The sequence below is a fragment of the Spinacia oleracea genome, chromosome 5, assembly GCF_020520425.1.
Source record: "Spinacia oleracea cultivar Varoflay chromosome 5, BTI_SOV_V1, whole genome shotgun sequence".
Classification (NCBI taxonomy): Eukaryota; Viridiplantae; Streptophyta; class Magnoliopsida; order Caryophyllales; family Amaranthaceae; genus Spinacia; species Spinacia oleracea.
The window spans coordinates 31,371,933-31,444,021 of record NC_079491.1 but is presented as its reverse complement, the minus strand read 5'-3'; the positions used below and the strand labels follow the sequence as shown (position 1 = coordinate 31,444,021).

The 72,089-nt window shown below is 36.2% G+C and overlaps 4 protein-coding genes across 4 annotated transcripts; 2 read left to right on the top strand and 2 right to left on the bottom strand.

The window, feature by feature from the left end:
* Positions 1-10,517: 10,517 nt before the first annotated feature.
* Positions 10,518-13,116, bottom strand: LOC130459102 (proline-rich receptor-like protein kinase PERK10). The gene is made up of 6 exons (XM_056829493.1): positions 12,110-13,116; positions 11,930-12,023; positions 11,517-11,609; positions 11,221-11,397; positions 10,784-10,890; positions 10,518-10,704 (listed from the first exon to the last, which is right to left on the bottom strand). Exons 1-6 carry the CDS (start codon positions 13,114-13,116, stop codon positions 10,518-10,520), a joined length of 1,665 nt encoding a protein of 554 aa, XP_056685471.1.
* A 599-nt stretch (positions 13,117-13,715) lies between these two features.
* Positions 13,716-14,531, bottom strand: LOC130462101 (uncharacterized). The gene is made up of 2 exons (XM_056830455.1): positions 13,926-14,531; positions 13,716-13,853 (listed from the first exon to the last, which is right to left on the bottom strand). The coding sequence occupies exons 1-2, from the start codon at positions 14,463-14,465 to the stop codon at positions 13,746-13,748; spliced, it is 648 nt and encodes a 215-aa protein (XP_056686433.1). The 5' UTR covers positions 14,466-14,531; the 3' UTR covers positions 13,716-13,745.
* Positions 14,532-30,486: 15,955 nt separating this feature from the next.
* On the top strand, positions 30,487-44,840 carry LOC110803360 (ubiquitin C-terminal hydrolase 12). The gene is made up of 32 exons (XM_022008870.2): positions 30,487-30,759; positions 31,082-31,148; positions 31,295-31,445; positions 31,538-31,695; positions 32,210-32,475; positions 32,561-32,779; positions 32,854-32,962; positions 33,451-33,566; positions 33,820-33,918; positions 34,649-34,758; positions 35,945-36,019; positions 37,271-37,349; positions 37,430-37,576; positions 37,658-37,738; positions 37,840-37,959; positions 38,550-38,672; positions 38,963-39,040; positions 39,197-39,285; positions 39,406-39,514; positions 39,944-40,012; positions 40,102-40,212; positions 41,167-41,222; positions 41,359-41,536; positions 41,636-41,737; positions 41,829-41,900; positions 42,207-42,272; positions 42,493-42,558; positions 43,018-43,104; positions 43,247-43,363; positions 43,495-43,569; positions 43,677-43,763; positions 44,146-44,840. The coding sequence occupies exons 1-32, from the start codon at positions 30,730-30,732 to the stop codon at positions 44,185-44,187; spliced, it is 3,354 nt and encodes a 1,117-aa protein (XP_021864562.1). The 5' UTR covers positions 30,487-30,729; the 3' UTR covers positions 44,188-44,840.
* Positions 44,841-46,647: 1,807 nt separating this feature from the next.
* On the top strand, positions 46,648-49,384 carry LOC110803368 (protein BUNDLE SHEATH DEFECTIVE 2, chloroplastic). The gene is made up of 4 exons (XM_022008878.2): positions 46,648-47,038; positions 47,571-47,607; positions 47,903-47,986; positions 49,137-49,384. The coding sequence occupies exons 1-4, from the start codon at positions 46,739-46,741 to the stop codon at positions 49,187-49,189; spliced, it is 474 nt and encodes a 157-aa protein (XP_021864570.1). The 5' UTR covers positions 46,648-46,738; the 3' UTR covers positions 49,190-49,384.
* The last annotated feature ends 22,705 nt before the right edge of the window (positions 49,385-72,089 follow it).

Below are 72,089 nucleotides of genomic sequence, written 5' to 3'. Positions count from 1 at the left end.
CCCCATTCTCAATTTTAAGTTCTTTTACGGTTTTTTCCATTATCGGAAAGTGTGTAATGCGCCTTCGGATAGATATATTGTGGACAGCGTAACCTATGCGATTTGCATAATCGTTGTACACACGAATCATAGTTTCATCTGGATGGAGTACATATTGAACACCTTGGTCATGTTCTGACGTGCTCCTAACCAAAATAGTCACCATGTCAAAGGGAAGTGATGGTGGTGAAAATTGAATGGGTTGACATTGATAAAAAAGGCCTGGTGATGATCTTAGGGACAAAAATTCAGGTTCACGTGCACCATATAGAGCCCGAAAGGACGACGTGGAAGAGTTGGAAGAATTGGAATAGAGTTCATTTGAGCTTGATGTGCTAAAGGGGGTTGAGGCGTTGGTAGAGCCATTGGATGCTATTGCAAAGAAAGGATTGTTGGATTCCGACGAGTCACACGAGGAGTACGTAGGCAAAGTGTTACCATGGGATAGAGACATGGTTGGTCAAAGATTGGTTATTGAGAATATTGGGTGGAAAACAATCACACAATTAAATACTTAGTTGTGTTGCAGGAGTGTTTATATACTCCCATGGGCCTTAGTTTAGCGCCAAATAAGATCACCTTTCCCGCCCATTTCCCCAAAAACTTTGCCGCCAAAATTACAACATTTAGAGAGGTACAACTCTTTTTAGAATGTAAGGAATACTATAAGTATATTGTCATAATGACCTTAAAAGAATCATTATACAAATTATTAATTGATTAAGTGTATACTACACTGAAAGAAAATATAGATTTATGCTTGTGTAATTGACTATAAACAAGATGCGCGTATTATCGAACATGTGTTATGTTAACCTTTTTAAGAGTGTTTTACAATGACTTTCTCATCGTACATTGCACTGTTAAATCGGAACGCGAATACAAATGTTGTGTTTGGGAATTGTAAATTGTTAAACTGGTCCTTGTGTGTTGTTTTCTGAGTTGGTTCAACAAACAGAATACAATTTTTAAGCAAAACTAAAAGTTGATTGCAAAAAGTGGACATTTGATTTTCTTAGCTCATCAATCCATCGGATCAAATTTGAAATTTAAATAATAAATGTGAAGAGGTTTTCGACCGTTGGAGAACATGCTACATGAAGTATATATTAACACTACTTTCATAGTTTACATCAATCTTTTAACCAAATCTCCACAGACTAGTTCATAAACTTGGGTTCTTTATTAACACAAAATGGCTAGTGGTTCGAAACTTTCTCAAAAATCGCCAGCCGGTTCCGGGGAACAAACCACGAATCTGGTTTGCTATTGCAAGGAAGTTGCCGTTATTCGGACCGCTAAAAATGGAGTCAATGCTGGCAAGCAGTTCTTTGGGTGCCCGAATTGGCCTGTGAGTTTCCAAATACTCGACTAATCTCTTGTTTGCAATTGTTTATAAATTTAAGTGTTGTTATGTTGATGAATTTCAGGGTCCAAGTGCATGCAAATTTTTTGAGTGGGTAATGGAAGAAGGTTGTATTAAAAAAATTCCAATGTACAATGATCTTGAAGTTAAGATTCTAGAGCAGGATATAGAGATAGCTGAGTTGGAGATGAAGAACCGTTACTTGGAGGACAAAATTAAAAAGCTCCATATGAAGAAAGAAAGTGCAGAAGAAGAGTTGCAAGAGATAAAGAACGAGCTTTGTCACACGAGAATCGAGTTAATGAATTGCGCCCGTTCTGAGAAAAATCTTTCCACAGTGTTGGTGATCTCGTGGATTATGTTTGCTGTGTTAGCCTTGTTGTTGAGGTAGAGCCGTAGAGGTAGTGTCTAGGATTCCAAATCTACTTGTGGATGGTTGATCTAATTCCCTACTTAGTTACGAATTATGTGGTGTATCAGTGTATGGTGTTTTTTAAGTATTTGATTAGGATAATCTATGCCCCTACGGTATAGATCATTTACGAATTATGTAATGTCACGTTATTTATGGTCGAATTATGTACGCATTATTATGCATACAAGGGAAAAATTTATTGTAATACCATATTAATAATTTACAATATATCCCGTATGCATTATAAAGGAAACTCGTATTATAAAAAATAATTATCCATTTTAAATTTCAAATGTCTAAAAAATCATGTTTCTAAATTGCACATTCTACATAGTGGAATATGCAAAGCCATCCTTTTTTACAGATAAGATGTTTTCTCGGTAAAGATAATAAAGATAAGCAAGCAACATTTCCTTTGATGTGACCTTTTTTACCATGTGTAGTAGACATTTTTGTGAATTGTTATCATTACTGACACATGAACAGTTGCACAACTCTACTCCCACAAATGTCTTATTCAAAGCCAGTGATGTGCGGCTCAATGTATTGCAGTCCACTACGTCACTCTTTTTAATATTTTTTTTTTTTGCTATAAATTTTAGTATTTGCGTTCCATCAAAAACAATAACAATCTGTATTTTAGTAACAAATTGGGAACGAGTTGCATTGCACTGTTGCACTATGATGTTGGTATGTTTTGCACGGTACATTAATAATATAAAGTTATAAACAACCAACTTTAATGTAGATATTGTAATCTAATTTTTAATTTAGTTATTGTAAACTAATTTTTTGTAAACTAATTTTTAATTTAGAACAATTGGATACGCATATAACAATTATAAGGTCCAATTAGAATATAGTGTCACAACGCCCCTATTATTCATGAATATTTTTTAAGTTAACACATCTTTATTAGATCCATAAAACACACCGATGATCCGGAACTTAGGTTAGATCGTAATCGATGTGGTATCTCATGATCTTAACTCAGATATGATACTTAGTGTTGTTTAACCCCCGACTCAGATCTATATTACGATCTTGTGATAGTTAAGCTCCCGATTCGGATGTTACGATTCTACGACAATATGATCCAATTTACACGCCACCGATCCATAATCAATCGATGTAGGGCTCCTCTCATACTTAGGGGTGGATTAGATATTATACTTGGGGGTTGGTAAACGCCCGATTTTGATCTTACGATGTTATACTTCTGCATCGGATCGTACGATTCTACGTCCATAAGATCCATAAAACACACCGATGATCCGGAACTTAGGTTAGATCGTAATCGATGTGGTATCTCATGATCTTAACTCAGATATGATACTTAGTGTTGTTTAACCCCCGATTCAGATCTATCTTACGATCTTATGATAGTTAAGCTCCCGATTCGGATGTTACGATGCTACGACAATATGATCCAACTTACACGCCACCGATCCATAATCGATGTAGGGCTCCTCTCATACTTAGGGGTGGATTAGATCTTATACTTGGGGTTTGGTAAACGCCCGATTTTGATCTTACGATGTTATACTTCTGCATCGGATCGTACGATTCTACGTCCATAAGATCCATAAAACACACCGATGATCCGGAACTTAGGTTAGATCGTAATCGATGTAGTATCTCATGATCTTAACTCATATATGATACTTAGTTTTGTTTAACCCCCGACTCAGATTTATCTTACGATCTTGTGATAGTTAAGCTCCCGATTCGGATGTTACGATTCTACGACAATATGATCCAATTTACACGCCACCGATCCATAATCAATCGATGTAGGGCTCCTCTCATACTTAGGGGTGGATTAGATCTTATACTTAGGGGTTGGTAAACGCCCGATTTTGATCTTACGATGTTATACTTCTGCATCGGATCGTACGATTCTACGTCCATAAGATCCATAAAACACACCGATGATCCGGAACTTAGGTTAGATCGTAATCGATGTGGTATCTCATGATCTTAACTCATATATGATACTTAGTGTTGTTTAACCCCCGATTCAGATCTATCTTACGATCTTGTGATAGTTAAGCTCCCGATTCGGATGTTACGATGCTACGACAATATGATCCAACTTACACGCCACCGATCCATAATCGATGTAGGGCTCCTCTCATACTTAGGGGTGGATTAGATCTTATACTTGGGGGTTGGTAAACGCCCGATTTTGATCTTACGATGTTATACTTCTGTATCGGATCGTACGATTCTACGTCCATAAGATCCATAAAACACACCGATGATCCGGAACTTAGGTTAGATCGTAATCGATGTAGTATCTCATGATCTTAACTCATATATGATACTTAGTGTTGTTTAACCCCCGACTCAAATCTATTTTACGATCTTGTGATAGTTAAGCTCCCGATTCGGATGTTACAATTCTACGACAATATGATCCAATTTACACGCCACCGATCCATAATCAATCGATGTAGGGCTCCTCTCATACTTAGGGGTGGATTAGATCTTATACTTAGGGGTTGGTAAACGCCCGATTTTGATCTTACGATGTTATACTTCTGCATCGGATCGTACGATTCTACGTCCATAAGATCCATAAAACACACCGATGATCCGGAACTTAGGTTAGATCGTAATCGATGTGGTATCTCATGATCTTAACTCAGATATGATACTTAGTGTTGTTTAACCCCCGATTCAGATCTATCTTACGATCTTGTGATAGTTAAGCTCCCGATTCGGATGTTACGATGCTACGACAATATGATCCAACTTACACGCCACCGATCCATAATCGATGTAGGGCTCCTCTCATACTTAGGGGTGGATTAGATATTATACTTGGGGGTTGGTAAACGCCCGATTTTGATCTTACGATGTTATACTTCTGCATCGGATCGTACGATTCTACGTCCATAAGATCCATAAAACACACCGATGATCCGGAACTTAGGTTAGATCGTAATCGATGTAGTATCTCATGATCTTAACTCATATATGATACTTGGTGTTGTTTAACCCCCGACTCAGATCTATCTTACGATCTTGTGATAGTTAAGCTCCCGATTCGGATGTTACGATTCTACGACAATATGATCCAATTTACACGCCACCGATCCATAATCAATCGATGTAGGGCTCCTCTCATACTTAGGGGTGGATTAGATCTTATACTTAGGGGTTGGTAAACGCCCGATTTTGATCTTACAATGTTATACTTCTGCATCGGATCGTACGATTCTACGTCCATAAGATCCATAAAACACACCGATGATCCGGAACTTAGGTTAGATCGTAATCGATGTGGTATCTCATGATCTTAACTCATATATGATACTTAGTGTTGTTTAACCCCCGATTCAGATCTATCTTACGATCTTGTGATAGTTAAGCTCCCGATTCGGATGTTACGATGCTACGACAATATGATCCAACTTACACGCCACCGATCCATAATCGATGTAGGGCTCCTCTCATACTTAGGGGTGGATTAGATCTTATACTTGGGGGTTGGTAAACGCCCGATTTTGATCTTACGATGTTATACTTCTGCATCGGATCGTACGATTCTACGTCCATAAGATCCATAAAACACACCGATGATCCGGAACTTAGGTTAGATCGTAATCGATGTAGTATCTCATGATCTTAACTCATATATGATACTTAGTGTTGTTTAACCCCCGACTCAGATCTATCTTACGATCTTGTGATAGTTAAGCTCCCGATTCGGATGTTACGATTCTACGAAAATATGATCCAATTTACACGCCACCGATCCAGAATCAATTGATGTAGGGCTCCTCTCATACTTAGGGGTGGATTAGATATTGACCATCCTAGTACACTTTTGATATTCTTTGGTGATTATGCGATGTTAAAATTTCTTAATAATAAATGTGTATTTGGAACTTTTACGGCCAAATCTTGCACAAGAATGTTAATTTTCTTATAAAATGAACTTAATAAATGCTAGAACGCTGTATCATTAGGCGCCAACTCTGCTACTTATCTTAAAGCATTTGGCGCCAACTCTGCTACTTATCTTAAAGCATTTGGCGCCAAATTTTACACTATTCATGAGGAATTGAGGACACTTGGCCATCAAGGTATTGCTACCTGACATTATCTCTCCCACATAAGTCTCAATCAACTACAGTATTATGCGGCCCAATATTAAGCATAACCCAAATTTATTAATCTCCCCTTTGGTAGGAATAAAATTCTAAACCAATTTTTTGCAAATAATCCAATGAACACGGTGGATAAGAAATAACTGACCATTATAAGAAAATTGATCTTATCCCAATATTTTTTTAAAACACCAGCTTATAAATAACTAACGACATAAATGTATACCCATATATATTGTGTTTGGCCATCTTGGTTCGGACCTAGGAAATGGCGTCGTTCAACTAATTTTACATTTTATGGGCGCAAAACATTTTAATATATATCTACATGTAATTTCCGGTTTAAATATAATGAAATTAAACTGTTAGTTATATTATCACGCATCACCTATATTTAAGGTTTTTTTTATTACTAACCGATCACTCAATGTCATTCCTTCTTACATAACCACTCAATGTAATTCCTTCTTACATAATTAGTGTGCCACATGCATTATGAAGTAATTAGGATATTTTGGCGCCAAATGGCTCTAAGTGTTATCTATATTGGCGCCCAACAAGGGAAATCCACTAGTGACACATCCAATTCCTTTACTAGGGTTTTAGAAACAACAGTATAAATACAACTACTATTGTTACTACGAAATTCCACTTGTTCTTGTGTCTTTGTCAAAATCATTTTGTTGTTTCCAACATCCCCCAATTTGTCAACTTATCATCATAGAGAATGTCTGTTTCTTATGGTCATAGTTTATCATCTAACCCACCTTTAGTTTTGCCTGCATACTCGTCGTCTGGCGCGTCGGACTCCGTCGAGCCATACGTCTCATTTTCCTCAAACAACTCCACATACACTTCCATGACATTCTCAGCCACGTCAAACCCCTTTAGCACATCATCTGACACGAACTCATCCACTTGTTCGAGTCCGTCACCCAAAGTTAATTCTTGGGGTCTAAAATTAGCACCAACACCAAATTTTCCATACCCTCCAGTGCCCTTTTCCCCGCCTGTCCTAGGCGAAGGCATGGTCACAATCTTGGTTAGGAGCGAGTCAGAAGACGATCCAGGTGTTAAATACGTACTCCACCCAGATGAAACTATGATCAGAATAACCAATGATTACGCGCGTCGCATTGGTTATCCAGCCCAAGAATTCTCAATCACTAGGGCAGGACATAAAGGTTTCCCAAAAATCAAAGTCATTGTTAAAGAGCTGAACATTAAGAACGGAGAAGTTTTTTCTGTCAATGGCCACGTAAGGACAAACTTTTTTTCCATCACTGTAACATGTATATATTTTTATGCTAACTCTATGCTAATCCCCGATATTTCGCATTACAGGTCGAGGGAATGAACGTAAATACTTTTGTTAAGAGGTTTTTAATCCGTCCGGTGTATAACAAACCGATAGATTATTCGGTTGAGGCTAAAGTTACAGACACAATGGAAAAGGTGTATGCTGCTTATGCCGAGGCAATGTGTGTGCAGCCTAACACTATGGAATTTATGCATCAAGGGGAAAAAATAACTCATTTACAAACTGTTCAAAGTGCGAATATTGTCAACGGTTCGATTTTATATGCCTTTATTCAGTAAGACTAGTTTGTTAACTAGTATGGGTAAAACCATGGTTCCTATTACAATAGTGTCGTATGGTCCTATTTTAACGTGTCGTATGGTCCTATTTTAACGTGCGTGTCATTAAATAATTTTCGAAAGGATTTGGCATGAAAGGTTTTGGCATGCTACTTGATATGTGGTGATGTAAACAAAGTCAAGTCAACAACCATATGACCAACGGAGGATATCTTGCTATCTCTGTTTATCGTTATGTTTGCTTTTAGTGTGTTATGTAATTTGTTGTAATTTGTGAACCTTTTTTTTTATTTATGCAAAATTAAGCCTATGAAAAAAATTAAACATAAATACATAAATATAAATAAAAAATACAATACATTATAAAGAGCTAACCATTACTTGGTTAAACAGACGACCATATATTAATCTACGTTATTATTAATCTAGATTATCACGTGAGTTTGTGGATGAACTTCCAGCATCCTCGCCTATGAATAATCTACGCCTGGCCGATGGTCTGGGTGCAATGCCCTGTAAAATAAAATAAAACATAAATAAAGTTTACTTTTCATGCGCAAATGTGTTCAAGTATAAATTAATCTATACGAGTGTTACTTCGAAAGCAAATTCCGCTACCATAGTCTCCCTCCTATTATGATATCCGATAACAATGCTAACAGATACATCCATCCATAATACTACGACCCCACCACCAAAACCAACTGGGCCAAATGTGGAATAAGCATACCTAGCAGGTAATCTTTGAACAATTAGTTCAATGTTTTCAAAAGACAATCTCGACTCGAGTATAACAACTACGACTGGTCGATGTAAGGCGTACATAATCTGGAAATTTTCAATAAAAGATTCCCTTGCCATTCCCCTAACGTTCCAACATACAAACCTTGACCAATTTGGTACATGGTAATAACCAGGCCACCGCGCATAATTCTCGCACCTTACGAAAACCTCATGCGACCTTACATTATGGTCTAATGGAAATATTTCGAAAAAGCTAATACTATTATCACGATGCATTTCCATGACATGGACTGCATCCGAGTACGATGCCATACGGATCGTAGTAGGCCCAACTAACAAGTATAATGGGCCTGCCCAATTGATTACTGGTCGCGGATCAACCATGTTCAATACATGGTCAGGAATGTATTTGCTGGAGTTTGTTTCATCAAGTTTTTCTAAAACACCCAGGATGTAAAACTTGAAGGCTTCACTAAGCCCAAAAAGGTCGGACACGTTGGGGAGGTGCGCAGGACGTACTTGGAAATCATCATTTAGTGATTTCATCTCCTTATACTCTTCGATTGACGTATTTTCGTTTCTTATTATATTACGAATGACGTCAACCGTAATGGCATCAAAGATCTCCACCTTAGATTCATTCAGATAAAAATTAAGATTGTTGATATTTGCTTCAGGTACGTCACTGTTAGGAGGAGCGTTGTATGTAATGGAAATTGGGGAGGGTAATCTCAAAAAGACATGGTTAAATGGATCAACCATGACGAGAAAGCTTTTATCTAGGTTTTTAGCTATTTCTTAATGTTTGAGGGACAATGTATCGGAGATGCATTTTATAGGAAAATGTTACTATATTTCCAAAAGGAGTAGAAAATACAATATTTATTTATTTATTTTATTTTTTTTATTTTATTATACAGGATTAAAAGAATAAAATATTGGCCCCTAGTAGTCTATTTATTTTGTAGATTTGGAATGGTGGTGCAGAATGGTTGCATGGTGTAGTCATGTCATGTCCCGAATAATTCCACAGAATTTGACAACTATTACATCATCACATCTCATAATTGTCTACAAAACCCACTTTTTTATCTAATAAAATAATATATACTATCTACCTGGATATTTTTTTTCCAATTTTAAAAATAAACATATTCCACATATACAAAAAATAGGGAACTATTATCTGGTTGGTTGGGTCAGTTTATAAAAATTATTATCTGGTTCGTTCGGGGTGAATTGGGCCGGTCGGTCACTTTCAGTGTCGGATTCACAGATGCATGTACAAGACCCAGATCTGTTGGGTTCGGGTCGACCCAACAGATCTTATATTTTCATCTCTTATTGAGTTATTGGTCTCTGGGATCAAGAACTTACTGGGCTTTGAATTTTCAAGTTAAACATTTGTTATTTGGACAAAATAATCTAATTTTTTGGGTTTTACACAAGGACAAAATAAGTAATTGATTTATTGGGTATTACATACTAGGCTTTGGATTTTGAAGTTAGAGATCCGTTTCTTGGACAAATTGAATTCTGATTTTTCGGGTTTAAGTAACCAATATTTATACAAAAACCGCCAAATATGGATCCACATTACTGGGCTTTGGAAATCATTATAAGACGTGATTAACTCCTACACCACATTCCAATAATTTCTGCGGTTAACTGTACTAGGTTACAATTGATCATCGCCCCACGCCATCCCGGTTCGTATTCGAACTAAATGACCCTATCTAGTAAAATTAACGTCTTATACTCATTCCATGTTTCTAACTTGTAATTAAGAATAATAGTCAGGTCGTCGTTTATATTTTTTAACGGATATATATATATATATATATATATATATATATATATATATATATATATATATATATATATATATATATATATATATATATATATATTTAAATCAACTGACCGGGAAATATGAAATCATAAATGAATATTTGTTTGTGTGTGCTCCAATGTGACAGACAATCTGAACACAACTACAGAAGTGTGCTTTATTGAATAAGTACATTGGGCTAACATACATATTTGGTGATTATGGGTCAAAGGGGTTCATTATGGTCCAACACAAGGGTTCATTGGGCCCATTGGGTCAACACAAGCATACTAAAATTGGATTTTTGTTCTTATGGGCCTTGCCATGTACAACCAGCCATGCGGGCTTTTCTGGTATAATCTCAAATCTGAATAAATATTATAACAACATAATCAACAAATGACGTTAAAGTTTTTTCCTGTTGGCACCGTTCACCAGCTCTTTTATACGATCCCGCTCCAGATTGAACGGGGAAAGAATATCCTGGGTCAACAACAACCGTCGCGCTTCTTCCAAGTCTGTTATGCGGAGCGACTCGTATCCTTTAGCGAAGTCCTTAATAGCTAGCAGCATCCGGACACCACAACTATGGCTGCGGAAAAATGTAAACCTTCAGAACTACACAACATATGAATAATAAAACCCAACTAAAACATTAAACTAATACGCACGTGTCTTTCTGGATGTCTATATCCATTCGACGCCTTTCCCACGAAAGCAGCTCGCCCCAACCATCTCCATCTTCACCACCGAAAAGGAGCTTGTCAACCCCAATAAGCTGTAAACATTCAAAACAATGCATTAGCACAATTAACACAAAGTTGGACGTTTAATGAAGTCAGTAAGTAGAATGCGTTCCTATTTCGTTATTACCAGTCCATCGATTTCATTTTTACGCTCTTCCACAGGATTGGTAATCAAGGAGTCAATCACGTATATGGTTGGTGGGTCAGCAGATACAACAAGACACCACCAATGGTTTGTATGGGGTCCCGAGTTTTCAAGTACTGGAATGAACAACTCCATAGCGTAACCTTACACCGTTATAAATAAAAGTACAACTACTCCAACATATTAACTTACATTATAAGTATTAAAACAATTTTACCTCCGATATTCTGGAAAAAACTGTACCGGTTTCGGTGTGCTGATCTTCTTCTCCTAAATGGGATGCTACCTTCATTTTTTCCCTCTCCTTTGACATCCAATTTGCTAATCTACTCCGATCTACCGCGGAATTATGCACACCATCACGGCAGTCTGCAGCAAATTTCATTACCTTTTCCTGTATTATGTGAAATTGTAAACCTCGTATTATGTGACATAATTGTTTATTTCATGTAATAATCAATATATTATGTCAAATAAGTATTTACGTTATGGTTAATGTTAAAATCATATTACCGAAAACACGGAGGTCAACATGTACCGCATACTCCTCCCTAAATATTTGCCAGCCCACATGGAATTGTAGAGTTTTGCAACCGTGTCCACATACTGCAATTCAAAACAAAGTTATTTGTAACAAAAAATGCTACACAAAAATGGTACACAGAAGATAGTGTTAATATGCTACGCGAGAGCCTAAAATTTGCTGTGTGTGACTTTAGGGAAAATATTTATGTCAGATAGTACATTTTATAAGTACTGATAATATATCAACCAACTTTAACTAAAAATGTTTAGTTCAAATGACTGTAAATTTGTATTATCCATAATTATAAAATTAAGATATTTTGTATTGAATTAAGAAATTGATGTGATTGTTTTAAACATGTCACATATTGTATTGAATTAACTATGTCATCACCAGTTACCTGCTTATGAACACAACCATTCAGCTGTGCCACTGCTTTGCACTGGTGCATGTTACAATTGCTCCCATCTCCACATTTAATCATCACATTCAGGCTATTAAAACACAATCATAAACAATCATTGATTCGAACTATGAAACTGGACACATTTTCATCTTCTCAACAACATAATTTACATACCTCAATCCTTTCAAATTACCGCGACCCGAAAGTAAACCACCATTGTGGTTGACAAACTCAACAAGGTTATAGCTGAATTTTTTTATTTCACTTGTAAACCACCCACGACCTCTATCAGCTAGGGCAACCCTCTTTTTCCTCCCACGACGCGGACGAGACCTCTGAAAAAGTAGGGCGCTTGAAGCAAGGAGCCCATCCATCTTGTTGTCACACTCAATATCATCTCCTGGGGAAACGACTGACAAACCGCAAACAATATCTTTGCCTCTCTCCCTATCCAAACTCCCGGGTAGTGGTGATGCCATTAATTCACTAACCACCGCTTCCATGTTTGCACCTCCAATAGGATCAACACAAAGTTGGGGACTTCGAGGAAGTGTAAACTGTGGTGGGGATGGGTGAGGGAGTGGAGAAGTTACTTTTGGTGGGGATGGGTGAGGGAGTGGAGAAGTAACCTTTGGTGGGGATGGGGGAGGAAGGGGAGCTGTTACCTTTGGTGGGGACGGGGGAGGAAGGGGAGAAGTAACCTTTGGTGGGGATGTGGGAGGAAGGGGAGAAGTAACCTTTGGTGGGGATGGGGGAGGAAGGGGAGTTGTTACCTTTGGTGGGGACGGGGGAGGAAGGGGAAAAGTTACCTTTGGTGGGGACGGGGGAGGAAGGGGAGAAGTAACCTTTGGTAGGGATGTGGGAGGAAGGGGAGAAGTTACCTTTGGTGGGGATGGGGGAGGAAGGGGAGAAATTACCTTTGGTGGGGATGGGGGAGGAAGGGGAGAAGTTACCTTTGGTGGGGATGGGGGAGGTAGTGGAGAAGTTACTTTGGGTAAGGATGGGGGACGAAGTGGAGAAGTAACCTTTGGTTGAGGTGGGGGAACCTTTGGTGAAGGGAGGGGAGGTGTAACCTTGTGTTGTGGGGGTGGGGAGGATGTAACCTGTTGGCATCGTTCACTTAGAGATTCGGGTCGGGGTGGGGGAGGTGTTATCCTTGCCTCCTCATTCATAGTATCCATATCGAGTTCAAACTGTTCTAACTCAACACTGTTTTTTTTTTGCCCGCTCCTTAGCCATCTGTCTCATCTTCATGGGATTCCTTTCACTATTTCCTTTCTTTCTTGGTTTTAACCTCAAAATTTCATTGTCCATTACCGGAATATATACCTAAAATTGACAAAAAAACGATACATTTGTTCATTACAAAATTGTTTAACCCAATATTTAAGTGAAATGGACAAAAAATCACCTCTTCAACAGGACCATGACTGTCCTTGGTGGCCCTCGGGTGTTGTGTTTCCCCGTACGCAACCACAACACACTACAACATAGAAATACACAAATTCTTATTAATATTACTATTCTAGGTACAGTATTCACAACTGAAATATTTTTAACCCCGTCAACATCGTTGGATTAAATGTTTTAGACTTATTAACCTTACTTTATTTGCAAGGTAAATACCCCGTCAATATTTTCTTTATTTTACTAAGTTTTAATATATACATTAATTCCGTCGCAAACTCATCTTCCATATGAACCTATATATACAAGTCAGCACTAAAATTAAACAATTTCCACAAAACAATAATTAAGCAAAATATTTACTTACCCCTAGAACACCGTAGTCTCCTTTTTTTCCAGATTCTCAATCAGCTCTCTTAGCTTCAAGAATCTCCTTCATGTCCCATGCCTTCAGCCTAGGGAAAACGCCCCACTGAACGGGAATTCTATCGAGTCGATCCAGATACAAAATCTAATTTCACACAAACACTTCAAAATTATTCAAAATCAATATTTAACAATGTGCTTTTAATAGGACACTCACCACTAAAAACATGGTGCAAGCACCTACTCCTTTAGTCCACCCGTATGTGTAGAAGTCCCTACAGAACACTTTGGCCCTTTCAATGAAGAAATCATACACTAGCTTGCACCAATCATATTGCCTTGAATGCATTCCAAGTGTGCACGCGTATATCGTACCAGTACTTAATCTTATACATTGTGTCGGACATAGGACCATCCCAAGTGTAGCTATCAAGAACATCGTCTTAAACTCCTGCTCGTCATTTTCCCCCCAATCACCCTCCAATCTTTCAAGAAATTTTGGATTTACCGGAATTGCATATGTATAAATCATATCAGACCGCTTCCTAGGGTTTACACTCTGCCATGTTCGCCCATATAACCTCAGTACATTTTGGGCCGCGGTTTTCATTTGTTCATCAGCATCACCTTCATTCGTGGGGATTACCTTCTCCCCATTTGGAAGACCAAGTATCCACCTAACCTGGTTTTTGTTCATTGGGACATCTACTCCATTCGTCCCTCTAAAAAGTTGATTTACAGGGTCCACACGTGTCATCAACCAATACACAAAGTTACGGGGTAAGTTCTTCCCGCACAAGTGATACAGGCCTTCGAATCCCAATTCACAAACCCACTGCTTCCTACGATTATCAAACCTGTGTAATATTCTTCCAAACGCTTCAACTTTGCAGTTTATGGTTGCCGTCTGTAAAAACAAATTTTTCATTCTCATTTTTTCATATCTTATATCACAAACAAATTTACTTACTGGTTTAACATATTTCATTATTTATCTGCTAACAAATACAAACTATCTGTATCATATTTTTTAAAAAATTAAAAAGATACATTCAGATAGTACTATTACAACAACAGACAAACAAACCTGTTCTCCATTACTCACTCAATTATAGTCAACTACAAAAGGCACATCTTTACTAAAGGTACCAAACTACTTAAGCCATATATTAACTACTCGATATCACATTCATCCAATTCTATAATCACTATGTGTCTACGACATACATTCACCAAATACCACCCAAATGCACAATATTCATATTTCACACAAATAATCCAAAATTTACAACAAACAACAGACATTTCACATTTAATTAATAACACAACAACTACAATGAATGGGAATTCATACCCGTCCTTTAATTCCACGATGTAGGACTTTCAACACCCCCCCGGGCTTCCTTCACTTCACCCCCCTTTGTCAAACTATTGTCCTGCACAATCAACTTAAGCAATATTTTCGGTTTAAATCTATATACACCATAACAAAGCAACTCAACTACATAGTTTTAAATCAACCCACCGTGAATACTCGTGTGTGTAGAGTGACTTTCTCCACGACACCTCTCTTTTCGGTTGTCATCGGTTCTTTGGTCTTCACCGGTTTGGTTGCCGTTCCCTGCCCAAATCAATATTTCATTAATAACATATTTGGCTAATACTTATATTACTTAAACTACAACCGGGAAAAACAAACCTTGGATCGCCCCCGCTTCCGTTTCACACCACTACCAACATCCAACTGTACAACCTCATCATCATCATCATCATCAACTAAGTCTTGATAGCCATCAGCCTTAAAATCCTCATCGTCACTGTCATCTTGCTCACTTCTCGAACTGCTATCAACTACGCTATTACCTCCTTCTTAAGAATTTAAAATCACTTTCCCACGTTTTCCAGATCTAGTTATCTTTCTGCCCATTCTTTCACCTTAAATCAACACCCTGTATTACCTAATTAATGGAAACATGTCATTCAACGACTTACATTCTATCAGCATAATACTACTATCACAATTTGGGACTAATCCAATCCCATTATATTCTATTCGAGTATTCAACCCACATAGGACTAACCATGATTAGTGACATTTTTTACTTCTAACCGTTCACGATCCACATTTCACTTTACTATTGACAATTACACAACATTACTCGACAGCTATCCCTGAATTTGAACTACAATTGACATGAAACAAGGCAAGAAATCATTTTGAAATTAACCAATTCAACAACTAAGTTCTAATCAATTCGCCTGTTTTCCCTAACCAATTCATCTACTTTCCATACTTTTTCATCACATAATCAAAATTAAATAACTAATTACTATACAAAATTCAAGTAATTGAGGACTTACCGGATTGCATACATTAATCGCCCAAGCAATTGAACTGGAATTGAAGGTTGTTGAAAGAGAAACCAGAGGAGAGAGACGCTATTAGGAGAGAATGAGAATATATTTTGGGTAGAAAATTTGGGAATCAGCCTTTATTTCGATTTAACCGCCCAAAATAAACTGTTACTGTTCAGTTACTTTCACACCCCGTTAACGCCCGTTTACTCCATCAAATTTAACGTCAATTAACGTCAGCTTCACAACGTTACAGACAGAATTACATTATTGCCCTTATTTTTTCAACAAACTACAGCTAAGCCCACAGATTAACGTATCTCGTTAATCTGGTAGATTGTTTAGGAATTTCTCGAAAAGTAATGTTCGGCCAAATACATTTGTATGAATTAAGCTACTGATTTGGAGGAAATATAAATCAATATCTGATATGTATTTCAAGATTTATATTACCCCCACTAAACGATAAAATAAGCTAAATATAAACACAAAAGGACAAAATCAATTTTTTTTGAAAATGGCATCGGTTTTTGAAAAATGGCATCTGCTTTTGAAAAATGACATCTGTTATTTGAAAAATGGCACATGTTTTAATGTTTGTCTTATCCCTATTTTATCGTTTAGTGGAGTAATATGTATCTTGAAATACATATCAGATTGATTTGGGTCTAAGTTTAAAAAAAAAAATCACCAATTGGGACTTTATTTTTACTTTTTTTTATCAATATAATTGGGACCTTATCTTTCTTTTCTAGCCAAAGTTAACTAGAAATAGTAATATGTATAATAATAACATTTTGTTTTTGCTAAAGTACAAAACTAATTAATTATTTGTTATTCTTACTCCTCCAATTACCCCTCTTGAACAGACATTTTCGGGAACTACCAACACCGCATTAATTTCTATTTCCTTTATTAATGGAGTTCGTCCATGTTCACAATTCAGCGATAATTTAATAAGAAAAAAATGTTAAGAAACTATTTCAACATACACATAATTTAACATAGAAAACCCAACAAAACCAAAACGTTCTCGTGAATGTTTTAATATTGACCTATAAAATGGATCGTGTCAAGGGCGCAGCAGGTTGGGGCCAAACTTAAATGAAATAGGTCGGTTAGGGTCATAAACAAGTCATATTCAGTCAGGTCGAGTCATGGCCCATTTAGCATAATCCAACCCGTTCCGACCCACTTTTTAAAAAAACAGAAAATGAGTATACGAGTCACGGCCTAAAAATACTTACTTTGTATCAACGTATCATATTTCCCACAACACGTCACCCTTTAAAAAGCATCATCATTCGAAACAATGGCCCAACGTCATTTTACTTTCAATCAATTTAGAAATCATGCAAAAAGTTTTCTCTTATGTTATTAATGTATAAACATCACAAAGTAACAAAAAAAAATCAAACAAACATAACAAATCAAAATCAACACAAAATAATGAAGTTTAGCAACATTAATATCATACAAAATCACAAAATTAACCAATTTCAATCATTAATCTCACAAAAAATCACAAAATTAACAAGTACCCAATAACTCAAATCTAAAGACGAACAAAATAATCTCAAAAAAAAACCCAAAAAATTGACAAATTGACAAATTGACACTACTACGTATTAACTCACAGCTCTTAAAAAAAATTGATTTATTTTATTAATTTGAATAGTCAACCTTGGGTTAAAAGTGAGTTAAACTACCATAAATCTAACCGTAGTGGGTTTATCTCAATTGGTGATTTTTTGTAAAATTTAGACCCCAATAGTGGGTTTATCTCACATTTGTATTGTTTTTATAAAATAAATAAATTGATTAGCATCGCAAATTTAGTACACCCTTCGTATCTTCTTGTTCTTTACGTTTTCCTTTTTGGGTGTCCTAAAATGTTCTTTACACTTCCTTTTATATTATCACATCAATGCTTTAATATTCTATCAAAATTTGTGTATGATTATTTTAACCAATTAAATTCATTGGGTCATTTAATCTTTCACACTTTTCCATTGGGACATTAAATTTTCCTCATTTTCCCAATATGAGAATTTTGATAAAAGTAAAAACATTATAAATAAATGTAATTATATTGCCTTGTTTAAATAAAAAAATTTAGATGAATCTCAAAATGCTTTCAAAATACCAAACGTAAAGAATAAAAAGAGGCAGAGAGAGTACTTTTTAAAATCTTTCACATTTATTCAAATGATTACTTACTTCTTATTCTCCTCAACTTTATTCACTTCTTACAAAAACAATGTTAATTTTCAAAGTATTGACTTAATTTCAAATAAGCTTGGACAATTGAATTTGTAAAAAACAATTCATATACAAATAAGTTAATTTCGAACAAAATATATTAAGATAAATTAAGTTTAGATAAAGTTCAGATAATTTGAGATAATATAAGTACTATTTGTTTTTAGGAAAGGTAATATAATCAAAGAAAACAAGTTGAATAGAACAAAACCTTGGAATGTTATTGCAAATTGGTTGGATACAGAGCATGATAAGTATCTTGGTATTCCAACTATTATCAGCAGGTCGAAGAAGTTGATTTTTTCCTCCTCAAAATACCGTATTTGGAAGAAATGAAAAGGGTAGTGGAAGGAAAAGTTATTATACAGGGTTGGTAAGGAAGTAATGATCAAGTCACTAATACAAGTCATCCCAACATACCTCATGGGAGTTTATAGAATCCCTACTGGTTTTATTGGTGAAATACGTTTGATGATGTATGACCACATTTTGGTGGGGGGAAGGGGGTGGACTCGAAACGTAAAGTTCATTGGCAAAGTTAGGACTCAATGTGCTCTCCCCAAGTGTTAGCAGGGCTTGGCTTTTGGGATATAGGTGTCTTCAATGAGGCTCTTCAAGCTAGATCAACAAGCATGGAGATTGATCTCTCGGCATGCATGACTCCCTTTTGAGTAGGGTGATGCGCAACAAGTACTATCCCAATCAGGATCTTTTGAGCTCCTCTTTAGGCCTATTGTGGACACCTAATTTGTGTCTCCCCTTAGAGCCGGTGACGATAGCACCAAATTAACTTCAAGTTGGAGCAACTCCGAGCGGAACCGCCAATTGCAAGCTATATACAATGAACTTATTCCAATCCTAATTCTAAGTTCCAAAAGTCCAAAATTCAGTTCAATCTTCCAAAATCCCAATTCCCGAGTACGTTCCAATTCCAGACATTGGTTCAAAATCCAACTCCATGTACAACTTCAAAATCCAAGTAAAATATCACGAAGTGGATGCCACGATTTATCTCCGAGGCACGTTTCCTCTCAAAATCATATAAAGCATTACATTTAGTGTAAAGAGTTGGAGTGTTGGACAACTAGACATGTTTTCTATGTAGGAAGACTTCAGCTGGTCAAAACTATTCTGCTAAGTCTACAGTCTTTTTGGTGCCAGATTTTTGTTATCCCCAAGAAGGCCATTAAAGAGATTCCAAGCTACTTTTGAATTTTCTTATTGACAAGTTATATGGATGCTTCCAAGAAAGCTTTGGTGTCCTGGGATAACATGTGTTTACCCAGATCAGCTGGTGGTTGGGTTTGGAACAAAGTGGTTGTTTTTAAGCTTCTTTGGGCCATCACACATAAAAAGGATAAGTTATAGGTCAGATGTGTTGACAATTATTATGTGAAGGGAAGGTCTCTTGTAGGTTTCCAATGCACTTCAAGTATGTCTTGGTCTCTTAAAAAGATCTTGGGATGTATGGACCTAGTGGAGAGTGTTGGAGGGTAGATTGCCGTTCTGAAGCAAGGTGTTTTCCTATCAAACTCATGTATCAAAAGTTGTATGGTATGCACTATAAAGTTCCTTGGAGAAGAGTGATCTAATAATCAAGCAACTTCAAAGATTCTCTTTATTCTTTGGATTTCCATCTGGAGAAGGTTGCATACTCTAGACAGATTACTGCTCTGAAGAGTTACGTTTTTTCTTCTAATGTTTTTCATCACCGTGGTAGTTGTGTTGAACTAGTGGAACATCTATCTGTTCTTTGATTAATTTCTCATCTTAGTTGTGGCATAAAGTTCTGGACCTTCTACACTTTAGAAGAGCCCCTAGCTCCTTTACCGTTGAGTTGAGTTGGGTGATTAAGAGCTAGCAGCAAAGAGGTGGTAGTAGACATATATTGTTGTTGATGTTCTTTATCAAAAGTGTATATTCCATCTGGTTGAATAGGAATAATAAAATTTACAATTAATCGGCACTGTAAAGCTCCTTTATAACTGTTTAGGGAAATACAGATTAGAGTGGCTAGTAGAACTATGATGAGCTTGGCTCTTTCTTATTAGATTTGAGTATTTAGATTTCTGATTGAGGCTTAATTGTTTTATTGGCTTTGTGCTTGTAAAGGCTACTACCTATTCTTTCTTCTTCCTTTTGGTAATAATATTTTTTATTTACCAAAAATAAAAAATTCGGGCGTCGACCAATAAAATCGAGCATCCCAGGCGCTGACCCACACGAATTTTTTTGAAAAGCTGATTCCAAAAAAGCGCATTTCCCTAAAAATTTCGTTATGTACACGCTAATCATTGTCTCCAAACTTTTTCCCCAAGAAAGACAAAAGTACAATGCATTTAATGCAAATTTGCCTAGTCACCCAACAAAGCTCAAGCCACGCTTTTGTTGTTGGAATCTGTGTAGGGCCAGCGCCCTGCGCAGCCCATTAGCCAAGCGCTCCTGCTGTGCAATTGCCTTGTCCAATTTTTCCTATAAATACCCCTATTTTCAGCCAAAATAGAGGGAGTTTTGAGAGAGAAAATAGTAGCAAAAGTCTGCCAAAATACACTCTCACTCTCATACAAAAATACAACATTTCACTTGTACAAATCTTCAAAAATAAAGTATTAATCTCAAGTTCAAGTGTTTGTAATTGGAGCTCAAGCAAAGAAGCTTCAACCGAGAAGACTTAGGTTAGCTTCCGAGGCTCTAATCTCAATCTAATCTTATACCTTTCCTTACATTCAATTTTTACATACTTGCAAAATTCCAAGGATGTTGCTCACATGAACAAGTAACATGACCTAAAAAGATAATGTTTGGAGTGATTTTACTCTTGAAATTCCCTTCAAGTGATCTTCCATAATCATCTTTCAATTTCAAGTTACAATTTTACAAAATCCTTTTCAAAAACATGATTAGTTTAAGAAAATAAAATACTCAAGCAAATCCAAAATTACTTACCTGAGAGTGATGAGGGATGACTTGGGATCAAAATTCGTGAAGAAAGCATGAAAATTTGAGCAAAACCGAGCAAAATCCGTGAATAGAATCGCGAGAGAAAGAAGAAAGAGCTCGACAAAGATGGCAGCTCTTCGCGAAAAATCTCAGTTTTTAAGATTTCTAGCGCAAAATTTTGTGCGCTAGAAAATTTCTAGCTCATAAATCTGCGCGCTAGAATTTTCTAGCGCATATAGGTTATTGAGCAAAAGATTAGCGGGCCACATCGCCCACTATACTCTCCAAATAACCGTTAACCACAACATTTCCCCTTTGCATGAAAAGTTAGCATCTTTCAAAAAAATAAAATTATTCTGTTTTTAAAAAATAATAAAAACGGTAAGTTTGCAGTCTTGGGTTTTTAGTTTCTTTTTAGTTTTTCCGTATCCAGATTCCGTTTCAGTTTCCGTTTCCATCCCCCGGCCCGTCTTCAGTTTAGGTTTCAGCTTTTTTCCGCTTCAATTTTCCGTTCCCCTTCCAGTTCCCGTATGACGTCTCGTTTTTCAGTTTCCAACTTCCGTATTTGTAGAGTTTGCGTATCATTTATCTTTCAAAAAATGCCTTTGTTATCTGTAGTGTTTATGTATCATTTCTCTTTCAAAAAATGCCTCCGTTATCTATAGAGTTGGTGTATCGTTTCTCTTTCAAAAATTATCTCAGTTATATATAGAGTTTGTGTATCATTTCTCTTTCAAAATATGCCTCGTTATTTGTAGAGTTTGCGTATCATTCACTACAACATAAACGAGCAAATAAAACGATTGTTTGCAACGGTTTTGGTTAATGCAACGGTTGTTTGCAACAGTCATGGATAATGCAACGGTTATTTGCAACGGCCATACATAAGCCAACGGTTTATTGCAACGGATGTACTAATGCAACGGCTTATTGCAACAATTAACATTAAACCGTTGCATTAGGATTCAAGTGCAACAACCCACGAAGCTATTGTAACGGGTTTTTGACCCGTTGCATTACATTTCAGATCCTATCAGATAGATTGTACGTGTTAAATCTATTACCACCAACTTTTCTTCAACCCTTGTTACTTCCGCCCCCAAATCAGAAAAAAAAAACCCTCTCCACTCACACTCTCTCTCTTAGGGTTTACCACTTCCAAGCTTCACCCTTCACCCTTTAGCCTCTTTATATCTTTTGTTCCTCCAATCACTTTTCTCACAATCTATCCCAATTGATTCAATAGCTCCCACACCTCCAAATTTGCAATTACCAGTTGTTTTGGCCGCCGCCCAACCTTGGTGTTAATTCATCGAATGTCAAGAGGATAACAATCAATTTTTCAATGGTAATTCTTTGATTAATTCTGTTAATTTTTACTTTATTTTGTTGTGATCTTCTCGCTGATTTTTAGGGACAAGTGACCTAATAATTAATGTATATGTTTTGATTGTGAAATTAGGGTTTTTGTTGGGATTTTCTTTATTTTTGGTCCCTGTTTTGGGAGATGACCAATAAACGACTGTGTGAGCTACTTGATCTCTTCATCTCGATTGTAGAGGTATTGATTTCTCCGTTTAATTTTTCAATTTGTAGCCAGATCTTGATTTTTTTTTCACGTTTTCAATGTTAATGACTCTAGCTTCTATGTGTTTTCTCCATTCTTTCTCTTTATTTTATTTGTTAATTTTTTATGATTTTTGTTGTGACTATATTAACTGAGTAATATGAATGAATGGATTTTCTGGGTTTGATTTTTTGGATAACCTATAGGCAATGAGATTTGTGAGACATGTTTCTACCTCGTTTGAGTTTGAATGTAATATTTGCTTTCTGTTGTTTTTCTATGATTCCATAAAAGTACTAGAAACAAAATTGGGGTTCATGACTCTTTGATCAAATAAATTAGCCGTTTTCTTATTGATTAATTACCAAAAGTTATATGTTTCTAGCTCTTTACATATTTTAGAAGTTGTTATGGTGATAGAAATATTTTTAAAAAATATATTAGTGTGTCTTATTTAAAAGAATCAAACTCCTTGCTTTTGTTCATAGATCCTTAAAGTTATATAAAATTTTCAAAACGAAACCTCTTTGTTTTTGCATATATATAGCCTCTTGTTTAGTACTAAGTAAGAAGTATTTAATATAAGGTTATACTTACTACTGAACTTAATTATCGAAAATAAATTAGTACGTAGCTATTACTGGTGTTGTCTGTGATTTAATTATACTTGTATCGCCCTTAGGTTATGTTTCGATTTTGGAGTTACACCTTCGTAAATTTTTATAGTTGGAAACTAAGTTTACTACTATAATTTTTTAATTAAATCCATTACATTACAAAAATTTTGTAAAGATTTGTACTTACATGCTTGATTTTCTAGGATATTAAGTTATTGTACTGCATTACATTTGTCGTGCTAGCTTTACTTTGTAAAATAATAAACCATTTGTTTTCTAACTCGCTTATTGTGTTTATCGATCTAATTATTATGTTTTAATTTCCTTTTGTCTTACTATAACTTGTGAATAATATTAGCTTTCAAGATATATGATTACATGCACCAATGCACGCTATTGTATTGGTTCTTGAGCTTCGGTTATTCTATGTAAAACTGATAGTTTAATCTTGTGGGTTGAGTGATCAGAACATTCAGTTATACGTGAAGGGTAAAACATCACCTCCCTCACTTGGCTTGTTGCCTGGATTTTTAGTTTTTTTTTAGAGGTCATGACATTATATAATATTTTTATGTACCTGAACAAAATTTGTGAAAATTATAGACTTAAATGGTAACAACAACATAATAGACTTTAATCTATGTGTTAATTTTTAGTGCTTTGGGGTCATAAGTGGCCATTTTAGAATGATTGTTATCTTTGTTGGTAAATGGTAGCGGTTGGTGGTTGACTGGTTGTGCAAGGGATGGTAGGGCTGTTGTGACATTCTAAAACTGAAGGTTGTTGTTGTATGTGACTGCTGGATATTGGCCTGCAATAGATGCTGGATAGAATGCATTGTCACAGACTTAAATGCATGATCAACTTGTCATTGTGTCATTGTTGTTTTCGACTTCGCGTTCCACCAGTCTTGTCGTCGTTAGTACCACTGATTACCTATTTTTGTTGATGGTTTTAGTCCATTTTTGTTGAAGTTATGTGTGGTTATATTCTAATTTTTTGTAACCTTAAGAATGTAAAATTAATTAATTTAGTCACTTTCTAATATTCTAAAGATTTTCGTTTTGGAACAGGTACGTGCACGGTGCATCTGTGTCCACCTTTCACAGATTGTCAGTTGGTGGGATTGACTTTTTAGAGATAAACTGATTTTGTTGTAATTAAGGTAAATGTTGATTGCTCAACGTGCTTATCCAATTAATTATCATTATGTAAGTTGTATGTGTTTACTTATAAGTTTTTCTATTGTCTTAGAGGTTAATTAGATACCATGTGATCTAAAAAATTGATTTTTCAGGGAAAATATAGTGGACCAAAATCATGCTTAGATAATGTAGTACTTCGTATTTAAAATAACATTTACTTTGTTTACAATGATCTAATTTACTAAAATTGGTCTGAATTTGTTCATTGATAATTTCTTAAATGTTTGAATGTACAGGTCCTTCAAGAACCAAATTGATGACACACGAAGGTATGACAATAATAGGAATTCAACCTTTTTGGTGGCGGGTCTCATAAAATAGTGCTACACACGCTACATAATTAGAGTTTATTTAACTTTTGTTATGTCTTTTAGGTTGTACAAGTAACTTCATTTTATAAATCATCAATAAACGATGTGATGATAAAGTGTACATATTTATTGATAGTTTTAATAAAAATTAAATATTTATCATCAATTGTTGTATTTTTTTATTTTGCCAACACAAATATTTATTGATCTGCCCATTTGGTCCTTTAAGCATTGCATAAGACATACTGCAACGGTTCCTAAATACGACATGATTGTTGCATTAGCTCTATAGAGTTGTTGCATTATAGCCTAATGCAACGGTTCTTGTAGATGCCAAGAACCCTTGCATAAGCTATGTGAACTGTTGCATTAGGATCCTATTGCAACGGTCTTCATGGATAGGAATGAACCGTTGCATTAGCTAAATAGAACCGTTACATCAAGCCTAATGCAACGGCCTCAACTGCAACGGTTCATGAACCGTTGCAATAGGCATATAGCAACGGTTTTTGGTCCTATTGCAACGGTTTTCAGGGGTTGCATTAGCTCGTTTATGTAGTAGTGATTTCTCTTTCAAAAAATGCCTCCATGTCCGTAGAGTTCGTGTATCATTTCTCTTTCAAAAAAATGTCTCGGCTCCAAGGTTTCATCCTTCCTTTAAAAAGACGCCCTCAGTAAGTTTAAGGTTTCATCATTCCTTTCAAAAAGATGTCATTCGGTAATTTTAAGGTTTCATCCTTCCTTTCAAAAAGACGCCTCTCAGTAAGTTTAAGGTTTCATCCTTCCTTTCAAAAAGACGCCTCCAGGTAAGTTAGGGGTTTCATCATTCCTCTTTAGTAAAAATTCCACACATCTGTTGCAGAGGTTTATTCATTCCTCTTGGTAAAAAATGTCATCAATAAGTTTTCCGCCATTCCGTTACCGTTCCATTTTAAAATTCCGCAAGTCACTAATCCGCCATCCGCCAAAGTTTTGAAGAGTATCCTATTTTCGGGAAAAAAAAATTTCTTGTTATCTGAACGCCTTCAATGACTATATGAGAAGGTATAATTCAATTCAAAAAATCTCCACTGACTTGTGAGGATAAATGTTGAAATTTCAAGTCATGACCCTTTAGTCAAATGTTAGCACTCTCGGGCTTGTGAGACTCTCGCATCAGAAGATAGTCCATCCAAGACTAGATTCTCAGGCGCATCTCGTCTGGTAGTACTTTGATCATCGTCTTAACAGACTCGGTCAAAGTGGGGGCTAATTGTAAACTCCTACATTTGACCCTAGTCTCGTTTCGGGAAGTTCGATGATGAAGTTATAACCCACTTTTCAACAACGCACTCTCATTAAGCGACGAATGACCCTTGACAGACTGAACACGCCATCCAGAGCAGAAATTTCTAATTATAGTTATTGCCAAAAATAGTAACTGCTAAGCATAATATCTAACAAAAAAAATATTCAGGATTACATTGGAGTTCATAAAAGTATGAAATTAAATACCAATACGTCTTTCGTACTAACTAAGATTGTGAAAAAAGATAAGAATTCGAAATGAAACGAAGCCTTCAGATGCTGCAGAACGCAAACCAACATTGTAACACCTAATAATTCCTTGCTTTTATAAAACGATTTTCCAACTTAAGTAAAGGAATTACTAAAGCATTACTGCCACGGTGATAACGGTTAAGGCTAGTACCAGAATTACGCAGAGGAAATAACTAACTTTCAAAATATAAATAAATAGTTAATGACCTCTACTACAAGTTGGAACCATTTAGGCCCAAACCAAAATCCAATTAAAACAATCCATTAACTGAAAACGAAATAGTAATAGTCTAGACTAATGATAAAATAAATAGTAATGCCCGAAAATGATTCTTGCATTGAGTTTACATACACCCTTCATTGATCCGAAAAAGAGTTTCGTTCCCGACCTATGATCTCTGCCGGTTTCAAGTCCTAATGCCTTTATCCGCAATCGTATATTCTTTCCAAACAGACTATAAATTGTTTGGTGGAGACTCCTTCAGTATACAATATTCAAAGTCGTAGGCGCATCCAAAATCCTAAGATTTCAAATGTCCGAAATCGGAGTGTCATCAATCATGAACTATAAGTGCATCCCATTGAGGGTTGGGTTGTAAAAATCAAGTCACTTGGTGCATACATGATTTTTGACATTCTAATTCGAGTTTGGTGTTTTTAGCATTTTGCCTAAAGAATTTGTTAAAACCTACAAAAATTCAACATTTTGAAACATTTTTTGAATCTGGCCAAAAATTAGCCCCTACAATAATGAAGAGCTTCGTGTAATCCAAAAAATTGGACATGCATCCACCAAAGAAGAAACGAGCTCCAGATTGGTAGAGAGAAAGAGGCAAGCCACTTTATCATGATTAAAATCCAAATACAACTAGTTAGTGGCATGTGCGATGCCCCGAGTGATGTATATAGTTTGAGTTTCTTTTACTCATTTCAAATTCACTTATAAATTTCTTTATATATGAATTTTACATTATATACAGTTTAAGAATAAAATTGGTTAACTAACAATTGGTAAACTAATTTTTTGAGTAATTTACATTATTTATGTAAAACCTTAGTATAATGTAATAGATTTTACTTATAACTTATATTTTTTTAAATTACAATAGTACATTGAGTCGAAATAAATTTGGAGGAAGAAAACACATTTGATTAGCTAAAAGAAAACGATACAATATTTTTTTCTGTTATTTTCTCTTTTATTTTAATAGTTTTATGTTTTTAATGAGTAAAAATGAAATAAATAAATTATTATCATAAATTGTTACTCAAATACATAAATTTGGGTATTAATTAAATTGTATACATAGATAAACATAAATGTGGCATTAAATTTTATACACATATAAGAATGAATTTTCACTCTATGTTAATGGTTTTCGAGTCTTAAGTTATATTGTTGGAGTGATGGATAAAACTTTGCATTAACATATGAGAGGTCATGAGTTCGAGGATGCATGCATAACAACATTTTTTTGTGAGGACAAAATAAACAATAATGTGTGCGTGTTACATGGTGTGATGACGCCGTGTCACTTGTCAAGTCATCGTGACACGTGGCGAAATGACATGGATTGCCTTGAAGTTTTAATAATATATATAGTTGATTTATATCGTAATTACGGTTGTTGAAACCAATACACAACCCAGAGGAGTTAATCACCTCCATTGGATTAAGGTCCAAGGGTAATGAAAAGTGAAGAAAATAATTTCTCCATTATTCTTAATTTAAAGATGACTTAAATAGATAATAGGGTAATAATGACCATATGTATAAGGTAATTTCGTTGAAATTTTGCAAAAAGGAGCAGATGCGAAGAAAGGTGGTTGGCGGAGCAGACGAGGAAATGGTTAGGTAAACTGAAAGGGGCAGGGGCGCGCAAGTATCTCATATACTCTTTTTTCTCTCCCTAGGCTTTCTCTCTCTATCCATAAGTACTTCTAAGAAAGCTTGATAATTGCTTGCATTTATACCACAAAAACATAATAACTAATAAAAATAAATAAACGTATATAATAACAAAAAAAAACCAAATTACTTGTATTTTTGTGAAAGTTGTTGTGAGACCAGATTATTAGGAAGAAAGTAGGGGTTGCACCGATTGAGTTTAAGATGATGGAAAATCGTTTAAGATGGTTTGGACATGTGACCAGAAGACCAAGTGATGCCCCGATAGTGATAGAATTGCAAGGGGCAGGGGAAGACCTAAGAAAACTTGGAGGAAGGTGATTGAACACGATATGAGCTTTCTTGGGATTGAGGAAAATATGGCGTTGGATAGGACAGAGTGGAGGGAGAGAATATGCATTGATGACTTCAGTTGATTTATACAGTTTTCATGTTTTTTGTTTCTTTCTATTTTCATTATATTTTTTATTCTTATTTTTATTTTTATTTTATTTTTAAAATTCTTTTAAATTTTTTAATTTTTTTTTAATTTACATGCTATTTTGAAATATACTTATTTTACTTATTCATTTATTTTAAACTTTACTTATTTTTTATTATCTCTTACAATATTTCTTCTATAATATATATACATTTTTCTCTTATCTTACTTTCTTTAATTCCACTTTCTCTTCTTTGTTTTTCTTATTACTTCTTGCTCTTTTTTGGTTTGATTGGTGACAATGACGATCTCCTACGACAATTCATGTTAGCCGACCCCAAATCATTTTGGGACTAAGGCTTTGTTGTTGTTGTTGTTGTTGTTGTTGTTGTTGTTGTTGTTGTTGTTGTTGTTGTTGTTGTTGTTGTTGTTGTTGTTGTTGTTGTTGTGAGACCAGATTAATTAAGACTTATTTATCTTCGATATGTTATCGAATGAGGACTATAAAATCAGCTAGCGAAACGAGATTAAAAGCCTAAAAACGTTGCTTGAGTTGAGAGTCTCCTCCTATAAATAGAAGGGGATACAACCATTGATATTTGTCATAATAATGTAGAATTGACCAAATTAATAAGTAGACCATAATTGTAAGTACTGGACTTTAGCCCGTGCGATGCACGTTTCTATTCAATTGTTACGTTAAAATAAAACTCCTACATATATCAACTGCTATATTTTATATATTAGATTTAATTGATTTTTTTTTTATTTTGGATTGAAGTTCATTTTAGATTTATTTTTTTAATTATTATAGTGTTTGATTTTGGATGAAATTGTATATAAGAAATATTAATAATTTTTTAATAAAAATATTTACGTGGCACCTAATTATTTATATGCGTGGCATTCGAATTTTTAATTCAAAAATAATTTTGAAGTCTTATTTTTCATTGGCTGAAACCATTAGATTTCTTAAGCGGCGCTCTAATATTGGATTAATGTTTGATTTTGGATTGAATTTTATTTTAGATTAGTGTTTGATTTTGGATGAATTTTATTTTAGATTTATTTTTTAATTATTAGAGCGTTTGATTTTGGATGGAATTGTATATATTAGTAATTAATTAATTAATTTAAATATCTACGTGGCACCTAATTAATTATCTGCGTGGAATTCGAATTTTTAATTCAAAAATAATTTTGAAGTCTTATTTTTCATTGGCTGAAACCATTAGATTTCATACGCGGCGCTCTAATATTGGATTAATGTTTGATTTTGGATTGAATTTTATTTTAGATTAGTGTTTGATTTTGGATGAATTTTATTTTAGATTTATTTTTTAATTATTAGAGCGTTTGATTTTGGATGGAATTGTATATATTAGTAATTAATTAATTAATTTAAATATCTACGTGGCACCTAATTAATTATCTATGTGGCACTCGATTTTTTTAATTCAAAAATAAATTAGAAATCTTATTTTTTATTAGCCGAAACCATTAGTAATCCTAGGTGGCGCTCATTAGTAATCCTAGCTGGCTCTCTAATATTTCAGCAAATATGCCTCCTTTATATATGTATATTAGATTAGATTAATCAACAATTTTATTTTGTTTGTAAAAACCCAAAACGCCCAACTTCAAGCCAAAGACCAAAAAGACCCTTTTGCTTCTCCTCCTCTAACCTCGACCACCTTCTTCTGGCGATCTTCCCTCATTTTGCACTTCCTTTGCAAAGCCCAATTTCCCACCTTTCTACCTATCTCCCTCCCTCCTTAACCACCCCATCTTTCCGTACTCTCCGCCCTCACTCCGCCTGTCTCCGCCTGTAATTTTTCCGCTCGAAGGAAGCTCCACCTCCTTCTCTCTCATCACCTTTCTCTCTCTTCACCTCAATGACTGTAATGACTCCGGCTCCCATCGACGTACGCTTTCTGGAAACTTCTCCTTCTCCTCATTTCCGTCGTTTTCAATCTTTTGTTTGCGAAATTGTTGCTCAATTGATGTTTTCTAATGCGTTTAATTCAAAAGACCAAATGTTGTTGGATGGTTCTTTCCTTCTAAATTCTTGATTTCCGTATCTGTGTTCTAGGGCTTTTCTGCGATGCTTGTTTTTGAGTTTTGTTACTTTAATGGGACTGTTCTTGATTAGCTATTTTTCGTCTTTGGACTCGTTCTTAGGGTTTTTTATTAGGGGTTTGATGTAACGTGGATCGGATTTTTTTCTCATGATTTTCGTTGTTGCAGCAAGAAGATGATGAGATGCTTGTCCCACATTCTGATATAGCAGCTGACAATCACCAGCCTATGGAAGGTTAGATTCTTTTGTGATTGTTGTTTATTTTATTTTTCCCTTGCTGATTGATCTCGTTTGGGGTTGATTTGATCTGGTTGAGTTTCTAAGTATGTTAATCACATTACTAAGGATTCTAATTGTATTCGTTTGTTTCACATTTTTAGTTGTTGCGCAAGCTGAGCCTGCTAATAATCCTGAGAATCAACCTGCGGAGGACCCTCCATCATCCAGGTTTACATGGAGAATTGAGAATTTCACCCGGTTAAATGCCAAGAAGCATTATTCGGATGCGTTTGTCGTTGGTGGTTTCAAATGGTACTACTAATTAGCTGTGTCTTTATATGTATGTTATGGGCATATATATTGTGAGGAGTTAATGAGTTACTTACTATACAACATTAATGCAGGCGAATACTAATTTTTCCCAAAGGGAACAATGTGGACTACCTTTCTATGTATCTCGATGTAGCTGATTCTCCCAGTTTGCCTTACGGGTGGAGTAGGTATGCACAGTTCAGCTTAGCTGTGGTCAATCAAATTCATAACAAGTATTCCGTGAGAAAAGGTATTGTTTTTTATAATTGATAAAAGTTCTACCTTCTTTCTTTCCTTCTATGCATTTGGCTGTAATAAATTGAGGTGTCGCTTTGGATATGGCATTTCAGTTTGTAAATTGGAGATTCTGTTTATATTAAACTTTAAGTTAGGATTTATTGCGCTGCAAACTTGAATACTTCAAAGGCATTGTTAGAGATGGATAATGATAGCAACTCAATCGAAGGTTAAAGTTATGGTGCGAGTATGTAGTGTTAACACGAATGGTAACACCACTTCTGTGATTCGGGCGCTATGTCAGATATGTTGTGTGCAGTGTTGTTTCAAGATGAATACCGTATATGCATGAACTCTTCCCCCTTGCAACTAAATGGTTGTCATGGTCCTTATGGACTACATCGACTAGCCAAAACATTTGAAGTGTGTCATGTGGGCGGTTATGAGTGCTGAAAGTAAAGTATTGTCAATGTGTTTTCTTACATTTTTATTTTGCTTTTAAATCACCCTTATGTGTGAATTTGCAGATACGCAGCATCAGTTTAATTCTCGCGAAAGTGATTGGGGATTTACGTCTTTTATGCAATTAAGTGAGTTATATGACCCCAGCAGAGGATATCTTGTAAATGATACTGTTCTTGTGGAGGCTGAGGTTGCTGTTCGTAAGATTGTTGACTATTGGTCCTACGATTCGAAAAAAGAAACAGGATATGTTGGACTTAAGAATCAGGGAGCTACATGCTACATGAATTCTCTGCTTCAGACACTTTTTCACATTCCTTACTTTAGAAAGGTCAGTTACGGCCCCAGCTTGTGTGTTTATACTTGCAATTTTGTTGTCCGGTAAAACTAACTCTCTGTTTGCATTTGGTATATAGGCTGTGTATCATATGCCTACAACTGAAAATGATATTCCATCTGCGAGTATTCCTCTGGCTCTTCAGAGTTTATTTTATAAGCTCCAATACAGTGACAGCAGTGTTGCAACGAAAGAATTGACCAAATCTTTTGGATGGGATACTTATGATTCTTTCATGCAGCATGATGTCCAGGAGTTGAATCGGGTTCTTTGTGAAAAGCTTGAAGACAAAATGAAGGTAGGGTTTTGAATGGAACGATCATTCTTGCTGCTCTTCTGTAGTGTTTATGATTTATTAATTTTTCATTCCAGGGTACTGTTGTTGAGGGAACTATTCAGCAATTGTTTGAAGGGCATCACATGAACTATATTGAATGTGTAAATGTTGATTACAAATCTACAAGAAAGGAGTCCTTTTATGGTAAGCTCTTTTGATTAAACTAGCTTTGAACGGGCAGTTATATAGCGGTTGTTAAGGTGTCTTTTAAAGTGCTAATTTTATTGGTGGTTTGTGATTTTAGTGGGAATATATGATTTATATAGAGGTGCAATTTGAAAGTTGAAAAAATAAATAAATTAGATGGTGAATTAATATTGAGTGTTAAAGAGGGAGATAGAGTGGAAGAGGTTGAATGAATATATGAATTAAATGGTGAATTGATGTTGAATGAGGAAGACGAAGTGGAAGAGATGTTGAAGCTGTAAAATAATTCGTACAACAAGCTAACCAAAGGGAAAATTGGAAAAAAAATAAAATAAAAATTATGAATGAACGATGAGTGTGACACATGTCATCTAATGATCTATGGTTTTTCTTTTTATAGACTACGTATAGATTATTCTGTGTAGGCAAGGTAGTCTGAGTTGGGGTCTTTATGTGATCTAAATTTCTTGTGTATACTTTTGTAGATCTTCAGCTTGATGTCAAAGGTTGTCGTGATGTTTATGCTTCTTTTGATAAGTATGTAGAAGTTGAACGACTGGAAGGTGATAACAAGTATCATGCTGAACAGAATGGTTTACAGGTTAGTATTATGCCATTTCAGAACCCTTCATACATCCATCTTGTAGAGTGTACCACATGAAATAAAGCCATAGTTATCTATTTTTTCACTTGGTCGACCATTTTTTTTCCTTCTGTATTTGCAATTTTGCATCTTTTATAGGCTAAGACCCCCCCCCCCTTCCAATATAATCTAATTGTTTTGAAACTTAATTTGGTTTTCTGAAGATTCTGTTTGTCATTTTTTTCTAATTGTTTGACTCTGTCAATTCCAGGATGCTAGGAAGGGTGTCTTATTCATTGATTTTCCCCCAGTTCTTCAACTGCAGCTCAAAAGATTTGAATATGATTTTATGCGTGATACCATGGTGAAGGTTGGTCATCTCCGTCCTCATGTTGTATCACTTTGATTTTGATGCATTTTTTACACATGCTTTATCATACCGTGAAGTGTTTTTATCATCATAACATGTCAGTGATTTAGGATCACGTGCAACAATAGAGAGGAAAAGGGAGAATGTAGTGCTTTAGTTGCACACTTGGTTGATATTCAAACTTGTTGAATATGTTGTGTCTTTGACCTTCTGCTAATATCTCATGCAGTCCCTATGTGCTTATAACAGGACAATTCACTGTCTTTTTATTTTTGTGTGCATGGCTGGTTTACTCTTAATGCTACCATTATCATTCTCTCACTCTCTACGTTTGTTGGGTTAATAGGTTGTGGTATGTATTATAGTACTGTTTTGCGCTCTATCTTTTCTTAACATAGCAGAGTTTTTATTTGCCTTTCCCACTCTATCCTGTAATGCATATGTTGCTGTACACCTGTACAATACATCCAAGTCATCCCTAATTTTACATTGTTGCTTTACCATATTTTACCGACTAATTTAAGAAGTTCAGTAGCGAGGTGTTAGGATATAGTGGTAGAAATATTAGCAGTTGAATTTGTGCATTTTTACCACCTTACACATTAGTTGGTTCGTTGAATTTTATGCGTTCTTATTTAACTAATATCTAAAGTTCTGAACTACAATTGTTGAAGAGGATTTTGTAATTTAAATATGCAAACTTACGGGCTTTCTTCTTTGTCTCTCATAGATAAATGACCGCTATGAATTCCCTCTTGAGCTTGATCTGGATCGTGAGGATGGGAAATATTTATCTCCTGATGCTGATAGAAGTGTCCGTAACCTTTACACACTCCACAGGTTTGCGTATGCCTATGCATTTAATACCGTCTTTCTGTGAGCTTCTTGGTTAAAATTGTGGAGCTGTATTGTACGTTAGAGTTTATTGCAGCATTGTGAATGGATAGCTTTTCGTATGTTAGGATTGGATCAGGTAGTATAGATCTGTCATATGGGTCGGATCAGATTGAAATAAATTACTTTCGGGTTAGTACAATAAGAATAATTACATCCTCACTAAAATATACAAAAAGCGCGTACAATTTACCAAAGTATCGTACACAAGCTTATATGTAGTCAAATTCCACCATAAAATGGTGTATAAGTCAATCCAAAATCATATTACACCTAACAATCGTAACAATAAAATACTCCCTCTGTATTTATTTAAGGGATACACTTGCCTTTTCCGGCCGTATTTATTTAAGAGATACACTTGCCATTTTTAGTAACTTATCAACCCCACCATCTAATTAAATAATCTATCTACCCTCCACCCCCACTACCTAAAATGATATGGTCCCCACTTGTTTTTCTTATTAAAATATCTACTCAACCACACTTGTTTTATTACTTTACTTCATTCAATCCTTTTTCTTAATACACGTGCCCGACCAAGTGTATCTCTTAAATAAATACGGAGGGAGTATTCATTGTTCTAAAATATAATCATAATTTCATTTATTACTATGAATATAAGATTTTTAATCGGTCGGGCTTGGTCGGGTTTTGACCCATTATGTTTTGTGTTTGGACAAAACCAGGTTTTGGGTCATAGAATTTTGTTCAAGACCCAGCATTTCGGGTTGGTTATTTAGCGTGTTTCAGGTCGGGTCGATTTTTGACGGGTCTAGGTAGTATGCCCCCATTTCTACTGCATTGACAAATGGAATCAAGAAAGCGATAGATTATTGATACCTCCATTTTTATATGCTGCTTCATGCATTGGATAAATATATCCATATATATTCTGTGTGCGTTTGTGAGAGAAGTTATTGGGCCTCTCTATAGTTGTATCTGGGTTTTACAATCTGGCCTTTAACTTCTCGAGCTTTCATGTTATGGATCTTTGGATTTTGGCATATAAATATTTGTATTGCTAGTTATAACTATGTTGAAACCTTGTGCTCATTTGGTTATGGGTTATACTGTTCTTTTGCTAGAAGTGAAGATGATCTTCTAATATGTGCAAATATAATTTTTGCAGTGTTTTGGTCCACAGTGGTGGGGTGCATGGTGGACATTATTATGCCTTCATAAGGCCTACTCTTTCCGATCAGTGGTATGCATTTGACCTTTTTCTGCTGTTATACAATTGGTTTACATTAGTATGTAAAGAACTGCACATGAGAGGATATGCTGTATAGTGTATACTCTGGTTGTATTTATATTTCTGGTAGTTATTTTATCCCAATTTCTGGGGTTTCTCCATTTGCTATCTATCAAAGTTTTCATGCATATGTTTAGAGTAAGATTTCGACTATTTCGGATTGATATGGACAGTCCAATATTGCGAGCTGTATTGGTTAATCATTCTTGGAGTCATGTTAGATCGTTTCTGGAGAGGGGGATTTCTTTTATTCAAGTACTTTGTAGTTCAGAACTACAGTGATGCATGAATCTTGAGATTTTATCATTCATATTACAAAAATAATATGAAAACAAGTAATTTAACTAATTTCAAATCTTTTTTGTTGCTCTGTCAGGCTGTCACTATAAGCCTAAAATTGTCCGAATAAGGAGAAAATAGAGGAAGGAAATAGGAAGTTGTGACTTGAATAGCCGGAGTGGTAGTTTTCTGGGGATGCTGGATATTAGCATGACATATGTCATTAAGGAGAGACCAAGTTTAGGGGGTGTTTGGTTAGGGAATCAAGAAAGCAATAGGTTATTGATACTCCCATTTCCCTTAATGGCTGTTTGGTTGACATGTTTTGAATTCTCTTTCCCCACTTTCCGTACTGGAGTTCCCCATAAATCCTCTGCATCAAGCCCCACCTCCCCTCCGATTACTTGGTTACCCATTGCCCATTTCCCTCTTCCCTTCTCCTCAACTCCGGTCCCCTACCATCATCACTGCCTAACAGCCCACCACACCTGGAAGAAAAGAGGACTAATAAATTATGCACAATAGGTTATATAAACTGTTTTCTTCCCAAACAATTCAGTTTATGCAGATAATCACTCTTATTGGGATTGATAGTCATTAAATCCATCTTTTACTCTAATTCTGATTCTTTAAGATTTTGCAATTATAAAACCTAGAAGTTACCCCCTCCCCCTCGGCCTGCAGTCCTCATGCTGTAGCCAATTATGTACTCATTAATCAACCTCTATTTTCTCATGATATATGTCTCTATTTTTGATTTTGCATAACCGACAGTAAAACTGTAAATGATAGCCTAAGGGCAGTAGTTTTAATGTCATTTTGCTTGTGTATGTATCTTCAAATAGACACTGATGTTGAATGCAACGGTTGCTGCTCTCTTTTGTCTCCATGAATTTTGATACTACCCTTCATGATGCTTACCAGGTACAAGTTTGATGATGAACGAGTTACGAAGGAAGATTTGAAGAGAGCTTTGGAGGAGCAGTATGGTGGAGAAGAGGAGGTATATTTAATTGGGCTTGTGCGATAATTGATCTTTATTGTGTGAATCGACTCACCTGACAATGTTTTATACCCGTACAGTTGCCGCAGACAAATCCTGGTTTCAACAACACTCCATTCAAGTTCACAAAATATTCAAATGCGTATATGCTTGTTTATATACGTGAAAGTGACAAAGATAAGATTATGTGTAATGTGGATGAGAAGGACATTGCAGAACATCTTAGAGTGAGATTTTTTGTGGTGCTAATTTTATGTTGTATTTTAAGATGCGAGTTTAAAGAGTTAATATGTTTTCGTTGTATTCAGGAACGCTTGAAGAGAGAACAAGAAGAGAAGGAGCATAAGAAGAAGGAGAAGGCAGAGGCACACCTTTATACCATTATAAAGGTCACTGTTTAAAGTTTTTAAGTTTTTTTCTGGAAGTAATCCTAAGCATGTGTGCTCTTTCCCTGATAGCGTATATTCTGATGGTACCTTTTTATTTCTAGGTTGCACGAGATGGTGACTTGACTGAGCAAATAGGAAAGGATATCTATTTTGATCTTGTAGACCATGACAAAGTTAAATCTTTTCGTATTCAGAAGCAGATGCCATTTAATATTTTCAAGGTATTCCTTCTATATATACTTCATTTTATCTGAGCTTAACCACTTGTTTGGGTCATTCTTCTCTGCTAGGTCTTGTCTACTATCCTTGAAAGAGTGTAGCCACTGGTCATGAGACTGATTATTTTCAGCAATAGGATAGAAGGATTAACTTAAATTATAGTTTTTGGAGTGCGATAATCTTTTGCGAACAAGAGTTCTCTATCGTAAATAATTCATGAAATTGATCTTTCTTCAGTTGTTTAAAATAGAGATTTATTACTCCTATACCCTTTTTGACAAGTTACCTGTCAAAAGTATATACCCAACACTTTTGACAGTGTTGCTACTGAAATTATTTTAGGAGTCTTCTATTTGCATCTTTTGTAAGACTAGTCTTTACTTAGTCCTTGATTCCTTATGCCACCTTTTAGGTCATAGGGTTATCCATGTCATCTATTAGGTTGCTGCTTTAGTAAGCACAGTACATTTGTTGCTCAACACTGAATTGCCCCACCAATCCGATTAGTTTTATTTATTTATTGTCTGATTTGGCAAGTAAATGTTCTGTAATTTTACTGATTCATATGCTTTATGACTTTTCGTTTGTGCAGGAGGAGGTTGCTAAAGAATTCGGAATCCCAGTACAATTTCAGCGGTTTTGGCTGTGGGCAAAGCGCCAAAATCATACATATAGGCCAAATCGACCGTTGACACCTGTGGAAGAAACCCAATCTGTATGTTTTCAGTTCCAACCTTCATGCTATGCGTTTGGCAAGTAATTTGACAGCATCTTTAAAAAATTTGAAGATCCCTGTTTGCTCGTGAGTTTTGTCAATCGATGGTTCGATGAAGGGATACTATTTTCCCTAACTGTTTTTCGTAGGATTGTTGGTGAAATTCTGTCTAGTTGTTTATTCTGTGTTATCAAGTATGTGGTTGAATTGAAGATATCGTTGAAAGCATGTTTTTGTCATTTTCAATTGGTGAATCTCATGGTTAATTACTTCTTCTATTTTTGTTGTAGGTTGGACAGCTAAGGGAAGTATCTAATAAAGTTCATAACGCAGAACTTAAACTATTCTTGGAAATAGAGCTTGGTATAGTAAGTTTGCTGCTTTACTCTTTCCGAGCCAATTAAAATCTTATTCGTATAGAAAAGGGAATTGTAAGTTTTTTTGGCCAAAGTAGCATAATTACGGCACTAAACAGAGGCATTTTTTTTCCTTATAATGATTAGAGCTTCTATGTTACTGTGCAGGATTTACGACCTATTCCACCTCCAGAAAAGACAAAGGATGAGATTCTGTTATTCTTCAAGCATTATGATCCCGAGAAAGAAGAGATGCGGTATACTAATCTCCAGTGATCATTTTCTGTTGAATTGTGTTTACTGCATGATTTAACCTGCTTTCGCTATGTAACCTTTTTTGCTATGCCTGTAATGTTTTTTTCCTCTCATCACTTCAGTTACGTTGGGAGGCTTTTTGTTAAGGCCACTGGTAAACCAGGAGAAATTTTAGGAAAGTTGAAGGAATTGGCTGGCTATGCTGCTGATGATGAAATTGAATTATATGAGGTTAGTTGTGCAAGTTGTTATTCATTTATCGACTCCTTGTTTTTGACAACTGTTTTTTGGGAAGCTTCTCCTGTTACGGACTAAGCATTCTATTTCAGATGGAGACTATGTATTCTACTGATGCTTAGGCACATTTTTTTTATACTAGTTTACATGCATTAGGCTTTGTTCTCTTTACCTTGAATAGTCTGATTTTTCTAGTTTCTGTTCTGGTCTGGTCTGGTCTGGTCTGGTCTGAATGTTTTCTGTGAGTGCGTTTTGCACTTTTGCTTTTTCTGGTCTGATTTTTAAGGTGAAGAGAACAGAGCCTTAGTTTGCACCTCTTCCCTCTGTGTCACTGTGTTTACTTAAAAGGATGACTTTAAATTGTGAAGTTTGTGTCTGGTGTTTCTATGTATATCTTTTTACTGACATGTGGATGCTCTCCAGGAAATCAAGTTTGAACCAACTGTTATGTGTGAACATATTGACCGAAAACTCACATTTCGTGGTAGCCAGGTATGTCTTTCAGAAACGTTTTCAACTTCTACTTTTGACTCTATGATATGCATTTCCCTTTTTTTTACATCTTTATCTTTGCTTACCAGCTTGAAGATGGGGACATAGTCTGTTTCCAAAAATCCCTTTCAGCTGAAAGTGCAGAAAAGTGCCGCTATCCTGATGTTCCATCGTTCTTGGACTATATGCACAATCGGCAAGTATGTTTTCTTCTTAAACATTAAGTTAAATAACTTTCCAGTTGTTAACTATTATGATCTCTCCACAAGTCTGAAATGTGTACAAGTGGTGATATACAGACATTTGTTTTGTCTGTTATCATATTTCCCAAACGCGGGCCTTCAGTTGTCTATATCCTGCCATCCTGCACTATATTCTTAGTTCATACTTACTCTATTGTTTAGCTGCACCATTTTTTACCGTTTCCAAGCTCCAATGCCCGCCTTTGATCATTTATAAATTTCATGCCTTTGATCATTAATAAAATTCAATTTTGTGATTTAGAAATTAGTTCCTTTCAAATTTTACAAAGTTTAATCATGAAATGAAAAATGGCGCAGCTATAAAAAACCTAGTTGAAATGTTATATGAAGTATTAGACGGTTGTATAACAATTATGATTTTTTTTATATGCGTATCCTTAAAATTTCTCATATGAGACTTGTACACTTAGTTTGTCTATCTAAAGCTGACTTAGGAATTGGTTCTTAGCAGGCTTCGACCTTCGTAGCTTTTTAGGATTCATCATCCAGATCCCATTTAGTGGTAATCTTCTAGCATTTATGCTACGCTGGTAGACGGAGTGCATCTCACCCTTCCCTTCGTCCCCACCCTTCCATGTGCTCGCTACTTCTCTTCATTTTTGTTTGTATTACTTTAAAAAATCAATGGATAAATTTGCTTGCATTTCATTGTCCTTAGTCCTTAATTCCTTATATTCCTTCCTGTAAATTTTGATTGGATCTTCCAGTACCCATCTTATGTCTTGACTTTTCTATACTTCACCAGTGGTAGGCAGGGTTCACGATGAATTGCTGTTGATGTTGCATAGGATAGTTGGACTATATGTATTTTTTTTGTTGCCTGTGGGTGCTGTTAAAATTTACATTTCTGCTGGCTGTGTCTCTACCTTACCTGTTTGTCCGTTTTCATAGGTTGTTCATTTCAGATCATTGGAGAGACCCAAGGAAGATGATTTTTGTCTAGAGTTGTGAGTTCCTTCCTTCACCACTTCCCCTCAAACGCATCTCCATTTATGTATGCTTGGTTAAGGGAGGCTGAATGTGTGAATTGTATTGTCTGCTCTTATAATTCTTACCTTTTTCACTTTCTTTGATGAATGGTAGGTCAAGACTTCATACGTATGATGATGTGGTGGAAAGAGTAGCTCGTCAGCTTGGTTTGGACGATCCATCCAAAATTAGGCTGACTTCTCACAACTGCTATTCTCAGCAACCGAAGCCCCAACCTATAAAGTATCGGGGTGTGGATCATTTGTCAGACATGCTGGTCCACTACAACCAGGTAATGGTTTATTTATTAAGCTTTTAAACCATGACAGTTACTGGTTATGTCATGAGTTTATATTCATTTCTTCAACATCCTATAACTTTTTTTTTTCAGACTTCTGACATACTGTACTACGAAGTTCTGGACATACCTTTGCCAGAACTACAAGGCTTAAAAACTTTGAAAGTCGCTTTCCATCATGCGACAAAAGATGAAGTGAGTTTGTTGGGTTTTTTTTTTTACTTTCTTTTCCCTCCTACTTTGATGTGTTTTCTAAAGATTATTTTGGTGCCTTTTTTTTAATCAGGTAACCATTCACACTATTAGACTGCCTAAACAGAGTACAGTGGGAGATGTTCTTAATGATTTGAAGACAAAGGTACAGACATGGTCTGATGCAATACTATATTAGTGTATGCACTTTGTGTTTTATTGTGCATTTATCACTGTTGTTTTAGTGATTGTGCATCTCCTTTCCACATTCTCTATTACAGACTCAAGTTCTTGTTGTTGTGACTGAGATTCTTGTTTTTTATAAATCATATTTCTTTTCATAGTGCAATTATAAATCTTGGGGTTACAAGCAATTATTATAGGAGCGCTATCATGAATTTCTGACCCTTCTGTAAGCTTTGTTGAATTGCGGTATCCTTTTAATTTTATTCATTTGCCTTTCCTGGAGTAGGTGGAATTGTCACATCCTGATGCTGAGCTGAGGCTACTTGAAGTATTTTATCACAAGATCTATAAGGTGCAGCTCGTATCTTGTTATCTGATTGACTCTTTGTTCATGACAAATAGTGCTGTCGTCAGCTGCTTCCAACTCCTTGCTTTGATCTTGTCTACTTCGTATAAGTTTCTTGTCATTAAAGTTTTGGGGAAAAAAATCATTTTAGATGCTCAAAATTTGAATCTGAATGCGTCTAACTAAGACCTTCCTCATTTTTAGTTTATTTATTTATTTATTGCAGATATTCCCACCTAATGAAAAGATTGAGAATATAAATGATCAGTACTGGACATTACGAGCAGAAGAGGTCAGTGTTTTTCTGTAATACTCTTCCATTCGAAATATTAGGTCACTTGACGTTTGTGGCTACCTTATCAACTTTGACCATTATTTATTGTAACGATATCATTGTATGGATTTTCATAATGGTAATTTCGTGAAATTTCCTTCTATGTTAAATCAAGTAATGATATTTTATTCCCTCAATAAATAAGTAGTGATATCTTCACGTTGCAACTCAATACATCTTGAAAAATTGAGGTCGAAATCTACCCCTGCTTTCCCCCCTGTTCCTGTCTTAGTGTTGGTTTAAACCAGACTCGTTTTCCCTTGCTTCAACCATGGGGTCTTCCATGATCCACACATGACCCACCATTACTGTAAGTGGGGATACCCAGAGTTCTGTCGAGATCAACCATCACTAGGATTCTCAATGTGCTAAATCTCTTAATTCTGATACTTTTTTGTTCATTACTCTGTTTTATAGATTCCTGAAGAAGAGAAGAACCTGGGTCCTCATGATCGACTTATTCATGTGTACCATTTCACGAAGGAGACAGCTCAAAACCAAATGGTAGCTACCTTATACTTGTAACCAATGCTGTCATTAAAAAAAAAACCTGAACCGTTTCTGTTAGTCCCATTGATGGATAGAATTTTTTGGTTCTGGCTGATTTTGGATCTTTGATACATCCTAATCGCTTTCTCCCTAACAGCAAATACAGAATTTCGGTGAGCCATTTTTCTTGGTGATCCATGAAGGAGAAACTTTGTCTGAGGTCAAGGTGAGAATACAAAAGAAATTGCAGGTTCCAGATGAAGAGTTTTCCAAGGTATGCTCATTTCTTATGTTTACTTGATGAAATTTATGGTAATATGTTTCAAGTTGAACGCGTAAATGTAAAGTTAGTTGGTTTTTACGGCTGCTGATGAAAACATCTTATTCTTTCTTCTATTTGGCCAGTGGAAGTTTGCATTTCTTTCATTAGGTCGTCCAGAATACCTCCAGGACACTGATGTTGTGTCCAGTCGTTTTCAGGTTCTTGTTTATTCACTCTTTTCTATGTTCAAGTATTACCTGCTTGCTATGCATTTTTGCCTAAGTTGATTTTTCTAATTGAATCTATCCTTCTGTCTGTCATTCAGAGAAGAGATGTTTATGGTGCTTGGGAACAATACCTTGGATTAGAACATGCTGACACAGCACCTAAAAGAACTTACACAGCAAATCAGGTAAAATTCTATTTATACTGGTTTGTCGCATTATAATCCGTGCCTAACAATTACTGAATGTGGATTGATTTGGCAACATTGTCAATGAAGGCTCTCTCCAGTTTGTTCAATAGAATGATCAATCTTGACAGGCCACAGACTATTGTTACTTTGAAACATTGGGGCTTGGGCTCTATTTTTAACAAGAAAAATGATCTGGAATCAAACAATGTTTACAAACCTGTGGAGGAGGAGGGGGGGGGGGGGGATTATTTTAGTGTGATATATGAACACAATTATGTAACTGCTGAAGTGTTTAGCATACATCGTTACTTTCCTCACTTTCAGATGTTGCAAGTCTCTGATAATTATTATTATTATAATTTTTGCTTCAATATTGCAGAATCGTCATACATTTGAGAAGCCTGTAAAAATCTACAATTAGGGTGATTTGAGGAACAAATTCTCTTTTGCATGGGGCTGATTCTGCCATCCTTGTGGGGGACTCCAATGCTGTAAGTTGCCGTCATAGTTCATTGGTGCAGAGCAAGCCAGCACATAGCATATCGGATGCCTTGGTCAAGTATAGTGCTCGGATGTAGCGGCAAAGGTTTAGAAATGGATTTTGTTAGCTGTATAATTCTTTCTTGTAGTGTGTATGTGGAGGATCGTTTTCTGATGCCGGTATTTGATTTTTCTTGTCGACCACAAGTTCGCAACCCTCTTCAAGCTTCACGTCTTCCATTTTCTCTTATGAAGTTGGTTTCAATGGCTGTAATGTGTGTTCTTCCTCGGTACCCAGCCTCAGTTGTAAGTTTAAGAATACAGTACATAAATGAGATTTTGGCATTAGGGATGTATACACAGTATAGTTGGGGTGCCTGCCATTTTTTTTTACGTTTGCCCACCTCTTCTGTTTGTTTTAGGCATGTCTAGTTTTGGGGGGTTGTGGACCGGTAATTTCTTGTTTGTTATTTATTCAGCTCCCCGTCTTTTGTTTTTAATTTTATCTGGTTTTTTCCCCTGTAAAAGAAGTTTGTCAGGTGCAGGCTTGACGCTTCATAATGAGTAAAGATTATACAGTCCTTTTCTTTTCTATGTAATGGTACTACTGTGTTGACCGGAGTCCTACTCCTATGCACACGTAATTTCTGGAGTGGTTCAACTCCAAATAATAGTAGCAGGCAACTTTTATACTGTTTGTCTTGAATTACACATTCGCATGTGTAATGTGTGGATGCCCAAAGTTCAGCCCTAGCTGTCTTGAGCATTGTACTGTAATTCGCTTGATTTCATCTCTAGTATGTACAGATATAAAGACTTTTTTTTTAATTTTTTGGAAAGGTAAGATGAAGTTTGGGTTGACCCGACTCAGTTTAGCGGGCTAGACACTTTTGAGAGTTGGGGGATGGTAAGGACCGGGGCTGGTTAGTATGTTTGATGACTGCCTTCGTAAAAGATTGGTATTCCTAAGAATTCACTAGTTGGGTTTGGTAATTGGTATCCCTCTCCCTCTCCCTCTCCTGCCGTTGTGCTAGGTGATGGCAGGTTGACGGCTTCGATCTACTGGTCTCACTGCACGAGATGAACATATTTCCAGGGTACTGGTGCTTCTTCAAGTGGAGGTATTGATACCATAAGCACTTGAGCAGTAGCAAAGGATACAATGTTAGGCATTAATGTAGCCCTATCCGGGACTTAGGTCATGTTCTTTTTTGTTTAATTTTAGTTAAACTCAATTTAATCTAACTTAATTTAATTTAATTCAATTTAGATTATTGTTATTATTATTTATTTATTATTATTATTAATATAATTTTTTTATATTAATTGTAGTTATTAATATTTATTTATTATAAGAGTTATTTATTATATTATAATAATAAGTTATTATTTTTTATTTTTAATTAATTATTTATGATTCTAATTATTATTTATATTATTACTACGTACTTATCATTTATTGATTATTTAAATTCAGTTCAATTTAACTAAAAAATAGAGCCTAATCCCTTAATGTTTCAACATACGAATTACAATTACTACCATCAACCAAAACACGGATGTTGTCACCAATTTAGGTTGGTGGAGTTGACAGGGAACTTACCTTGTGACTTGAAGGTCACAGGGTCGAGCCCTATCCGCTGCGAAATACTTGGGGGTGACTCAAGCGATGACTCAGGCACCGTTACTATAATAACACGTATCATTATATTAGTACTCGCTCCAATCAAAGACCCACTTATATTCCTACTTTCTAAAAAAACATTAAAAATTTAAACCCCGATTATGATCAAACTGGGACGAGTATTAAAAGACGGGGGTAGAAAATATTATTTTTCATACGGAATGTTTGGTAGAGAATATTGATAGGTTTTCTTGGCGCTTTTGGATGTTTATATAGGTTGGTTTTTGCTGGTTCCTGGCACCTCTTTTGTTTAGCATAAGTTGTATATCCCTTTTGCGGGTTCTTATGTTGATTTTGGTGCTTAATGTTGTAATAAAATCTTTCAGCTTAGCCCATTAGTGCAACATAAGTTCTCCTTTTACGTTAGAAAAGGTAGAGAATAGTGATATTGTAACAAATCTTTTTCGAATACGAAGTATAAGACAAGATATTTTTCTTCTCTTTTTAGAAAGAATATTTCTTAGCCTAGAGGATCCTGGATTTCTGGTGTACAAGAAAAGAATATTATTTAATTTCGCATGAGAAATTGATTCGTTAGACGAAGATTTGTGTGGTGTCGCATTAAATGTCGGTTCTACGTCTTCATTCAATTGATCTGACTTAATTCAATACGGTATTACACGTAAAAAAATAAAACACTTTTGTTTTTAGAAATTAAAAAAAAAAAAAAGAAGTTCCCTGCTTTTGAAATAGAAAATCCTTATTTTTAAAGGGTAAAACATGGAGAAGAGCGGAAACATAAGTAGGTTCCAAAAAAGTAGGACTTTCTGCCATAAAAAAGAAAAAGGAAAAAAAAAAATTCTTATCCATGGCGGTGTCACTGAACCACTGCTGCTACAATCTTAACCATCGTCTCCGTTCTCATTCTCTCTCCTCCACTTCATCGTTCTTCCCTATTTCTATCTCCTCTTCTTCCAACAAAAAATCCAGAATTCCCAAACTCAATAAATCTTGTCAAAATTGCAATTTCAAATTCTCCCGGCAAAATTTTGTGATTCCTCCGATTTTCATGCTTGCTCTTTTTGACAGACCTCCTGATACCCAAACCTTCTTGGTTACCGTTAGCGTATTGGTCGCCATTACTCTCTCTCTGTTCCTTGGCCTTAAGGTAAACTAATTTCACTTATCCACGCGTGATTTTGTCATGAATTTAGAACTTTATACTATCTTAGAAATTGAATATATTCAATGCTTATATAGTTGTAATTAATAGTTGCAGGAATTTCTTATTAGATCGTGAATTACGTTGCATTTCGACTTGGATGGGTTTTTTTTGAAAAGTTTGGGATTATTCATTAAGCCTCGAATGAGTTTAATTAAGACATATTTTAGGCATTAAAGTGTGTTGAATAAGTTCAATTTTAAGAATTCATAATTAGGGTACCTTTTGTTTTTCCTTTTTAATTAGGGTTAAGGGTGCATGATTCAACATTACTTGTAAATTCGTAACGAAATCATATGTAAGAACAATAGCCTTTGTTATGGTAATGTAGTATTGTAGTTTGATTTTCTATCAACCATACGATTGATGCGACGATTGGCTTAAGTTGTTAAAATCAACCACCCAGCATTGTTTAAGTTGATACTGACTGGTATTTTTCTGTGGTGTTGATGGGTGAATAACTTATAGGCTTTTGCAGGGGGATCCTGTTCCGTGTGAGCGATGTGCAGGAAATGGTATGCTGTTTCTTTGTTCCCAAATCCCTACACTTTATAATAGATATTTGCATAAGTTATGTCTGACTATGCTAAAGATCTAACTACAGTATTAGGAATACATGATTAGTGTAAGATTGTAGGATTTGCGCATTGGTTTTGCACTTTGCTCATACTTTGTAAATTGTATGTAAACCTGTTGTATGCACGTTGCTAGTACAGTTAGAACTTGATTGATCCTTTGTGCCAATTAAGTCTTCCGACTGTTATTATTTTTTACTTTTTTGAAAAAAGCTTTGGCTCTTGTCTTGTATAGGGGGTACAAAATGTGTGTTTTGCAACGATGGTAAGATGAAGTCAGAAAAAGGACAGATTGATTGCAAAGTCTGCAAGGGTGCAGGTATTGATTCATAATGCCATAACTTCACTTACATTTGTCATTTGTTACTACTTTGTATAGATGAGTAATATGCAGCTCTAGATTTTTATACGGTGATGAAATGTCACTGGCTATGTTACTTTTGCTCTTCATTTTGTCTTACATACATACTGATGTGGGACACTTGACACTCTTAACACTTGAATTATATATCAGCCAAACACTTGAATTATATATACTAGTATATACTTTGTGTTAAGCTACAAAGTTTCTTTATTTCTGACATCTTATTACCAATACAACCTAAGAAAAACTGTAGTTTGGCAAACCGACTACCCAATCTACAGCAGGCTAAATACCTCAAGCCAACAGACTGATCATCAACTCACAAAGCTCATCTCCTTAACAACTAATTATATATGTTTCTAATTTGTTCTTTGCTTAAATATTTATGACATTCTCAACAACTATACGGAGTATTAGCTTGCCAGATTTCATAGATAGTTTGTGTTGTGGAATTTAGAACCCTTTGAGGTAGGTATTCCTCTTGGGAACTCTGATACATCAAATGAACATAAGCCTCTGGAGCTGAACCACACAGAATATGATTGTCAGAACTAACATCAATCTTGTAAACCTGCCTTGCTAGCATACTGAGCATAAATCTACGTTTATGGGTAATAATTTATCCCAAACACTATAGAACTAGGGAATAGTGGGAGCATTACCACAAATTCCAGTGTAGATATTTGTAATGGAGTTTTTCGGACATGTTTGCCAAGTATGCAGCCTTATGCTAGTGCCAAGCTCATCCTTAAACTATGAAATTGTAGTGCAAACAAGTAATAAGAAAGGGAAAGAAGATAAAATTATGTTATACATGCTCAAGTATACTGTGTTATGATCAAGATATCAACAGGAGCTAGCTAGCAAGCAAATCAATCTGAAATGTGTCTATGTTTTGAAATGTGAAAATCACATGCAAGCAGATTTTAAAAATTTGGTATATGTTTTGTGCATTCTGTGTTTTGTGTGTGTATTGTTAAGTAACTCTCCCATATCCCCAATTTAGAGCCCAAGTGTGTCTAACGTGTATTATATGACAATACTCTTACCTTTGTCTGGGTGGTCATGAAAAATCCTCATCTTTGTATCCATCTTGTGTTTGTAGGGATGGTACTATGCAAGAAATGTGCCGGATCTGGATATTCCAAGAGGCTATGAGGTGTATAAAGCTTGCTATTTAATTTGCTTCTGCTCACGGAAAAGATGGTGTAATATTAGTTATGATATTCTAGATTGTGATGAACTGTGTAACCCTATTTAATACGGAGTATCATTCTACTTCATACTCACTTTTAAGTAACGTCGCAAATTAAAAGGGTCAAGATCATTTGTAATGTTATGCCTATTAACAAAGGAGGAAACATAAGCCCACTAACATAACCCAAGTGAGGTTCCATCCTAAAATCAATTGACAATAGAAGGAGTACGTAGCTCACTTAAATTATAAACTAGAAGCTCTTTGCGTTTCCGATGGAGCCAAAGATTCATTTGTTCTTTTGGTTGTGGGATGTGATGGACTAAATCAAAATGGCTCTTAATACCTCTTCGCTTCCTTTCCATGAAATAGAAGATGGTCGTCCCGTTGTTGTCCCGTTATTGCTTTTGGGTCAATTGAAAACAACCTCTATGCAATTGCAGGGGTAAGATTGCGTACGTCCGACCCCCTCTTACACCGCTTCTTGCGGGAGCCTCTTTAAAGCAATGGGGTAATGATAATGATAATGAATCTCTTTGCGTAACCTTGCAATGTGACTATGTGAGACACAATACTCACACTTACTTTCTAACCTCCACTTTTCCTAAATAAAATCATTCAAGTTTTAAACAATTGACCCCCACACACACATTGCCAACAGAATTGCCGAGTCAAATAATTGACCATAACACAAATTGCCAAATCAAACAATTGACTACGAAACCCTCGTTTTGTCGTATTGTGCACAACGACTACGTGCATGTTACGTGTGCTCCAAAGAAGAATGCCAAACCATACCTATTTCACAAACTCTTCCTCAATTAAAGATGCAGCCAGCCACTTACTTAGCAAGCCAATAGCCCGATTTAACAGTGTACGTTCCCTCCTTTGACTGACGCCAGAACATCACATCACATCCTTCGGCCACCTCTTGGAGTTGGAGAGCGGAGTTTCTAAGATCGGCCACCTTCATAGCAAATGACTATAACACTAGCTTCAAATAAACTAACTCTCTTATATAACACTTTCAATTTATCCTTCAAGTATAATTGTTGACTTCATATGCGAATGAGAAAAAGAAACGAGCTCCGACATTTTCATGCAGGTGATGGGCGAGCAACCAAACTATAGGTGAGAATTGAGAAACTTGCTAATATGAGGTTCCGGTGGGTGCTTTACTCCACATTTGCGGTCAATGGGTCTTCTGTCAACAAGATGACCAGTCTGGCTGTATATTGATTAATATTATTATTGGCGGCCAAAAAACGATCAAAGGTGGTGGGATGAACGTTGATTCTCTTGAGGAAAGGTAGTAACAAAATTTGAAGAAAATGAAACTACAACTTTTGCTAATTAGATTCAATGTTTATGATAGATTCACCACAATTTAAGAATTGAAATTACCGTTGTGTTAATGATGTCACACTTCAAATGAAAGCCAAAGTAAAGTGATGCCGTTGGTAACTCAAAAATAAAAAGTGTCATCGTCGGTAAAAGTTTATAATACAATAGTACCAATAGTAAGGAAAACAAAAGTGGTATCATTGGTAAAAGTCAATAACTAATACAATGGTACCAGTGAAATTACCATTAATAAATTTTACCTCTTTAAAATCACTAGTAATATATATTACATCCGTTTTAAAATGATATTTACGGTTATTATTAGCACAATTATTAAGACAAAATAGGAAAAATGTGTAAAAATATGGGTGGATATAATAAAATATGAATAAAGTAAGATAGATATGTAAAAAGGTGGGCGTGTGTAAAAAAAACTTAATAAAGTAAGAGGAAATGAGTGGAAAATTGTATATTTTGGCCCTGTTTAGCAATTGATTGTTGGTTGTCGGCTGTTTTACTTGGCTGGTTTGACTGTTTGTTTAAGTTGGCTGCTTTTGTTTGCTGTTTGACTATTGATTGTTTACAAACATGATTGGTAAAATCAGTTGTTGGTTGTATGATTGTATCTATGTAAAATAATATTTAAGGACATGTTATGGCTTTTATTCATTTTTTTAATAATAAATGTTATGTACATAATAGTACTCCCTCCATTCCTTTTTGTTGTACCCATAAGGAATGTTGGGGGTATTTTAAGAAAACTGAATCTTGGGTTATATTGGGATATGGGTAATGATTGGGTGTAAGAATAATGATTGTGTGTAAGAAAAAGAATAAAGTAAAGAGAGAGAAAGTATTAAATTAATTGGGGAAAAAGTAGATATTTATTAAAGTAAACAATAAATTGAGTTACAATTTCTGTCACATGGGCTGGGGGACCCAAATGAAAAAATATGGACCAATCACAGTACAATGAGTCACGTATTTTTGGGTGGAAATTTTGCCCAAAATTCTGACTCCCACTTTTCCCTCCAAAAATCCCACCAAATTTTCAGAAACAATTACACATTGACTTTGTTTTTCCCTCCAAAATTTTGAGGGGTTGAAAAAGTGATATGCCTTTATAAATAGGCTGACTTTCCCCACAAAACACCAAAATTCTGATCCAACTCAAGTTCAATAAATACAAACACACACCAAAATTTATTCCTCAACTCAGCATTAAATAGCTAAAAAACAGGGGACTTAATGGCTTCAGATCAAGAGGAAGACGATTTCCTCGGTTTTTCTGATGATGAAGGCGACGGCATTAACTCCGATTCTGACTCGGAGGAAGGTGATGATGCTGCTGACTTGGTACAAGCTTCTCAAAATACTGCTGCTGAATTTGGGGACATTGGATTTAATGAAGATGTACCAAACAGCACTGAATATGTACAGCAAGTACCAGAAGTAGAAGGGGAAGGGCAACAGCAAACTACCAACTTTCAAGAGGTACCATTTCTTTTTGATTTGAACTTTCCACCACCATCAGAAAATGCATCACCTCATCATCATCAAACAGCAACACACACAACAGATCATCACAAGCCAAGGACTCCAAGAATAAATAATGAATTGAGGCTAGAAATATTGGTGTTCCTGCTCAATAGAAAGATTCCAGATTCAGAAACTTTGTTGTATGGGGCAATAAGGGATGCAGTCATAGAATATGATTACACCAGAAAAACCATAGGCAAAATATGGGACAAAGCAAAGAAACAGAAGGCAGCAATGAATTCATATATTGTGCAAAGCCAATATCACAGATGTGGAAGGAAAAAGGTTCAAGTCTCCTATGACTCAATTGCAAAAATAGGCATGGGGGACAGAACATGCATCGTAGATCTTGCAAGAATGCTGAATTTGGGACCAACAACAGTTTGGAGGCTCATCAAGAGGAAAATTATAAAGCCACACTCAAGTCCCTTGCATCCAGGCATTTCAGAAGCATGCAAAATGGCAAGGATAAGGTGGGCAATCAGACTGATAATGGACTACACTATACCACAAGAACCAACATATTACAGCATGTATGACTTCATTCATATTGATGAGAAGTGGTTTTATTTGACTCAAAAAAACCAGAGAGTTTATCTTGCAAACAATGAACCCTATCCACACAGAAGTGCAAGTTCAAGAACCAAGATACCAAAATTCATGTTCATGGCAGCAGTAGCCAGACCAAGGTGGGGTGAAAATGGGGAATGTGAATTTGATGGTAAAATAGGCATATTTCCATTCACAAATGCAATTGCAGCCAAGAGGACATCAAAAAACAGACTCAAGGGGACCATTGAAACAAAGCCAGTGAAGTCTGTAAATCAAATAGAGACAAGGGCAATGATGATCAACAAGCTACTTCCAGCAATCAAGGCCAAGTGGCCACCACATGAAGGGGAAAAGGTCATATATATCATTCAAGATAATGCAAAGGCACATATATTGCAAAGTGATCCTGAATGGCAACTACACTACAAACAAGATGGGTTCACTTTTGTGTTGACTCAACAGCCAGCAAACAGTCCAGATTGCAACATCTTGGACTTGGGATTTTTCAGGTCAATACAATCACTTATGCACAAGAAAATGCCTAAAACCATGGAGGACTTAAGTGGAGCAGTGTATGATTCTTTTAATGAGTTGCATCCTAAGACATTGTCTAATGTGTGGATGACATTACAGTTTGTTTCTAATGAGATTCTAAAACACAAAGGCAACAATGATTACCAACTTCCACACAACAAGAAGAAGATTTTAGAAGATGAAGGCAGACTGCCAGAGCAAGTCAAGGCACCTATATGGGCAGTTAATGAATGCATGCAACTCTATGATGAATGGAAAGCAAACCAGTGAAGCAAAGTGAAAACAATTAGATAACTTTTTGTGTTTTGGGGACATGTTTTTAAATTGACAAGTAAAACCAATGTGTCACTTTTGTAAGCTTAAATGCAAGCATAACATGTAGGCAAAACATTTTGTAAGCATATCTTTTGGAAGCATCAATGAATGAATCTCATGTTTAAGTTTAGTAAAGTTTTTTTTCTTCATTCTTATTCACATCAATATAGAGTAATCAAGGCAAGGCAATAAACAAGGCAGCATTGGCAGAAAAAGTACAAGGCACAAGAGGTAAGGCAGCATGGGCAACACTATAAACAAGGCAGCATTGGGTTATTAAGAACAAGGCAGCATTTGCAATATCACAACTCTAAACACATCGGCTTCAAAATGGAAATAAATAATAATATCACATCATTTTCAGATGGAAATTATTCCCATTTCGAAACCGATGCGTCAAAAGATGTAATTTTGACAAAAACAATCAATTCATCATTGATAACACATGGAATATGCCTCACATAAACAAAGAATCATAAATATCTCAGAATGTCCCCAAAAATCATTGAATCAAACCCTTTCCAATTAAACTTAGCTCCTGAAAAACATCATGGATGCTAATGGTGCATGAGTTTGATTGAAAAACAAAGGGTGTGACACTCATAAAATGAAGACTCATCACAGATCACAAGGCATGAGTACACAACTTTAACACATCACATCTCTAAACACATCGGCATCCAAATGGAAAGAATGCATATCACATCATTTTCAGATGGAAATTCTTCCCAATTGGATGCCGATGTGCCAAAAGATGTAATGGACAAGGAAACAAGAACAAAGCAGCAAAAACAAGGAAGCAATGAACAAGGCAACATCATTGAATCTCAGTTAAGTTGTTTTACATCATTGACAGATTTGTTTCTAAATGATTTACAACCTCACCACCAATTCACCAAAGGGGATACTAGATCAATCAATGATGTGACATGATCTGTATTCCCTTTGGTAATTGGTGGTGAAGGACATGTTTAGAATCAAATATCTCAGGTTATCAACACATACATCACAGAATATCAACACTAACATCATTGAATATCAGAAACACATGATACATGTTTTGCAAGACATGAATTGCCTCTCCTGTCTAACCTGACATAAGATCTCAGAATGTCCCCAAGCATCATTGACACAAACCCTATCCCCTAATACTTAGCTCCAGAAGAGCATCAATGATGCTAATGGTGCACAAGTGTTATTGGAACATTGGGTTTGAGTCTCAGCAAATGAAAGACTCATCACAGATCAAGCATAACAATAACAATCAACAATGCATCAGATCACCATGAACTGATCAAAACATAGGGTTTGAACCTCATCAAATGAAAGACTCATCACAGACCTCCACTGATTCATGGGACATGAAGCATTAAACAGATCATTAACATGTAGGGTTTCATTTCTCAGACATATTGACACACATCATTGATCAAGTAGTTTCAATACTATCATATCTTTAACATTCTTCTGCCGAACGGAATGATTGATATTCACATTCCATTGTGTGAAATGACATTCACTCCGTTCGACAAAAGAAGTTAAAGGACAATTATCAAAACAAAGATCTCAGAATATCAACAATCACATCATTGAAGATCACAAACCTCCTAATATTGATCTCAGAATGTCCCCAAGCATCATTAAAACAACTCCAAACCACAAACACTTAGCGCCCGAGAAATATCATTACTGATACTAATGGCAGCACGAGCATTTGTGGTTAGTTGGACTTGTTCCTCAGCAAAAAAAAGACTCATCATCGATCACAATAAATAAAGGGACATTATTGTATCCTAAAGGGACATGCTTGGACATTAAGCATTCAACACGAGGCCACACTGAGAGGACTGAAATAACTCAAACCCTATCCCCAAATTATATTCATTTCATGCCTTTACTAATCCAAAACATAGTTATACTGATCAAATCTCATACTCACCAAAGCATCATATTTATCATACACAAAACATACCATAAAACAGGGGACATTAAGCCATCAAATCATGTTCATCACACAGACAACATTCCACAAAATTTCATAACCATGTGGAAACACCATCATCCAATCATCATTATCAATATCAATATCATAACATCATTATCTAACATCAACATCCATACAACTAATCACAACATCATCATCCAAACAACAACACCCCTGGCCAACAACAGATCACAGTTGTTGGCATCCACCTTATGACTCCACAGCTAGCCAGCATTCAATAAAATGAAAAAAGGGAGAAAGGAGACAGACTTATCTAAGCATCATCAGACGCTGAAGCCGATTTTTTTCCCTTTTCTCCTTTCTTTGAGGAGGGATAACCAGATGAAAGTTGTCCTGGAGACCCAACAGCATCACCATTCTCATTTTCACACTCTCCAACATACACCAGATCAAATGAATCAGACCCACTTGGTTCCTTGCAATCAATAGGGGACAAACAACATGATTAGTGCCATCATAAAATAACAGGGGACCATGAATTAAAATCAGATTTAATCAAACAACTCAAAATAAAGTTCCAAATAATTTCAGATCACCATGGTTACCACATGCAATGAGATAAATGAGAGCAAATCACACAATAATTCCATTAAAATCCAACTAATTTTCCGAATACATCCAGATCCCATTTTTACCCAAAAAATGTGAAATAATATCCCAAATACATCCAGATCCCATTTTTAACCACATGCAATGGGAAAACAGATCAACAAAACACATGAATATTCCGATTTTCTTCAAATAATTTCCAAATAGCTCCAAATAAAATCAGAACTCAATTTTAACAACATGCAATGAAAAAACAGAGCACAAAATAAAATCATTCTCTCAATTTTAACAACATGCAATGAAAAAACAGAGCACAAAATAAAATCAGAACTCAATTTTAACAACATGCAATGAGAAAACAGAGCAAAGAATAACATAAAAAGCCCGAATGAATCCAACAGATCTCCAAAAAATTCCCAAAAAATTCGAAATAATACCAGATCTGCATTTTTAACACATGCAATGGGAAATCAGACCAACTTATCCAAAAAATAATCCGAGTTTAATGAACAATACTCCAAATAAATCCAACATTTATCAAATCCCACTTTTTTAGACATGCAAACAATCATCAAACCATTTTAATAAAACCGACATCAATAACCCTAAATAAATCGCAAAAAATCAAAAGTAATACCTCATCGGAATCTCCTTCACCGAAAAAACGCAGATCTGAGGGAGTGGGTTTCCGATCGTCATATTTTGACTCAACCTCCTCTCCTGGCTCCACTTCCCTCTTCCGAAACCATTCTTCCAAATAGTTTCGAGTACTCGTATTTTCTTTTTGGGCCAAATACAGATTGTTTTTATATTCGGCGGAGTAGGAATGCTCGTTATTGGGACAGTTGCACTTGGATCCCCAATCACAGTTGGAATCGGGGATTCTTTGACCAGAAGTTCCCACCCCAGAATCACCTCGAGTTCTAGACAAAGAAGAACCCATAAAGTACCAGAAAAACAAAGATCAGCGACGATTAGGGACCAAAAAGGGGACAAAAATAGAGGGGATCTGATCGGAAAATGAATCCGAGTAATTTTTATGAAAGTTTTTCGGCGAAAACGTTTCAGATTTGTGAGATTTGGAGAGGAAAACCCAGATCAGAGGCGGAAAACCTAGGGTTTTCTCAAGAACAGGGGAGGGATTTTAAGAGAGAGAGAGAGTGAAATAAGAGAGAGAGAGAGTGAAATAAGAGAGAGAGAGAGATCCGAAGAGGTGAGAGAGAGAAATCAGAATGAGAGAGAGAGAAATCAGAATGAGAGGTGAGAGAGTGAAATGAGAAAGGGACGGGTAATAAAGGGAGGGGGGGTAGGGTTAGGTTAAATAATTAAATAAGGTGGGTGGGGTAAAAGTGGGTGGGAAAGGGTAGAATCTTAGGGTATTTTTGGTAAATAGTGGGGAATCTTAGGGTAAATTGGTAAAAAAACTATGGCCAAAAATAGTAAAGATTCAGTAGGGGAACAACAAAAAGAAACGCCAAAAAAGGAAATGGGAACAACAAAAAGGAATGGAGGGAGTACATAATAACTAATACGAGTACATAAATTATTAATTAAAAGTAAGTTAGTAATTAGAGTATTATTGTTACCATTTATAAATTATTGAGTATTTAATATTATTAATTTTTATTTATTAATCTAATAGATTATTAAATTATTAATTATTAATTATTAAAAACTAAATATTAAAAATTAAATATTAATGATTAATTATTAATTAACTATTAATCATTAACTACTCCCTCCTTTCCTAAAAGTTCTTCCTGTTTTCTTTTTTGACGTTCCTAAAAGTTCTTCCTGTTTCTATTTTTGGACATGTTTTTTTTATCCAAAATACCCTTATATTTCAACTTAATTACACACAATACCTAAGAATCTTTTCATATTCTACCATCAATTTTCCCACCATCCCTTATTTAATTCATTCATATTTCCCCATTCACCCACCCAACCCCACTTTTAAGATGTTTTATTACTTTATTAAAATATCTTCTCTCTCTTTCATTTCTTTATACTTTCATTCATTTCTTTATTATTTTCTCTTACACCCAATCATTACTCTTACACCCATCATTACAAGATTCTATTTTCTTACATTTCACCCCAAACCTCAAATAGGAAGAATAAAAAGGAACAGAGGGAGTATTAAATATTAATTATTAATTTAATAAAATATTAAATACAAATTATTCATTATGGATTATTTTGTTATTTAAGTAATTATTTATATAATTATATAGCATTATTAATATTAGATATTTACTGAAAAACATGTATATACAAGTAATTAAGATAGTGAGAAGCCGAAAGCCAACCTAAAAAACTAGCTAGTAACACTTGCTTTTCATTTTTTGCGGAAAAAACTGGCTTTTCTTTCAGCCAATAAGCTAGTTGTCAAACATAATTTTGGCTTTTTGACATTAAAAAGCCAAAAGCCAATGAAAAACCAGCAAAAAACCAGTTATCAAATATGCCCTTTGTGGGTAAGAGGAGTAAGATAATAAATATTTATGTCTAAAAATAGAATAAAAGCACAATGTAAATAATATTATGAAACAGACTAAAACGAATAGTGTAAAGATCATTTTGAAACGTAGGTAGTATATTTCATCCGTTTTTTAATTGCACCACTTAGGTATGACACAAACAATAAGGAAAGGAAGTAAATATCAAGAAGGCTCATGTGATAATGAGCAAATAAATTAGGTAGAAAATGTTAGTCCATGTATCTGTGGTAAATATAAAACATGTACTTCGTATAAGGGTAAAGTGGATATTTGGTTTGTTAATACACCAAACAAACATAGTAAATGCATACCCTAAAAGGAAATAGTGCAAGTAATATACAATTTTCAAAAAAGGAAAATGGAGCAGGTAAAACAAAAAAACGGAGGAAGTATAAAGATAAGCGTACAATCCTTTAAAAAGTTTACTCGTCAAAATTATTTCGTAATATAAAAAGTTAACTAAAACTCTATAAATGTTACCATTAATAAAAATTATCTCTACAAATGTTACCATTAAATTAGTGCATTTTGTTCACCTTAAAAAAAAAAAGTATCAGGTCCAATTAGTTCAGATAAGTTTGAATAAATTTCAATAAGTTCAGATAAATTCCATTAAGTTGCAATAAGTTTCATTATTATTATATTATTATTATTATTATTATTATTATTATTATTATTATTATTATTATATATATATATATATTTTAATTATTAATTCTTATTATTTGTTATTATTATTATTTATATTAATTTATTATTATTTATATTATTATTATTATTTATTATTAATATTATTATTTATTGTTATTTATTTATTTATTTGTTATTAATAATATTAATAATATTATTATTTATTTATTATTATTTTATTATTTATTTATTATTTTTTATTATTAATAATTTATTTTTTATTTTTTATTTATGATTCACTATGTATTATTTACTATGTACTCCGTATTATTTACTATGTATTATTTATTATTTAATAAGTAGTACTTATTTATTTATTATTAACTACGGAATACTTCGTATTATTATTATTATTATTATTATTTATTATTATTATTATTATTATTATTATTATTTATTATTATTATTAAATCAAATGCTAACAAAGTCAAATATTTTACAAATAATTAGTGGGCAGCCGAGATACAATCTGGGCCCCCACTCCTCTAGCTATTATTATTATTATTATTATTATTATTATTATTATTATTATTATTATTATTATTATTATTATTATTATTATTATTATTATTATTATTATTATTATTATTATAAAAGCTAACAAAGTCAAATAATTTACAAATAGTTAGTGGGAAGCCGAGATACAATCTGTTAGGTTATGATACATATGACAATTCATAAATCATGCGGAAAAACCATAAAGCCAGGAAAGCATATTATTTACACATAATCATTTAGCATAGTTTAGATGCATACACTTTGTTGCGTGCCTTCCCTAGCTGCGCCCGAACCGAACAAGAACAAGTCTTTAGGACTCCAAATGTCGTCCCTCCGTAGATAGTCCACAGCACGTCCGGATCCGCCTTAAGCTTGACCAACTAGAATCGCCTTTAAGGTACTTAGAATTTTCGGCTATTGTAGGCAATTATATGACTGAATTTTTGCTCTCAAAAATCACTTTGAATACTTTAATCGTGTGTCCAAATAATGACCCTAGGCCCTTATTTATAGAGGTATGGAAAAGGAATTGTAATCCTACTAGGATGTGGATTTGTTAATTAGAACTTTATTAGGACTCTAAATAACAAAGCAAATCTAATAGGATTAGGATTTTAATCTTCGCACGAATCTTAATAGGATTAGGATTTCCCGCACACGCATCGTACAAGCCGTGCACCCGTGCAGGCCTTGCGGCCCACGACAAGCGCACAACCCATGTGCGGTGCTGCGCGCGCGCGCGCCCTTGGATGGGCCTGGCCTTGCGATGGGCCTGGTCGAGGCATGCGTTGCTGCGTGCGGCTCGCTGGGCGATGGCCTGGCTTCGTGCTGGGCCTTCGTCTAGCGGGCCTCGTCCGATGCTAAATTCGTACGATACGCTTCCGATTAAATTCCCGATTCCGGAATTCATTTCCGATACGAACAACATTTAATATTTCCGATTCCGGAATTAATTTCCGTTTCGAACAAATATTTAATATTTCCGTTTCCGGAATTATTTTCCGATTCCGATAATATTTCCGATTCTGACAATATTTCCGTTTCCGACAATATTTCCGATTCCGGCAATATTTCCATTTCCGATAATATTTTCCGATACGTACCATGTTTCCGTTTCCGGCAACATCTACGACTTGGATAATATTTATATTTCCGATACGATCCATATTTCCGTTTCCGGAAATATCATCGTTTCCGGAGTATTCATTTCTTGCCTGTGACGATCTCAGCTCCCACTGAAACCAAGATCCGTCGATTCCGAATATCCATAGATGGAGTATTTAATGCCATTAAATACTTGATCCGTTTACGTACTATTTGTGTGACCCTACGGGTTCAGTCAAGAGTAAGCTGTGGATTAATATCATTAATTCCACTTGAACTGAAGCGGCCTCTAGCTAGGCATTCAGCTCACTTGATCTCACCGAATTATTAACTTGTTAATTAATACTGAACCGCATTTATTAGACTTAATATTATATGCATACTTGGACCAAGGGCACTATTTCCTTCAGTCTCCCACTTGTCCTTAGGGACAAGTGTGCATTTCCTAATTCCTTTGTCGCTCGATGCTTGCTCTTGAACATAAGGTAAGAGTTGTCATCCTTATTATGTCCAGAGGTGTTCCTCGGTTTCAGAGTTCAACTGATCAAATAAACAGATAATCATAGCCTATGATTCATCCGAGCACGGCCATGCATTTCACAGTTTCTAGCTCTCCGAGTGGCCCTGTACAACTTTTAAGCATCTCATCCCGATTTATGGGAGGACAATCCCAATCTTGCGATCTTGAGATTAGACTTCGTTTGATAGGTGATTACCTGAGCGTTGCCTTTATAGCCTCCTTTTACGGTGCGACGGTTGGTCAACGTCAAAGCAACCAGTTCTCAAACAAGTAATCTCAAATCACTCAGGTATTGAGGATTTAGTGTCTAATAATTTTAATGAAATTTACTTATGACAGATTTTCATCTCTTACAGTAAAGTTTCATAGGTCTTGTCCGATACTAGTCTTCCCAAAGTAAGTATCTATGCAAATGATTATGACATTGCCATGTCCACATAGTTCAAGAAACAGAACTACTAGTCATCTTGCATTCTAATCGTCTAACGTTTTCTATGCGTCCAATTTTATAGAAAACTCCGACTAGGGACCATTTTCAACCTTTGACATTCAAGTTCACTTGATAGACATTTCTTAGTCACAGGACTGGTCCTGACAGTCTATCTTGAATATATCGTCAAATTGAAGGGACTCATCATTTAATAAACCACAAATTAAATGGAAAAATGAATTCTTTTCATTTATTGTGAATGATTAACCAATAATGTTTTACAAAGATTTAAACTCTAAAACTTTAAAACATTAAACAGGGATATCAAAGCCATTCTCCAATATGCTTAATTCCCATAGCTGCAGTGTGCGAGTTGTGCTTCGCCTGCGGCAGAGGTTTAGTCAATGGATCTGATATGTTGTCATCAGTTCCAATCTTTTTATCTCGACTTCTTTCAACGAACTCTCGTAGAAGGTGAAATCTACGAAGTACATGCTTGACTCTCTGGTGGTGTCTAGGCTCCTTTGCCTGTGCAATAGCTCCGTTATTATCACAATACAGGGCTATTGGTCCTTTAATGGAGGGGACTACACCAAGTTCACCTATGAACTTCCTTAGCCATATAGCTTCCTTTGCTGCTTCATGTGCAGCAATGTACTCCGCTTCAGTTGTAGAATCCGCAATGGTGCTTTGCTTAGCACTTTTCCAGCTTACTGCACCTCTGTTGAGGCAGAAGACAAACCCAGACTGTGATCTGAAATCATCTTTGTCGGTTTGAAAACTTGCGTCCGTATAGCCTTTAACAATTAATTCATCATCTCCACCATAGACCAGGAAGTCATCTTTGTGCCTTTTCAGGTACTTCAGAATATTCTTGGCAGCAGTCCAATGCGCCTCTCCTGGGTCTGACTGGTATCTGCTCGTAGCACTGAGTGCGTACGCAACATCCGGGCGTGTACATATCATAGCATACATTATTGAACCAATCAATGATGCATATGGAATCTCATTCATTCGTCTACGCTCATCAAGTGTTTTTGGGCACTGAGTCTTGCTTAGAGTTATTCCATGAGACATGGGTAGGTAGCCTCGCTTGGAGTCTGCCATCTTGAACCTATCAAGCACCTTATTGATATAAGTGCTTTGACTAAGTCCAATCATCTTTTTAGATCTATCTCTGTAAATCTTGATGCCCAATATGTATTGTGCTTCTCCTAGATCTTTCATCGAAAAACATTTCCCAAGCCAAATCTTGACAGAGTTCAACATAGGAATGTCATTTCCGATAAGTAATATGTCGTCGACATATAATACTAGGAAAGAAATTTTTCTCCCACTGACCTTCTTGTATACACAAGATTCGTCTGCGTTCTTGATGAAACCAAAGTCACTGACTGCTTCATCAAAACGTATATTCCAGCTCCTGGATGCCTGCTTCAATCCGTAGATTAACTTCTTTAGCTTGCATACTTTTTTAGCATTCTTTGGATCCTCAAAACCTTCAGGCTGTGTCATAAACACAGTTTCTGTTAAAACGTCGTTTAAGAAAGCAGTTTTGACATCCATCTGCCATATTTCGTAATCGTAATATGCAGCGATTGCTAACATTATCCGAATAGACTTTAGCATTGCAACTGGTGAAAAGGTTTCATCGTAATCCACGCCGTGGACTTGCCTGTAACCTTTTGCAACCAATCTAGCCTTGAAAACTTCAAGTTTCCCATCCTTGTCCTTTTTCAGTTTGAAAACTCATTTGCTTCCAATGGCTTGGTAGCCATCTGGCAAATCGACCAAATCCCATACTTGGTTTTCAGACATGGAGTCTAATTCAGATTGCATGGCTTCTTGCCATTGCTTGGAGCTGGGGCTCGTCATAGCTTGTTTGTAAGTCGCAGGTTCATCACTTTCAAGTAATAGAACGTCATAGCTCTCGTTCGTCAAAATACCTAAGTACCTTTCCGGTTGAGATCTATATCTTTGCGATCTACGCGGGGTAACATTTCTAGATTGACCATGATTCTCACCAGATTCTTCTAAAGATCTCTGAGTTTCATCCTGAATGTCATCTTGAGCATTCTCTAGAGTTTGTTGTTCGACTCGAATTTCTTCGAGGTCTACTTTTCTCCCACTTGTCATTTTGGAAATGTGATCGTTCTCCAAAAAGACACCATCTCGAGCAACAAACATCTTGTTCTCAGATGTATTGTAGAAGTAATACCCCTTTGTTTCCTTTGGATAGCCCACAAGGATACATTTGTCAGATTTTGGATGAAGTTTGTCTGAAATTAATCGTTTGACGTATACTTCACATCCCCAAATCTTAAGAAAAGACACATTTGGAGGCTTTCCAAACCATAATTCATATGGAGTCTTTTCGACAGCTTTAGACGGAGCTCTATTTATAGTGAGTGCAGCTGTATTTAGTGCATGTCCCCAAAATTCTAATGGAAGTTTAGCCTGACCCATCATTGACCTGACCATGTCTAGCAAGGTTCTGTTCCTCCGTTCCGACACACCGTTCCATTGTGGTGTTCCAGGAGGAGTCAATTCTGATAGAATTCCACATTCTTTCAGATGGTCATCAAATTCATAGCTCAGATATTGACCGCCTCTGTCAGACCGCAGTGCCTTAATTTTCTTGCCTAATTGATTCTCTACTTCACTCTGAAATTCCTTGAATTTGTCAAAGGATTCAGACTTATGCTTCATTAGGTAGACAGAACCATATCTACTAAAGTCATCAGTGAAAGTGATAAAGTAGCTGAAACCACCTCTAGCATTTGTACTCATTGGTCCACATACATCTGTATGGATTAAACCCAATAGTTCATTTGCTCTTTCTCCAACTTTAGAGAAAGGTTGCTTTGTCATTTTGCCAAGTAAACATGATTCGCATTTACCATAATCCTCTAAGTCAAATGGTTCTAGAATTCCTTCCTTTTGAAGTCTTTCTAAGCGTTTCAAGTTTATATGGCCTAATCGACAATGCCACAGATAGGTGAGATCTGAATCATCCTTTTTGGCCTTTTTGGTATTTATGTTATATACTTGTTTGTCGTGATCTAATAAATAAAGTCCATTGACTAATCTAGCAGATCCATAAAACATCTCTTTAAAATAAAACGAATAACTATTGTCTTTTATTAAAAAGGAAAATCCCTTAGCATCTAAGAAAGAAACTGAAATGATGTTTTTAGTAAGACTTGGAACATGGAAACACTCTTCCAGTTCCAAAACTAGCCCGGAGGGCAACGACAAATAATAAGTTCCTACAGCTAATGCAGCAATCCGTGCTCCATTTCCCACTCGTAGGTCGACTTCACCCTTGCTTAACTTTCTACTTCTTCTTAGTCCCTGTGGATTGGAACATAAGTGTGAGCCACAACCTGTATCTAATACCCAAGAAGTTGAATTAGCAAGTATACAGTCTATAACGAAAATACCTGAAGATGGAACGACTGTTCCGTTCTTCTGATCTTCCTTTAGCTTCAAGCAATCTCTCTTCCAATGCCCCTTCTTCTTGTAGTAGAAGCATTCGGATTCAGAAGTGGGTTGACTGACCTTCCTCTTTACAGATTTGGCGCCAGTTTGCTTAGTTGGGCTGGCCTTGTTGCCACCTTTCTTAGCATTCCTCTTCTTTCCAGATTTCTTGAACTTGCCCCCACGCACCATAAGCACATCCTGCTTATCACTTTTGAGCGTCTTTTCAGCGGTCTTCAGCATACCGTGAAGCTCAGTGAGCGTTTTGTCCAGACTATTCATAATGTAGTTCAGTTTGAACTGATCATACCCGCTATGAAGAGAATGGAGGATGGTGTCTATAGCCATTTCCTGAGAAAATTGATGATCCAGCCGACTCATATTCTCAATGAGTCCAATCATTTTGAGAACATGTGGACTTACGGGCTCGCCTTTCTTAAGCTTGGTCTCAAGAATTTGCCTATGAGTCTCGAATCTTTCGACTCGAGCCAGATCTTGGAACATGTTCTTCAACTCACTGATGATTGTGAAAGCATCTGAGTTGATGAACGTTTTCTGCAGATCTGCACTCATGGTGGCGAGCATTAGACATTTCACATCCTTGTTGGCATCAATCCAACGATTGAGGGCTGCCTGAGTGACCCCGTCGCCTGCGGCTTCGGGCATCGCCTCTTCTAGGACATACTCATTTTCTTCCTGCATAACAACTATTTGCAAGTTCCTTTGCCAGTCAAGGAAGTTTTTCCCGTTCAACTTCTCCTTTTCGAGAATTGATCGAATGTTGAATGAATTTTTGTTTGCCATATTTAAAACTACAATTGAAAAGAATAAACAAATAAATAACCATTCACAGTTTCTCTTAATAAACTTAAATTCTAGCATACATGCATAATTCAATGTTCATTAAGCATTTTATTCAAGTTATGTGTTCCGGCAGGTGTGAATAAAATGATTCCAAGATCCTAAAATCATTGAAGAACTAAGCACAGTTTGTCGACTTAGTCCTAAAACATCTTAGGTAAGCAAAAGCCTTTTGCTAATAGTCTAGAAACTATTCTTGGTTGATAGGTACGTCTAAGAACTTATTAGGAAAACCTATCGATTTTGCCACGACATAAAAGGACTCCTTACTTATATCGTTGAGCTTCACCAAAACTAACATGTACTCACAATTATTTGTGTACCTTGCCCCTTTAGGACCAATAAGTAACACCTCGCTGAGCGAAAACTATTACTAGATTGATCTAAAGGATATCCAAGCAAGTGTATATTTTGGCATGGCACCTTTTAACTCAATTTTTAAGTTTGGAACTTAAGGCTCTTACTATGTTGGTTAGATTTTAAGTGAACTAAAATCCTTAATCATGCAACATAATCAAGCTTTTGATCTCATGCATTTTAAGACATATTTAAAAGCAATAAATAACTTAAAACATGCATAAGATAAATGTGATCTAGTATGGCCCGACTTCATCTTGAAGCTTTAACTTCAAAGTCCGTCTTGAAAATCTCCGTGGGAGGCACCATTTTCTTCAAATAGGATAAGCTATAATTAAAACCAATTACAACTATTTGATGGTACGCAGACCATATTTGAATTGAAAAACAACTTTGGTACTTTAGACCAATTACATTCAAATTAATGGTACGCAGACCATATTTTCTATCCTATTTGGGCCATACTAGTCACTTCATGACCTGCAAAACAGTACATATACAATATATACCATTCAGCCATTCATTATCATGAATGACCCACATAGCTGGTTAGTAAAACACATTATGCATCACATAAACATTTGCAGCAATTAATCAAGGGCACCAATAATCTACAAATTATTCAGTCCTTATTAATTCTAATCAAGTTGTTTTAACCTTAAGGATGTTTAGACCTAATCAAGAGTTTATGACTAAAAATGGCTCCCACTTAAACCAATAAATTCATATGCTTTACTAATTTTAAACATAAAAATGTATTTCTATTCTAACCGGAAACATACAAATTTAATTAAAATTTAAAGCTCATATAAATTTATAATTGAATCCAAAAAGTTTAATTTAATTTCAGTCGTATTTAAATTAATTCATGATTTTAATTTTAGTAAAATAATTAGAATAAATAAAATTTATTATAAATACAATATCCAAAATTAAAAATTATTAATTTAAAATTTAATTAAAATTACGTAAACTGAAAATTTCAAATTAAAATTTCAAAACGATCTAATCGCAACGCAACAATCCCACGCAACGCACGCCCATGGGCCACACGCACACAGCCATCGCTGGCCATGTGCGCGCAGCCCATGCGCTGCGTCGCATCGCTGCTGCTCACCATCGCAAGGCATCACGCGAGCTGGTGCTCGCTGCGCGCGCCAACGCTCGATGCACGCGAGCCATCGCTCGCTGCGCTCGCTTGCCAGCGCTCGATCCATGCGAGCCATCGCTCGCTGCACGCTTGCCTTTCCCGCACGCGAGCTTGCGCTCATCGCACGAGGCAGCAGTATGCGAGCTGGCGCTCGCTGCGCGCGAGGCATCGACGCTGTGCGTAGCGCTCGTGGCACGCGAGCTTGCGCTCGCTGCGCGCGAGGCTCCGCATGCTTGCGCGAGGCAGTGCGCGCTGTGGCGCAGCACGCTTGCTGCCCACACGCGACTGCTCGTGCCTTGCTCTCGCCCCTTCCCACACGCCCATCTTTTGCTCACAGCCCACGACACAAGGCAGGGCTGCTGCCTTGTGCTCGTGCACCATGCCCTTGCTCGCTGCATTCGTACCGCATGGGCGACGAGCTCCATTTCTCGTCGTCGCATGCCCGCACTATACAACACCCCTTAAGGGTAACACGTAGCGTCCATTGCTTTGTGCGTGCAAGTTATATGAGCGAGTCGCATAAAAATTAAAAATTTATATTCAAAATTAATGACAAATTAATAAATAATATTAATTTCATAATTTTAGGGCGAAAAATCGAAAATTTATTATTTAATTGATTTCCGATTAACATGGATTCAAGTCTAGGTCATAAAAATTTAAAATTTAACATAAATTTACAATTTTTATGGTGGTTTTTTATCATAGGTATCTAATTAAATTATAACTAATTATGAAAATCAAATTAATTCTAAATTATTCCAATTTTCAACAAATTAATCATAATTACAAATTAGATTGCATAATTAACAAGGCTAGGCATTCAAACTTGTTAAACATATACAGTAGGTCAATCAAAAATTCAAGATTTATCAACAAGAATCGCAAATATTTAATTTAACATCTTAAATTTACGAAATTTTGCATTCGAAAAACTAAAACCTCCGAAAAGTCATAGTTAGGCTTCGAATTTGAGAATTCTGGGTTCGGCCGAAAAAAACTATTTTTGTCAAAATTTTAGAATGCCTTTTACATGCGGAATTGACACAAAAATCACTCGATTTGGATGAGTAACGAAGAAACTGCCGAAAAACTGCGTACGTATAATTAAATAAACGCAATTTGCAATTAATTAACAATTACGAAAATTAATCACCCCTTTTAATTCTTGCAAATTTGTAATATTTAACCATGTTCATGCAATTTAGATTATGAAAATAATAAGAGGCTCGTGATACCACTGTTAGGTTATGATACATATGACAATTCATAAATCATGCGGAAAAACCATAAAGCCAGGAAAGCATATTATTTACACATAATCATTTAGCATAGTTTAGATGCATACACTTTGTTGCGTGCCTTCCCTAGCTGCGCCCGAACCGAACAAGAACAAGTCTTTAGGACTCCAAATGTCGTCCCTCCGTAGATAGTCCACAGCACGTCCGGATCCGCCTTAAGCTTGACCAACTAGAATCGCCTTTAAGGTACTTAGAATTTTCGGCTATTGTAGGCAATTATATGACTGAATTTTTGCTCTCAAAAATCACTTTGAATACTTTAATCGTGTGTCCAAATAATGACCCTAGGCCCTTATTTATAGAGGTATGGAAAAGGAATTGTAATCCTACTAGGATGTGGATTTGTTAATTAGAACTTTATTAGGACTCTAAATAACAAAGCAAATCTAATAGGATTAGGATTTTAATCTTCGCACGAATCTTAATAGGATTAGGATTTCCCGCACACGCATCGTACAAGCCGTGCACCCGCGCAGGCCTTGCGGCCCACGACAAGCGCACAACCCATGTGCGGTGCTGCGCGCGCGCGCGCCCTTGGCTGGGCATGGCCTTGCGCTGGGCCTGGTCGAGGCATGCGTTGCTGCGTGCGGCTCGCTGGGCGATGGCCTGGCTTCGTGCTGGGCCTTCGTCTAGCGGGCCTCGTCCGATGTTAAATTCGTACGATACGCTTCCGATTAAATTCCCGATTCCGGAATTCATTTCCGATACGAACAACATTTAATATTTCCGATTCCGGAATTAATTTCCGTTTCGAACAAATATTTAATATTTCCGTTTCCGGAATTATTTTCCGATTCCGATAATATTTCCGATTCTGACAATATTTCCGTTTCCGACAATATTTCCGATTCCGGCAATATTTCCATTTCCGATAATATTTTCCGATACGTACCATGTTTCCGTTTCCGGCAACATCTACGACTTGGATAATATTTATATTTCCGATACGATCCATATTTCCGTTTCCGGAAATATCATCGTTTCCGGAGTATTCATTTCTTGCCTGTGACGATCTCAGCTCCCACTGAAACCAAGATCCGTCGATTCCGAATATCCATAGATGGAGTATTTAATGCCATTAAATACTTGATCCGTTTACGTGCTATTTGTGTGACCCTACGGGTTCAGTCAAGAGTAAGCTGTGGATTAATATCATTAATTCCACTTGAACTGAAGCGGCCTCTAGCTAGGCATTCAGCTCACTTGATCTCACTGAATTATTAACTTGTTAATTAATACTGAACCGCATTTATTAGACTTAATATTATATGCATACTTGGACCAAGGGCACTATTTCCTTCACAATCTGGGCCCCCACTCCTCTAGCTATAGCAAAGCCTATCCTGGTGAAAATATGAGCAGCAGCACGAGCCCCAACGTCCTGAGTCCTAGAGAACTTCTAAATCCGCTTCAACAACGCTACAGCGTCCTTATCCAGCTCCCCCAAAGAAGAGAAAGAGAACGGAAGAAAGCCATAACCAATGGCCCTGCAACGTGCTTCGTACTTGACCCGTTTCCGAATAGCCGCATCAGCCACAACCCGGCCCGGGACAAATCCAGCCAACCCAGACTGTGTCAAAGGGGATGATCCCGTCAAGTCAACACACACGTCACAACCCCGATCCCAAGAGTAGAGCAACACGTCTGCTGGTCGGAGTGCCCCATCGTTCCCTCCAGATAGACCAACATCAACCTCTTTCCGCGCCGAAATCCCAGAGCGATAACAAACATCAACAAGGGTATCCCGAACCATATTATGCCGATGTTTAATACCCACGATGCCAGCACATGACACCGCATGATCACCAAAGATGTCTCCCGCAAAGACCCTGGAACAAGCAGAACATGGCGCCGTAACAGAGAACAAAGGAACCCCTAGCCGGTAACACAGCACACATCGGTAAGCCTTAGCATTCATCGTCTGTCCCAAACCTGATATGGGGACCGCACGAAGCCAAGCAGAGGTGTGATCTCCCTGCTGCGATTTCCACAATGCCAACTGTCGAGAAGATAAAGAGAAGGTGGATTCTGCAGATGCAGTAACCTTTTGTGAAGTATATATCTGCCAGTTTCATCATGAGTTTAGGGGCAGCGACCTCACTAGGGTTACTCAAGATGTCATACTCCACCGTTCTATTATATAGACTCAATGCATCCTCAAATGCTCGACCAGGACCAACAATACCAGCATGCCGTAGAAGCTTTGTCAGCGAACCAGAAGACTGCAAACGAGAAGCAAGAAAAGCATAATGACAAACATCACCTGCGGAATAGACACCAAGTCCTCCAAAGGAAAAAGTTAAGGTGGCAAGACGCCACTGCCAATCACCAAAGCCAGGCCCCGAAGCAGTAACAATACGCTCCAAGGAAGAACGAAGAGCCTCATCGAAAGTGCGCTGAGCCGCCTCAAAGATACCAGGAGGACAAGTACGCAAAGCAAAGTTTAGAAACTCATGTACATGCCCTAAGTAACAATAGCTCACACTGAGGATCATCAAGCTGAGCCACCTTATCCATAAGCCCAATGGTCTTGGTCACCCTCTGCATCACAAGCTCACCACTAAAAGCTGGATTGGAACTAGCGGGACCACCTAGCAACTTAACACCATGCAAAGGACGGGCAATATCAGGGGGAAAGACTCCCACAAGCCTGCTTCGAGGGTCCTCTGTAGGCCAGAAAACCTCGGTCTTCTCCACGTTAAGATGTAACCCGAGACAAGACCCGTCCTCCATAATCAACTGCAACACCTTCCCAACCACCAAGGTATCACCAATAATAGTGCCGTCATCCAAATACCATGCCTGAAGACATACATCAAAAGCGTCCCTGATTTTACAAACCAGGGGTTGTAAAACCAAAGAAAAGAGCAGAGGACCAAGGGGATCACCCTGCTGCACCCCCTGAGACGACCATAACGTGTGCTCTCCATAATACAATCTGGCTGGAGTAGAGTAGCAGAATTCAACCCACCGCGAAATGCCCGGACATCGAAGGCGAACTTCCCGTAACATGGCCGCACGATCAACTAAATTGAAGGCATTTTGAAAATCCACCAATAACATCGAAAGACCCACATCAGAACCCCGATCCTCAATCAATCGGTTCACAGAATGAAGAATTGCCTCACCA

Excerpts from the sequence above, each read along its gene's own strand:
- LOC110803368 (XM_022008878.2), top strand. The coding sequence starts at position 46,739 with ATGGCGGTGTCACTGAACCACTGCTGCTACAATCTTAACCATCGTCTC. Across the intron at positions 47,039-47,570 it reads CTCTGTTCCTTGGCCTTAAG|GGGGATCCTGTTCCGTGTGA; the intron begins GTAAACTAATTT and ends AGGCTTTTGCAG. Across the intron at positions 47,608-47,902 it reads TGAGCGATGTGCAGGAAATG|GGGGTACAAAATGTGTGTTT; the intron begins GTATGCTGTTTC and ends TGTCTTGTATAG.
- LOC110803360 (XM_022008870.2), top strand. The coding sequence starts at position 30,730 with ATGACTGTAATGACTCCGGCTCCCATCGAC. Across the intron at positions 41,738-41,828 it reads ATCATGCGACAAAAGATGAA|GTAACCATTCACACTATTAG; the intron begins GTGAGTTTGTTG and ends TTTTTTAATCAG. Across the intron at positions 43,105-43,246 it reads AGACAGCTCAAAACCAAATG|CAAATACAGAATTTCGGTGA; the intron begins GTAGCTACCTTA and ends TCTCCCTAACAG.
- LOC130459102 (XM_056829493.1), bottom strand. The coding sequence starts at position 13,116 with ATGGATACTATGAATGAGGAGGCAAGGATAACACCTCCCCCACCCCGA. Across the intron at positions 11,398-11,516 it reads TGTTGACCTCCGTGTTTTCG|GAAAAGGTAATGAAATTTGC; the intron begins GTAATATGATTT and ends CACATAATACAG. Across the intron at positions 10,705-10,783 it reads ATAGACATCCAGAAAGACAC|CCATAGTTGTGGTGTCCGGA; the intron begins GTGCGTATTAGT and ends ATTTTTCCGCAG.
- LOC130462101 (XM_056830455.1), bottom strand. The coding sequence starts at position 14,465 with ATGACACGTGTGGACCCTGTAAATCAACTTTTTAGAGGGACGAATGGA. Across the intron at positions 13,854-13,925 it reads CTTGCACCATGTTTTTAGTG|ATTTTGTATCTGGATCGACT; the intron begins GTGAGTGTCCTA and ends GTGTGAAATTAG.